The sequence below is a fragment of the Vicia villosa genome, linkage group LG5 (assembly GCF_029867415.1).
Source record: "Vicia villosa cultivar HV-30 ecotype Madison, WI linkage group LG5, Vvil1.0, whole genome shotgun sequence".
NCBI lineage: Eukaryota > Viridiplantae > Streptophyta > Magnoliopsida > Fabales > Fabaceae > Vicia > Vicia villosa.
Genome location: NC_081184.1, coordinates 42387576 through 42459664, shown reverse-complemented (window position 1 = coordinate 42459664; position 72089 = coordinate 42387576). Strand labels below are relative to the sequence as shown.

The 72089-nt window shown below is 37.1% G+C and overlaps 3 long non-coding RNA genes across 3 annotated transcripts; all 3 read left to right on the top strand.

Moving 5' to 3' along the window:
* Nucleotides 1–19316: 19316 nt before the first annotated feature.
* LOC131606564 (uncharacterized) lies at nt 19317–21810 on the top strand. The gene is made up of 3 exons (XR_009284879.1): nt 19317–19594; nt 20237–20475; nt 21649–21810. It is a non-coding gene; the product is annotated as an uncharacterized LOC131606564 (long non-coding RNA).
* A 10129-nt stretch (nt 21811–31939) lies between these two features.
* LOC131601614 (uncharacterized) lies at nt 31940–33740 on the top strand. Its single transcript, XR_009283745.1, has 3 exons — nt 31940–32478; nt 32559–33115; nt 33463–33740. It is a non-coding gene; the product is annotated as an uncharacterized LOC131601614 (long non-coding RNA).
* Nucleotides 33741–42818: 9078 nt separating this feature from the next.
* On the top strand, nt 42819–44619 carry LOC131601613 (uncharacterized). The gene is made up of 3 exons (XR_009283744.1): nt 42819–43357; nt 43438–43994; nt 44342–44619. It is a non-coding gene; the product is annotated as an uncharacterized LOC131601613 (long non-coding RNA).
* The last annotated feature ends 27470 nt before the right edge of the window (nt 44620–72089 follow it).

The window sequence follows — 72089 nt, the reverse complement described above, 5'->3', positions numbered from 1 at the left end:
TCTTGGAACAAGATCCCAAACATCATTCCTTGTAAACTGATTTAACTCTTCTTGCATGGCAATTATCCAGTCTGTATCTTCTAGAGCTTGATCAACAGAAGTTGGCTCGATCAGAGAAACCAGACCTAATTGACATTCAGCATTGTTCTTGAGGAATGCTCTTGTTCTGATAGGATCATCTTTCTTTCCAATAATGACATCTTCTGAGTGAGCAGATGTGAGTCTAGATGATCTTCTGATAGTTGGCTCTTCAGAAATCCTGAGATTCTCTAAAGATGCAGCAACTTGATCTTCTGATCCATTGCTTCTTTGGTTTTCAGCTTCTAAAACTTTTCTTCTTGGTTCTTCAACTTCTGAGATATCAATATCAATATCTGCAAAATTCTCAAACTGCTTTGGCTTTTCAAGACCAAGCTTATCATCAAACCTGATATTGATTGATTCTTCTACAATCAATGTTTCAGTATTGTATACTCTGTAGCCTTTAGAGCGTTCAGAATATCCAAGAAGGAAACACTTTTGTGCCTTAGAATCAAACTTACCAAGATGATCTTTAGTGTTCAGAATAAAACAAACACATCCAAAAGGATGAAAATATGAAATGTTGGGCTTTCTGTTCTTCCACAATTCATAAGGAGTCTTATTTAGAATAGGTCTGATAGAGATTCTATTCTGAATATAACACGCAGTGTTTATTGCTTCTGCCCAGAAATGCTTAGCCATATTGGTTTCATTGATCATGGTTCTGGCCATTTCTTGTAGAGTCCTATTCTTTCGCTCTACAACTCCATTTTGCTGTGGAGTTCTAGGACAAGAGAAATCATGGGCAATACCATTTTCTTTGAAGAACTCCTCAAAGAATTTGTTCTCAAATTCACCACCATGATCACTTCTGACCTTTATGATTTTGCACTCCTTCTCAGATTGGATCTGAGTGCAGAATTCAAAGAACACTGAATGAGACTCATCCTTGTGTTTCAAGAACTTTACCCATGTCCAGCGGCTATAATCATCTACGATGACTAATCCATATTTCTTCCCTCTGACAGATGCTGTTTTGACTGGGCCAAACAGATCAATGTGCAAGAGTTCTAACGGCCTTGAGGAAGAAACAACATTATTAGACTTGAATGCAGGTCTGGAGAACTTGCCCTTCTGACATGCTTCACAAAGAGCATCTGATTTGTATTTCAGATTAGGGAGTCCTCTGACCAGATTTAGTTTGTTAATCTGAGAAATCTTTCTCAAACTAGCATGACCTAATCTTCTGTGCCAGACCCATTGCTCTTCAGAAACAGACATAAGACAAGTCACCTTAAGCTTCTCAAGATCAGAAAGATCAATCTTATAAATGTTGTTCTTCCTCTTGCCTGTAAATAGGATTGAGCCATCCTTCTGACTTACAGCCTTGCAAGACTTTTGATTGAAGATTATATCATAACCATTGTCACTTAATTGACTTATGGACAATAAGTTATGCGTTAATCCTTCTACAAGAAGTACATTAGTTATGGAAGGAGAGTTACCAAGACTTATGGTTCCAGAGCCAATGATTTTGCCCTTCTGATCTCCTCCAAACTTGACTTCTCCACCTGGTTTAAGCACCAGGTCTTGGAATGTAGACCTTCTTCCCGTCATGTGTCGCGAGCACCCAGAGTCCAGGTACCATGACATTTTGCTTTTTGTCCTCTTTGCCGCCAAGGATATCTGCAACAGAAATTATCTTCTCTTTAGGTACCCACAATTTCTTGGGTCCTTTCTTGTTAGTTCTCTTCAAGTTCTGATTGAACTTGGGTTTAGCAAAATATTTAACAGGAGGAACAACATGATATTCTTTAGGTTTGTCAGCATGATATTTCTTAGGATGTGTCACATGCTTCTTGGTGTGAACAGTGTTAAACTTCTGTGCATGTGAAGTGAGCCTAATATCATGAGCATGGCCATATTTGAACTGATCATACAATGGCTTGTATGTGATCTTCAAATTATCAATAGGTTCAAATTTATGTGAGGTATCATCCTCATAGCCAAAACCAAACCTTCTGTTTCCAGAAACACCATATATCATAGAAGCAAGATGACTTCTGCCAATACTTCTAGATAAGAACTTTTTGAAGCTCGAGTCATATTCTTTCAGAATATGATTCATGCTAGGAATGGATTTTTCTGTTTCAGAAGGAGATCCACTATCTTTGGATAGATTTAAAACTTTTTCCTTCAGTTCAGAATTTTCCAATTCCAGCTTCTTAGTTTCAAATTCAAACTGCTTTTTCAGCTTTTTGTATTTGATACTAAGATGAGCCTTGAGTTCCAGAAGTTCTGTTAAACTGGAAACTAACTCTTCTCTAGATAGTTCAGAAAATACCTCTTCAGAATCTGATTCTGATGTAGATTCTGATCCATCATTTTCTGTAGCCATCAGCGCAAAGTTGGCTTGCTCTCCTTCAGAGTCTGATTCTGATTCTGATTCAGAATCATCCCATGTTGCCATAAGACCTTTCTTCTTATGAAACTTCTTCTTGGGATTCTCCTTCTGAAGTTTTGGACACTCGTTCTTGTAATGTCCAGGCTCATTGCACTCATAGCAGACAGCCTTCTTCTTGTCAGATCTTCTGTCACCAGAAGATTCTCCACGTTCAAATTTCTTTGAACTTCTGAAGCTTCTGAACTTCCTTTGCTTGCTCTTCCAGAGTTGGTTTACCCTTCTGGAGATCATGGACAGTTCATCTTCTTCTTCAGATTCTGATTCTTCAGGATCTTCTTCTCTAGCCTGAAAAGCGTTAGTGCATTTTTTAACATTAGATTTTAATGCAATAGACTTACCTTTCTTCTGAGGCTCGTTTGCATCCAGCTCTATTTCATGGCTTCTCAAGGCACTGATAAGCTCTTCCAACGAAACTTCATTCAGATTCTTGGCAATCTTGAATGCAGTCACCATTGGACCCCACCTTCTGGGTAAGCTTCTGATGATCTTCTTTACATGATCAGCTTTGGTGTAGCCTTTGTCCAAAACTCTTAATCCAGCAGTCAGAGTTTGAAATCTTGAAAACATCTTCTCAATGTCTTCATCATCCTCCATTTTGAAGGCTTCGTACTTCTGGATTAGTGCAAGAGCTTTGGTCTCCTTGACTTGAGCATTTCCTTCATGAGTCATTTTCAAGGACTCATATATGTCATGAGCCGTTTCCCTGTTAGATATCTTCTCATACTCAGCATGAGAGATAGCATTCAGCAAAACAGTCATACATTTATGATGATTCTTGAAAAGCTTCTTCTGATCATCATCCATTTCTTGCCTTGTTAGCCTTACGCCACTAGCTTTCACTGGATGTTTGTAACCATCCATCAGAAGATCCCATAGTTCACCATCTAGACCAAGAAAGTAACTTTCCAGTTTATCTTTCCAGTATTCAAAATTTTCACCATCAAATACTGGTGGTCTAGTATAACCATTGTTACCATTGTATTGCTCAGCAGAGCCAGATGTAGATGCAGTTGGATTTGTTTGAACTTCACCAGCCATCTTTTACTGAAGCGTTTTTCTCTTCCTGAATCTTTTCTAAACACGGTTAAGTGCTTGCACCTTAGAACCGGCGCTCTGATGCCAATTGAAGGATAGAAAAACACTTAGAAAGGGGGGGTTTGAATAAGTGTAGTTTCAAAAACTTGTAAGATAAAAATAATTTGCACAAGTATTTTTATCCTAGTTCGTTGTTAACTAAACTACTCCAGTCCACCCTATACAAGGTGATTTACCTCAACTGAGGATTTAATCCACTAATCACACGAGATTACAATGGTTTTCCACTTAGACAACTTCTAAGTCTTCTAGAGTCTTCTGATCACAACCTGATCACTCTAGGAACAAATGCTTAGGCACAAGCTAAGACTTTCTTAGAGTATCCTGACCACCACGTGATCACTCTAATTACAACTGCTTAGACACAAGCTAAGACTTCCTAGAGTATCCTGATCAACACTTGATCACTCTAGTTACTTACAAATTAATGTAATCAATTCTAAGAGTATTACAATTGCTTCTTAAAAGCGATAATCACAAACTGTGATATTTCTCTTACAGATTTAAGCTTAGACTCACTAAAGTATTACAACAGTAATGTAGTGAGGTTGAAGATGAAGTTTATGAGCTTTGAGTTGAACAGCGTTTCAGCAAGTTTTTCAGAATAAGTTCGTTCAGGATTCGTAACCTTGCTTCTCATCAGAACTTCATATTTATAGGCACTTGAGAAGATGACCGTTGGGAGCATTTAATGCTTTGCGTATTCCGTACAGCATTGCATTTAATGTTTCACGCTTTTGTCAACTACCTCGAGCCTTGTTCACGCAGTGTCCACTGACGTTGCCTTTAATAGCTTCCAACGTTCCTTTTGTCAGTCAGCGTAGCCTGCCACCTGTACTTTCTTCTGATCTGATGTTTGTGTATACAGCGTTTGAAAATCATCAGAGTACAAACAGCTTGGTGCAGAGCATCTTCTGATCTTCTGATCTTGATATGCTTCTGAGCATGATTCCATGACTTCAGTGCTTCTGCTTCTGAACTCAAGTTCTTCTGATGCTTCTAATAGACCATGTTCTGATTCTGCTTGACCATCTTCTGATGTCTTGCCAGACCATGGGCTGAAGTTGCATACTGAACCTTCTGAGTCAAAGCTTCTTAGCGCTGATTTGTGCATACTCTTTATATATTTCCTGAAAGGGAAATTGCAATGTATTAGAGTACCACATTATCTCACACAAAACTCATATCCTTGTTACCATCAAAACTAAGAATATTGATCAGAACAAATCTTGTTCTAACAGTTTTCATTGAATTGGATGTAATTTTGTTGTTGTTGTTTATTAGTTAGTATATATATTCTTAGCATCTTAGCATATAAAAAATACAAAGTTTATTAGTATATATATATTCTTAGCATCTTAGCTCTGAAAATAGAGTTTTTTGTGGTTGTTTATATGGTGTTGGGTTTGATGTTTATATGTGAAATTTGTAATGGTATATACAGGTGCAAAATGTGGTGAAAACCTGGGGCAAGCCTTTTTTAAATAGATGCATTTAAAAATTACGTGGACATTAGACATCGCTTTAAAAGAGAAGCGCTGCCTAAAAGCTCTTTAAAAATTTTGTTCAGAAAAGCGCTGCCTAAAGAGGGCCTTTAACAGCGCTTTTAAGAAAAAAGCGCTGGATAAAGTGGGCCTTTAGTAGCGCTTGTGGGAACAGTGCTGCCTAAAGGTGGCCTTTAGCAGCGCTTTTAAGAGGCTTTTTCTTAAAAATTGTTTCAGAAAAGCGGTGTATAAAGGGGGCCGTTAGAAGCGCTTTTAATAAAAAAGCGTTGTCTAAAGGAGGTCTTTTGTAGCGCTTTATAGGTAAAAGTGCTGGCTAAAGGGTGCCTTTAGCAGCGCTTTCAAGGTGAGAAAAAGTGTTGCCTTTACCTACGCCAGCGGGGGAATAGACAGCGCTTTAAAGCGCTGCCTAAAGCCAAAAAAAGCCTTGTCTTTTTCCTTGTTTGTCGTAGTGATATAATTTAGAATGGAATTCTGATAACCAAGCAATTGGTTCTAATGCTACAAAGTTGACAAGCTACATTGGTACACTTGTTCATTTGCATATTCCAATCTCCGTATCTAAATGGAATCTGAAAAGCAAACCGTTGGACGAGAAAAAAGATATGATTTGGGATGAGCTTAAGGTATAGTATATGGTTGTTGTTATTATCTTGACGATAATTTGTTTAAATTACTTATACTAACACACTCTATGCATATGTTTTTTCGCAGAGGTCTTTTAACATATCAGATGAGCGTAAACGCTACATACTTGGTTTGGCCGGAAAAAGATCTAGACGGTGGAAAGCTTTTTTAACAAACACCTATCTTAATGATAAAGAAGGAAACTTTCTTGAAGAGGCGCCGGGACGTCCACAAAAATATGCGATCTTTATTAAAGAAGAAGATTGGGTTGACTTTGTAAATCAAAGAGACGAAGCTTTCCGGAAAAGGAGTGTCGCAAATAGGGCAAGAGCATTAAAACCCGCGTATCGATACAAAAAAGGGCGTTTGGGATATGCACGCTTAGAGGAAAAAATTGTAAGTAAATAGAAATGCTATGTTCTTATTAATTGTCTAAATGTGTTGTAATTGACGATTTTATCATTTGTGTAATGCATAGTTAGAGGAGACGAATGTGAGGAAACCTCACTTCCAATACATGTGATTTGGAAGCAAGCTCGTGTGGGCAAGAATCGAGCTGTTGATCCCGATGTTCAAAAAGTTTATGATGAATGTGTAAGTATAACACTGTGTCTTTAATTAAATCAAATGTTTATTAATATATAATTGATTTTTTATCTCCACTAATAATTTTTTAAATGTAAATGAATTACAGGAGACTATGTCGCAATCGGTATCCACCAGTGAGGACCAGGATAATAGGAGCGTACTTAGTAGAGCACTAGATGTTCCTGAGTATCCCGGTCGGATGAGGGGTAAAGGTCATGGTGTGACTCCAACCTCTTTCTATAAGAATTCTAGGAGAAGAAATCCTACCAATGAAGAAGTGTTGCAAAAATTGCAGGAATTACAAGCACAAGTCTCTGAATTGCAAAGAGATAAATAGATGCATATGAGAGAAAAATGCAATACTTCATCGGTGAAAGAAACTAGTGATAAAGCTAGTATCAACTGTCAAAGAAAATTTCCCGAGGTAATTATAAATTCATTTTTCTTACAATTGTTCTATTTTATTAATGATAATGACTATATATTTATTATTGGTTTAGGGCATTTCATCTTGCCAATTATACTTATCGTCACCGAATTATCGCCTAGTTGGCAAGGGAAAAGTGCACAACACTTTGGGAGATTTACTTCACCATAGACTGCTCCCGGATAGACACCTGAAAGTATCAGTTGATGTTGTATTAGATCATGATGCGGTGCTACCGGTACCCGACATGGTCTCAGAGACAACATTGCTGCGAGATGTGTAACGCCCGTATGATTTTAATATTAATTTAATCGGAATATTGAATTAATAATTAGAATTATTAAGGATTTTGTGAAGATAATGAATAAATAATGGTTTTGGCATTTGGGCCATATGAGGAAATAGTAAAAGAAGGGGGGTGATTTAATAATCCTTTTTACTAATTTTATTATTGTTTTCATAAAACATTTGGTTTGGGGAAAACAAAGAAAGAACGTGAAAGAACAGAAGTCTGAAGAACGAGGAACGTGAAGGAGAACGGTAGAGGGAGAGACCAAGAATCAAGAAATTTGTCTAAGGTAAGGGGGGACTTGTCTGATTATCATCTATTATCGGGTTAGGGGTTGATAATTCTGAATAGATGTAGCATTCGGGTCAATTGAGTCATATGATAGATTTAGGGATTGAGTCGGATTGTATGATGTTTGATCCCTATGTTTGAATCTATGATATCTATGTTGTTATGATCTCAATTGATGTGTAATTGATGTATTATGAGGTGTTTTTTGTGTTGTTTGTGCATTCTATTTCCCTAGGTTCGTATTGGTATGAATTGGGTGAGTTTGGAATGTGTAGAATGCTGTTTTTCTGCAGGTTGGGGTTTCTGAAATCGCCGGTTCGCGCCGCGTGCACAGGGTTGGCGCCACGAACAGGTGGGCAGAATGCCAGGATGCTGTGGTACGCACAGGTCGCGCTGCGTACCTGTGTTGGCGCCGCGAATAGCTTGGCAGAGAGCCAAGGATTTTTGGGACGCTCAGTTCGCGCCGCGAACTGAGATGGCACCGCGTGCTGTTGATTGTTTTGAGATATTTGAAAAGTTCAAAGATGCATAACTTTTTAACCGTTGGTCCGTTTAATGTGCCGTTTTGAGTTAAACGAACCTTATAGAATAATATATATGATGATGATTGATTGGTTTTAGAATGATGAGAATACATGTATGCTATCTCTTATTGATGATGATGATTGGTGCAAATACGTGTATGTTTTCTATATGATGATGATAGAATTGTGATTGAATGATGTTAATATATATGAACATACTTGATGATGATGAATATATTGATGATGATGATGATAATGATGGTATACGTATGTTATATATGTTGCATTCATTCATATTCATTGATGATACTGTATCCATAAGGGTGTGTTGGATCAGTAAAGGGCATGATTCCCATTGTGTGGAATCTGTGCTGGCAGGGCCGTATCTGGATGATGTTGGATTGGTCATGGGTTATTCCCATTGGATGATGTTGGTACCACATGCATAGTGTCAGTTCATTCATATGCATAATTTATAACATGATTGGATGTATTCCAGTGTTGTAAATGTTGATGATGCGTTGATTGTTGTTTGACTTGTTTTGAATGTCTGTTTATGAAACAATTGGGTGAATGATGCAACTGTGACGTGTTATTGCTTTATAACCTTATAACATTTGTTAATTATGACGAGACTCACCCTTACATGTTGTCATTTTCAGATTGAGGATAGCGGCTGTTCGACTCGGTGAGGATTAGCTCATGAGTCAGTGTTTTAGTTAGCGTCAGGTGTCATGCTCTGATAGTTGTAACACTAGGGACGCGATGTTTAGAGTTTATGTTTTATAACTCTATTTATGCTTTGATGTTTGAAGGATTAGTTTGAAAGATGTTAAACTTAATCTGTTTGATTTAAATCCGCTGTGTTTACATGAATCATTTTAATTAACGAGAGTTGCCTCAGTGAATGCATGACATGACTGAATGAATATTTATTTATTTTTCTATGAATTGTGACACCCTTATTTCATGTACTCTAAATATTTATTTAAAATGCCGCGGGGTTAGTAAGGGGTGTTACAATAGTGGTATCAGAGCATAGTCGGTCGTTGTGACCAGAGTCTTAGTGTCAGTGTCAGTCTTTCTGTGTATGCGACTAATACGAGTTATTTGTCGATACTTTTGTTCTGACTGGGTTGTTGTGATTAAGCAGAACAAATGGCTGGAAGAGGAGGAAGAAACGATGATGCTCTCGCGGAGGCTCTGGGCATGATTGCTGGTGTACTTGGAGGAGGGACTGTAGGAGCAGGGATTGGTGCTGATAGGCAACTGGGGAATTTTCAGAGGAACAATCCTCCATTGTTCAAAGGCACGCATGATCCTGAGGGTGCTCAGAAATGGCTCAAGGAGATCGAGAGGATTTTCCGAGTCATTGACTGTGCTGAAAATCTCAAGGTGAGGTTTAGCACTCACATGTTATCTGAGGAGGCTGATGACTGGTGGTTAGCAACCAGAGCTGAACTGGACGCTGGTGGTATAGCAATTACTTGGGCTATATTTAAAAGGGAATTTCTGAGGAGGTATTTTTTTGAAGATGTCAGGGGCAGAAAGGAAGTTGAGTTTCTAGAGCTGGTGCAAGGTAACATGACAGTACCAGAGTATGCTGCCAAGTTTGTGGAACTGGCAAAGTACTATGTGCACTACAACAACGACGAAGCCAGTGAGTTCTCGAAATGTGTCAAATTTGAGAATGGTCTTCGTGATGAGATCAAACAGGGTATCAGGTACCAGAGAATCCGGAGATTTGTTGACCTGGTAGATTGTAGTAGAATTTTTGAGGAAGATAGCATCAAGCTGAAGTCATCTCACTCTCGCGAGTTGGTTGACAGAAAGGGTAAGAAGCCTATGGATAAAGGTAAACCATATGGTAGAGGTAAATCTGTTGATTGGAAGAAACCCAGTGGGGGAGATTCCAGTGCTCGTATCAGATGCTATAATTATGGAGAGATTGGACATCGTAGGAACGAGTGTAAGCTTGATCAGAAGAAGTGTTACAAGTGTGACCAAGTGGGCCATATTGCTGCTGACTGCAAGAAGAGGGTTGTGACTTGTTACAACTGTGGTGAAGAGGGTCACATCAGTCCTAATTGTCCCAAGCCAAAGAAGAACCAATCGGGAGGAAAGGTTTTTGCTTTGACCGGGTCAGAGACTACTCCAGAGGACAGGTTGATTAAAGGTACGTGTTTCATTCATGGCACACCTTTAGTTGCGATTATTGATACTGGAGCAACTCACTCTTTTATTTCTTTGGATTGTGCTATGAGGTTGAATATAAAGATATCTGATATAAGTGGAAGTATGGTTATTGACACTCCTGCGTCGGGTTCGGTAACTACTTCATCTGCATGCTTAAATTGTCCGGTTAACATTTTTGGTAGAGAATTCGGGATGGACTTAGTGTGCCTTCCGTTGAAACAACTCAATGTAATCCTGGGAATGAACTGGTTAGAATTCAACCATGTTCATATCAACTGTTTTGCGAAGACGGTAATTTTTCCTGAAGAGGTTAGTACGGGTGATCTGGAAATGACAGCTAGACAGGTGGATGAAGCTATCAGGGATGGTGCAACAGTGTTTATGTTGTTTGCATTGATGAATGTGAAGGAGAAGGTGGCGAGTGGCGAATTACCTGTGGTGTGTGAATTTCCAGAAGTTTTTCCAGAAGATGTGAATGAATTACCACCGGAAAGAGAAGTAGAGTTTTCTATTGATTTGGTTCCGGGAACTAGTCCAGTGTCGATGGCACCGTATCGCATGTCGCCGTCTGAATTGGCTGAACTGAAGAAGCAGTTAGAAGAATTGCTTGAGAAGAAATTCATTCGTCCTAGTGTTTCTCCGTGGGGTGCGCCTGTGTTACTAGTAAAGAAGAAAGAGGGTTCGATGAGGCTGTGTGTAGATTACAGACAATTGAACAAGGTTACTATCAAGAATCAGTATCCTTTGCCGAGGATTGATGATTTGATGGATCAGTTGGTTGGAGCGAATGTGTTTAGCAAAATTGACTGAGGTCTGGGTACCATCAGATACGTGTGAAAGATGACGATATTCAAAAGACTGCTTTTAGAACAAGGTATGGACATTATGAGTATTCTGTAATGCCGTTTGGAGTTACTAATGCACCTGGTGTTTTTATGGAGTATATGAACAGGATCTTTCATCCTTACCTCGATAAGTTCGTGGTAGTGTTTATAGATGACATCCTAATATACTCTAAGAATGAGGAAGAACATGCTGAACATCTCAGAACGATATTGGAACTGTTAAAAGAGAAGCAACTTTTTGCCAAACTGTCGAAGTGTGAATTCTGGTTAAAGGAAGTCAGTTTTCTTGGGCATGTGATTTCTAAGAATGGTATTACTGTTGATCCTACAAAGATAGAAGCTGTGTCACAGTGGGAAGCTCCGAAGTCAGTGTCAGAGATTCGTAGTTTTCTCGGTCTTGCAGGTTACTACAGAAAGTTTATTGAAGGATTTTCAAAGTTAGCATTACCGTTAACTAAACAAACCAGGAAGGGACAAGCTTTTATTTGGGATGCAAGGTTTGAAGAAGGATTCCAAGAGCTGAAGAGGAGGTTGACTAGTGCTCCTATCTTGATTTTGCCGAATCCGACAGAATCATTTGTGGTTTATTGTGATGCATCACTGATGGGTTTAGGTGGCGTATTGATGCAAAATCAGCAAGTAGTCGCTTATGCGTCGAGACAACTCAAAGTACATGAAAAGAATTATCCGACTCATGATTTGGAGTTGGCAGCTGTAGTTTTTGTTTTGAAGTTGTGGCGGCACTATTTGTATGGCTCGAGATTTGAGGTATTCAGTGATCATAAGAGCCTGAAGTATCTCTTTGATCAGAAAGAGTTGAATATGAGGCAGAGAAGGTGGTTAGAATTTTTGAAAGATTATGATTTTGGTTTGAATTACCATCCGGGTAAAGCAAACGTAGTTGCTGATGCATTGAGTAGGAAGACTTTACATATGTCTATGCTGATGGTGAAGGAATTGGATTTGATTGAACAATTCAGAGACTTGAGTTTAGTGTGTGAAGGTACTCCTACTAGTGTTAAGTTGGGTATGCTGAAGCTGACTAGTGGTATTCTTGAAGAAATCAGAGAAGGTCAGAAAGCCGATGTTAGATTGATTGATAAGTTGACTTTGATTAATCAAGGCAAGAATGGTGAATTCAGAATTGACGAGAATGGTATACTGAGGTTTGGTGACCGAGTTTGTGTCCCTGATATTGCTGAACTCCGAAAACGTATTTTAGAGGAAGGACACCGTAGTGGATTGAGTATTCATCCTGGTGCTACCAAGATGTATCATGACTTGAAAAGGTTGTTTTGGTGGCCGGGAATGAAGAAGGAAATTGCCGAGTTTGTGTACTCTTGTTTGATTTGCCAGAAGTCGAAGATTGAGCATCAGAAACCGTCTGGGTTAATGCAACCGATGTTTATTCCTGAGTGGAAGTGGGATAGCATATCAATGGATTTTGTGTCGGGTTTACCGAGAACTGTCAGAAATTGTGAAGCTATCTGGGTCGTGGTAGATAGGTTGACGAAGTCTGCACATTTTATACCGGTAAGAATGGACTACCCAATGGAAAAGTTGGCTCAATTATATATTGAGAAGATAGTGAGTCTGCATGGTATTCCTTCGAGTATCGTGTCAGATAGAGATCCGAGGTTTACGTCTAAGTTCTGGGAAGGTTTGCAGAAGGCTTTGGGTACTAAGCTAAGACTAAGTTCTGCTTATCATCCGCAGACTGATGGACAGACTGAGAGGACGATTCAGTCGTTAGAGGATTTGTTGAGAGCTTGTGTGCTAGAAAAAGGAGGTACTTGGGATAGTTATATGCCTTTGATTGAATTTACCTACAACAACAGTTTTCATTCGAGTATAGGTATGGCTCCGTTTGAGGCATTGTATGGTAGGAGATGTAGAACTCCATTGTGTTGGTACGAAGCTGGTGAGAGTGCTGTAATTGGACCAGAAATTGTACAACAGACTACAGAGAAGATTAAGATGATCCAAGAGAAGATGAAAGCTTCTCAGAGTCGTCAGAAGAGTTATTATGATAAAAGAAGGAAGACACTTGAGTTCCAAGAGGGAGATCATGTCTTTATGAAGGTTACTCCTATGACGGGTATTGGTCGGGCATTGAAGTCAAAGAAGTTGACTCCACGTTTTATTGGACCATTCCAAATTTCTGAAAAAGTGGGAGAAGTGGCATATCGTGTCGCTTTATCGCCGATGCTTGCAAACTTGCACGATGTGTTTCATGTGTCTCAGTTGAGGAAATACATTTCAGATCCGTCCCATGTGATCCAAGTGGATGATGTACAGGTTAAAGACAACTTAACAGTTGAAACGTTGCCTGTAAGGATTGAAGATAGAAGACTGAAGCAACTACGGGGTAAAGAAATAGCTTTAGTCTAAGTAGCTTGGGGAGGACCAGCTGATGGAAACGTCACTTGGGAGTTAGAAAGTCAGATGAAAGATTCCTATCCGGAACTCTTTGCTTGAGGTATATTTTCGAGGACGAAAACTCTTTTAGTGGGGGAGAGTTGTAACGCCCGTATGATTTTAATATTAATTTAATCGGAATATTGAATTAATAATTAGAATTATTAAGAATTTTGTGAAGATAACGAATAAATAATGGTTTTGGCATTTGGGCCATATGAGGAAATAGTAAAAGAAGGGGGGTGATTTAATAATCCTTTTTACTAATTTTATTATTGTTTTCATAAAACATTTGGTTTGGGGAAAACAAAGAAAGAACGTGAAAGAACAGAAGTCTGAAGAACAAGGAACGTGAAGGAGAACGGTAGAGGGAGAGACCAAGAATCAAGAAATTTGTCTAAGGTAAGGGGGACTTGTCCGATTATCATCTATTATCGGGTTAGGGGTTGATAATTCTGAATAGATGTAGCATTCGGGTCAATTGAGTCATATGATAGATTTAGGGATTGAGTCGGATTGTATGATGTTTGATCCCTATGTTTGAATCAATGATATCTATGTTGTTATGATCTCAATTGATGTGTAATTGATGTATTATGAGGTGTTTTTCGTGTTGTTTGTGCATTCTATTTCCCTAGGTTCGTACTGGTATGAATTGGGTGAGTTTGGAATGTGTAGAATGTTGTTTTTCTGCAGGTTGGGGTTTCTGAAATCGCCGGTTGGCGCCGCGTGCACAGAGTTGGCGCCGCGAACAGGTGGGCAGAATGCCAGGATGCTGTGGTACGCACAGGTCGCGCCGCGTACCTGTGTTGGCGCCGCGAAGGCGTAACTTTTTCTCGTTTCGCGTCGCGTTCAGATGTTTGCGCCGCGAATAGCTTGGCAGAGATCCAAGGATTTTTGGGACGCTCAGTTCGCGCCGCGAACTGAGATGGCGCCGTGTGCTGTTGATTGTGTTTGAGATATTTGAAAAGTTCAAAGATGCATAACTTTTTAACCGTTGGTCCGTTTAATGTGCCGTTTTGAGTTAAACGAACCTTATAGAATAATCTATATGATGATGATTGATTGGTTTTAGAATGATGAGAATACATGTATGCTATCTCTTATTGATGATGATGATTGGTGCAAATACGTGTATGTTTTCTATATGATGATGATAGAATTGTGATTGAATGATGTTAATCTATATGAACATACTTGATGATGATGATGATATTGATGATGATGATGATGATGATGATGATAATGATGGTATAAGTATGTTATATATGTTGCATTCATTCATATTCATTGATGATATTGTATCCATAAGGGTGTGTTGGATCAGTAAAGGGCATGATTCCCATTGTGTGGAATCTGTGCTGGCAGGGCCGTATCTGGATGATGTTGGATCGGTCATGGGTTATTCCCATTGGATGATGTTGGTACCACATGCATAGTGTCAGTTCATTCATATGCATAATTTATAACGTGATTGGATGTATTCTAGTGTTGTAAATGTTGATGATGCGTTGATTGTTGTTTGACTTGTTTTGAATGTCTGTTTATAAAATAATTGGGTGAATGATGCAACTGTGACGTGTTATTGCTTTATAACCTTATAACATTTGTTAATTATGACGAGACTCACCCTTACATGTTGTCATTTTCAGATTGAGGATAGCGGCTGTTCGACTCGGTGAGGATTAGCTCATGAGTCAGTGTTTTAGTTAGCGTCAGGTGTCATGCTCTGATAGTTGTAACACTGGGGACGCGATGTTTAGAGTTTATGTTTTTTAACTCTATTTATGCTTTGATGTTTGAAGGATTAGTTTGAAAGATGTTAAACTTAATCTGTTTGATTTAAATCCGCTGTGTTTACATGAATCGTTTTAATTAACGAGAGTTGCCTCAGTGAATGCATGACATGACTGAATGAATATTTATTTATTTTTCTATGAATTGTGACACCCTTATTTCATGTACTCTGAATATTTATTTAAAATTCCGCGGGGTTAGTAAGGGGTGTTACAAGATGCAATAGGGTCATTTGTTGCATGACCCTTGGAGCTAATTTTCATTGGTGATGAGGTATGTTGAAAATCATTATGAATCATTTAGTGTTTGAATGTCAATTCTGAACCGTTACGTTAACTATTTTTTACATGATAATTTTAGACTACTCCTACAAAACCCGCAATTAAGGGTAAAGGGATTTTGCAGGAGGACAAGTCTGTTGCATCACTAAAAGAGGTACATTTAAAGTGTTAATATATGATCTGAATATAAAACTGCATGATTTTATAATTTACCTAAGTTATATGATTTTTAGGTATCTGCTCGAGGGTCACAACAAGTGACGCAAGTTCGTAGCGTACCGCCCAAGGAAAAGGGTCATCCGAAGGCCGTGGCAAAAAGAGGTGCTTTTGTGCCTCGATACCGACAGACGCTCGGAACACTTGTTGATATGTCAGATTTAACGACAGGTTGTATCCGTGAAATTGCTATAGATGAAGCTGTCTTTGGTATTGAATTCGTCGTGCATGTTGCACTAGAAGACATGAAAGAGATTTTTACGCAAGACCAATTAGGCGTCAGTAATGTTCACTCATTCATCCGGTAATCCGATTTATTATTTAATTAGTTGTGAGATTGATCTAAATATATTATTTAATTAGTTGAACAATTTATTTACACATTTCAATGAAAATAGTCTAATGTTTATTATGTTTTTATTTAAGGTTGTTGTATGACAAATGGTTGCGCGGGACTGAATTGTCAAACAGATTCCATTTCGTATCTTCCTCCCATTGGAGAGGACAGACAATTGCTACAGAACCGGATTCAGTTAGACATCACTTAGTCGATAGATTCATGAGGTCCGACAGTACAGAAAGCCTGTATCTCTGGGCGTATAATACCTGACCAGTGGGGTTAGTTTTTCATTCTTGGTTCATCTAATCTTTGTTTCTTTTGCGTAGCAAAACTTTCATATAAACTTTTGTTTTAATTTATAGATCACACTGGTTGTTACTTGCTATCAACCCTATAAAAGAAGTGGTATATTTTCTGAATTCGGTAGATGGTGATTGGACAAATTATCTGGCTATGAAGTCAACGATTGATAGGTAAGTGAGATCGTTCTAAATATTCGTGTATATTATATATTTAATTATTTGTGAGATTGATCTAAATATATGCTATTATATTTTTTAGACCAATACAAGTGTTCCGAAGTCAAAGACACGCACAGGTATCCCAGACTAAATCAAACAACATTACTTGGATCAAAGTGCATGTACATTAATTTTCACAATTTTTCTATTAATAGTTATGCTACTTGATAAAACAAGACAACTAAATAATCTTATTTTTTTTTTCTATGTAGTGTCCGCAACAGCGAAACATTACAAATTGCGGATACTTTGTTTTGAGGTTTTTGAAAGAAATCCTTCAAACGAATCAATTAGAGATTCCAATCACGGTATGGATTTATAACTTAGGATAATTTATTATAATTTATTACATTTAACTAAATCATGCATATTATGTTTTTGTTATGTAGTACTTTGATGACTTTTATGTTGCTTATTACACGAAACTTAAGTTGGGAGAAATCAAAGAGGAATTTTGTCAATTTTATATTCAGCGACTATTCATATAGGTATGAATACAATATTGTGTGAAAAGTTTTATGACTTTGATAATGACTTTGTGTTGGAGCCTTTAATTGTGTTTGAGCAAAGTTAGTTTAACTGTCCGTGTTGTTCTGTTCATACTTTGCAGGACCAGGACCGTGCGCTCGTCGGATTTTGACAATTTCAGGCTTATATTCTGTTGATGATTTAGTTATATGTATCTGTTGTAAACATGTGAATTGAACTATATTAATGGTGTATATATTTTATTTTGGTATATAATGGTATTATATTGGTATATAATGTCCTACCTATGGTTGAAAATATATTACAGGTCAAAAATAAATATAGGTTGAAAATATTACAGGTTGAAAATATATTACTGGTCGAAAATATTACAAGTTGAAAATAAATATAAATTACAGGTCGAACTGGGAGGCTTAAATTACAGGTTGCACTTTAAAATACTGCATTTAGGAACGACAGCGCTTGTAAAAAATGCTCTTAAAGGCCTACCTACCAAAGCGTTTTTAATTAAAAGTACTGCCTAAGATATATAAAAAAGCATAAAAAATAAAAAAAAGCGCAACCTACGAAAGCGCTTTCTGGAAAAAGCGCTGCTATAGGGGATACTACTAGAGCGCTTTTCAGGAAAAAGCGTTGCTAAAAGGGGGCTACGAGAGCGCTTTTATGGAAAAAGCGCTGCTATAGGGGAGGCTACGAGAGCGCTTTTGGCGTACCAAAAAGCGTTGTCGTTACCTACAGCAGCGTTGGCTTTGTCAGCGCTTTTAAACGCTCTAAAAGACCAAAATAAGCGCTGTAGTAGCCCTTTTACGGCGTAGTGAGATTTTATATATAATTATTTAAGCTATCTAAAATCCTATAAAATTTTATGGTTTAATTTAAGTGAATAGAAAATGATTTGTTGAAATTAAATACAGTCAAAAATTGTAAAATGTATTCTGATTTGAGAGGAAAAATTTTTTCATAAAAAAAAAAAACTATTATAAGATAACTTACAGGAGTTATTTGCAAAAATTAAAGAGAAATATTTTTATTTAATAAAAATATCTTTCACTTTTAATAATTAATAAATTTTGTTCAATTAAATTGAAATAAATTATTTAGTAATAAAAGGGAAAAGGATTTTTATTAAATCAAAATACCTTTTTTTAATATCCGTTAACAACTTGTGTAACGAATGTGATTCTTATTAATATTTATTCTACAAAATAGTAATTTTAATATTTATTTTTAAAAACATTTATAAAAATTTGTTTCCTCTGTATTTTTAATATATTTTACTATTTTTAATATGTTTTACCATTTTCATATTTGACAATAAAAAGATATTAAAAATTAAGTTAGTTGTTAAAATTGGTGAGAGAAAATTATTTTATTTTATAAGAATAAAATATTATGATTTGATAAAATAAAATTTTTTTATTACCAAGATATGATGGAACTATTTTAATAAATATGATATTTTTATAAAGATAAAGATTTGATTGAAAGAATCTCATACTCAATATTCTCATTTTTTAGAAAGTTTTTTTTTTAGCAACCTTTTTTGGAAAGTTAAAACAAGAAATTCACAGCAAATATATTCATGTTCTACAAATGTATAGGTTACGAGGTGTGTTCATAAAAATGATATTTTATAACCTAATGTTATCATATATAAATGCAATGATTCCTTCTTTTTTGAACACCAAAAAAAAAAAGTAGAGTTTGATATTTTTACAATTAGGATGAGAAGTTCTACAATGTTAATGAACAAAACCCAGTTTTATTCTGTTACATTTTTCTTGCTGTCAGTAATCTTCAGTTTTACTATTGCCTCATCCATTACATCTAAAGGTATCATTTTCTTCATATTACTTCTTCAATTCTTCTTAACTAATAATACATTTTGAATTAAACATTATTTTTATGTAAATTAAATTCATATGCATTGAGAATATAAATATATTTTATATTGTTATTTAATCACAATCAGTTATTTAATTATAATCAGTAGTTTTTTTAAAAAATATTTTTAATTATTTTTGAAATAACATTTATGATTGATACTGTACAACTCATAAAAATTAAACTATTTTCATATTAAATTCATATTTATGAACCAATAATAATTTTCAATCATACAATATAATAAAGCAAGATGAGTATTATGGCAACTTTGCCACATGTCATCTTATTAGAAGGCTTCCTATTTTTAAATTTTCTATTAATAGTAAACTTTCTATAATTAATAATATTTTTATTTTTAACATTTAATATATTATTATATTAAAAAATTGAGACATTGATTGCTATTTGTATTGTTTAAGTTAATTGTATTTTCATTTAATTTAATTTTGTTTACTATTTGGTTTATTATACAATTGGGCCATGTGAAATCATTAAAGGTTGAGTCGGTTCAGATTTTTTTGGGCCTTTGAAACATTTACTTCATGCGTTGGTTCAAATTCTTTGGTACAAGCGATAATTTCTGTTGAATACAGATGAAACGCGAAGAATAATCGATTGGTTTCACTACCAATATTGGTTTCTCAATAAAATATGTTAAATTCCATCTATGAACAATACAACTTATCAGCCAAATCCATTTCCAATGTCATCAATGCTTTCTCTTTATCTCAGTCCCGATTCATCTCATCATCAATGTCATCTATTCGATTTTCCAGGTAAATTAATTGAATTTTCTGTTGATTTATATTGATTCGTGATGAATTCAATAATATAAATAGGACCAATTTGAACCTAAACTTCACACAACTTTGGATTTGTTACTCAGTGGTGTATTTACAGATTCTCCTCAAAATTTCTGAATAAGGTTTTTTGATTGGCTTCCGGAGGAATATTGTTCTTCGAGTTATTCACTTATGGGTGTTACTTTCTTAAAGGATCAATTTCCAATTTCTAATTCCTATTTTCTATTTTCTAGGTTAAATTCGAATTTCAGCCCCTTTTTTTCTTAATCTCTGGCTATTTTGTTTGGACTATGAAGTTTTCATTTTTTTTTCTTCTTAAGATTGTTATTTGTGTATGAATTTTGTGATTTATATTTAAAAGTTTGAAAATTCAGTTGGGTTTCTGCTTTTCTAATATTTTTTTACATTTGGACAATATGACCTGTTTTAGATGGACAAGATATGGTAGACATGAATCCCATAACTTTTTGACTCATTGTTATTTAGAGTTGTTATACGTATCCTTTGAATAAAATTATTGTATCTTTTAATAATAACCATGTCTATCCAAGAAAGCAAATAGATATTTATTTTACATAAGCACCTTTTTTAATTTTTGTCATTTGATCAATGCAGCTGAATCAGGAAGGTCACACGATTAGAAGCAAAGTTTGTCAATGCAATCAAGTGGAAATGGAAAATTCACATAGTTTCTTCCAAACTCATCTTTGAAATTATCATTGTCAAAATGCTTTTAAGGAACTAAAAAATTCACCACTCCATATCGTTAACAAGCTTGGAGAAGAGCCAAAGAAGGAAGACATTAGACAGATCAACTCAAGTTTAGAAACCTTTAAAGTTCTGGAACAACATAGGTAAAGCTTCTTGATTTTTTTCTTCCTTTTTTCGTATTTGTTGTATCATACATCATGTTTTTGTAATATAGTTTTAATTATTTGTCACTCATGTTGAGAGAGAAAGCTTGAACAATTAAGACTTTGAACACTATAATCTAAGTTAATATGTTTATGCCTTCTTCTCCAATAATATCATATTGCCTCCCAAGTGTTTGATAAAATTATGCACTAGGTTCTCAAATTTGGAGGAAGAATATTGTTGAGAACTTTTGGTGTTGCATTACATCTTTGACAAGTATAACTTATTTTTTCTATAACAAGTATAGCTTATTAAAGTCGGAGAAAAATATGTCAAACAACCAACAATCAAGTTTTTAATCATGCTAAAGACTAAGATGTTAGGATCTTCTTGCTAAAGTTGCATATCATTGATCCTTTTTTGTGAGCTGAGCCTCCAAGCATTTTGGCGACATTCAGCACTGATGCCAATTGCCAAAAATCATTTTACTAACTACTATGCGTCTATCTGAGTTAAATACTTAAAATATAAGTTTCCCTACTTATTTGTTTGGTTTTTGACATTTTCTTATGCCTGGGAGTTTAACACACTTCAATGTCCTTTTAAAATTTTATTTTTCTATCATTTTATGGCACTGTTTTATGGCACATGAAGGATCATGAAATGGTTAGTTTTGAAATGGTTCCAGTTGGTTACCTTTAACCTTATTCTAACGTGCTTGCATTGTTCAAATTGTTTATATTTCATCATGGAATTGTTCAACTTGCATTGATTTTATATAATTCATGCATTTCTATGAGTTGGCTATCTCATTAGTTAGATTAAGAAATTACTTAGATGACTACTCAATGGAAATGGTTAGTTGATCTAAAGTATTCATTTAGAATATTTAATATAATGGTCTAATTTAATTTCAACATTCTATTTGATGTTTCAATGCTCTATGGTTGTGATATGTAAAATTAAACTGTTTAAATTGCAACTGTTGAAATGGAATTGTAGAAATTCATGTTCGAAATGGTGCTGAGAGGCAATCTTAGATTTCAAATGTGAACTGTCTTTAAAATTTATTACTTTTAAATGTATTAGACTTAGTGTATCTTTGGCTTCTTGCTTAGTGTTTCTAACATTTTTTGAAATGTTTCACATTTTCTGCTTTCTATTTTATACAGATGGTGTTAATCCTCTTTGGTCCTCCATCAAGATATAAAGTTATAGCCACAAGATAAATGTTTAGAAAGTTATTATGTATTTAATTGTATAGGTTTGATTGAATTTTTAACAATTGAAAGAAATGTGTTAGATATTTATTTAATATTATTATAGGTTTATTTAATATTTTTTATTATAAATTTATTTGCTCATGTAATGCAGCAATATTAATTAAATTTCCTTATTTTTTTGTTATCAATTTTTCATATCAAAGTTTCGGCATTAATGGAAGGAGAAGGAAATCTGTCGATCAAGTATTAATCCAATGAATCAATTGTGGACCCTTAAATCATTAAGGGAAGACATTGATATAAATGACGATTTTATTTGAAGTTTGGAATACTTCATATATTCAATAATTTGTAAATATAAAATAACATTTACAATATCATTAATTCTTTAATTTATAATATTTAAATTCGTTAATTTAATTTATAATATTTAAATATTTTTTATTCTACTACTAATTACATATTCCCTAATTTTTCATTTGAAACCCGTAAATACGTATAAATTTATTTTTATTTCAATTTCAACTTTTTGAATAAAATTATCTTTAATTGAAGAAAAAAATTATGATAACTTAAAGTAAATAAAAAATATAAGGTTTTGAATAAGATATATATTTTTTCAACCACTTATTCACTTTTATATATAAAACGTATTTGTTTTTGAAAAAACATTAATTTTGGGATATAAGTCACTATCATTGTTAATCAGAGTTCTATTTTTTTTTCAAGGCTCAAAGATGAATTTACTATATATTTTATATTTATTTATTGGTAGGGAAAGTCTAAGAAGAGCAATTTATCTTTCATATTTAATTCACAGTTTGAGATTTTTTTATATTATTATTGTAGTAGTGGAATGTAATTTTTTATTTGATAATATTAAGGATACAGTTTTTTTTATAAGTTCATATATTTTTTATTAAAAATATGATGTATATCCATAATTTGTCCCGTGCATCGCACGGGTAAAAGTACTAGTTATTTTTTAAATAACATTTATATTGCATGTTAATTATAATCATTAGATTTTTACAACAATCTGATTTTTATTTTATTCAAATATAAAATACTAATGTTTAAGATGCTGCGAATGAATCTAGCTTTATATATAATATATTGCATCTTAATTTTATTAATCCCTTCTAATTTTTTTTTTTATTGTAGAAGTTAGGCGTCCTTTGATTACCAAATATGAGACAGATATTCAGGTATGGCCGATTATCCTCCTTGCTGCTATTTCACAATGTATTTAGTTTTTTTTTTTTAATAGTTATGATTTATATTATTATAATATTATTTGATATTGTTTCAAGTTAAAAAAATTGTTAACATAGTAAATTCTTAAGATTCACGAAAAAAAACTTCAGTGTTATTATTAAATGAAATTACATTTAATAAAAAATGATTTTATGTAGTTATATTGACTTATAAATAATTGTCATATTTTTTTTCAGCATATTGAAAAATCAGAGAAGAAGTTTATGTCTAATACAAAATCAGATGAATATAAGAGTTTGTTGCCAAGAAAGATTTTCATTGAAATTGGGTCGCAACCTCCAAACTGCGAAGGCGGTTGTGACAATTGTACTCCTTGCGAACCTACCCTTGTGGCAGTGCCACCACAACAGATACCAGAATCTAAACCGGAAATATGGAAATGTCAATGCGGTGATACGATATATGATCCACCCAAAAAATAATAATAATAATAATTATTATTATTATTAGTTATTATTTTTTATTATTATTATTATTATTATTATTATTATTATTATTATTATTATTATTATTATTATTATTATCTTTCATTACAATAAATAATAAAGACTCCTCCTAATAAGTTAAGCATCCTTTTTTATAATATATATACCATTGGAATTTGTATGTTATGGAATGTTTGATTACTACATTCTTAGGGTGTGTTTGTTTCAAGGATTAAGATTATAATCTTGGGAAAATTATTTCCGAGAACATTATTATCGGGAATTTTATTCCCGTCTATGTGTTTGGGTGAGTAATCTAATTTCCTAGGAATATTTATAAAATACATGTAATTTATATTTTAAAATAAAAAATAAATGAATTAAAATAGTTGAAAATGAGAAGTTATAGGTGGTTATTTATTATTCCCATGGGAATATAAGATTCTCACCCTATAACATGGAAATAGAAAGATGTGTAAAATAAGTTCCTAGGAATAAAAAATTTCTAGATATAATTTTTTAAAACTTGAAACAAACATTGGAATCATAAATATTCCAATCTATATTCCTGAGAATAAATTTGCTATCCCGGAAACAAACACCCCCAGTTGTTTTTTCCTTGGACTAGTTTTATCCTTTTTTATACTAATAACTAACTAATTAATGAGAAAAAAATACTGATGTTCGATTCACTACAAGAAAATACCATATTAACTACAAATTATTTGCTACACTTATGTATTGTGGTTAATTTGCAGTTGATTAGATGTGCTTCTTCTAGAAATGAAAATTCTATAGCTAATGTTTATTTTTTTTTCTTTCATAATTAAATAATTTACAGTTGATTCGCATTCTTCATTTTGGATTAAAAATATATAATTATGTTCAAATAAAAATAAATTTATTATTAGTACGTTGATTTTTACTTGCAGTTTTTTATTTATTTATTTATTATTAGTACGTACAAACTTAAATATAAATTTATTTATTCAATAACTCGCTCTCACTCTGTAGAAATCCTATTCTACCAGCTCTCTAACTCAAATCACTCAAAACTGGCAACAAATATTGATCGCTTAATACCGCGAATCATAAAAATCACTTCAAGATCAACAAACATTGAATCGCTTGATCCATCGTTCAACTCCTGGTTCAATCGATTTGCTAACAATCACTCACTATTCGCTCACTTTGAAGCTTAATCGTTTTTTTTTGTAAGCAAGAAATTCATTGATGAAAGAGAACCCAAGTTCTCGCCTGAACTTACAAAAAAAGAGCAACAAAACACCCCGAGAAAAAATTATCCACCAATTACAACTTACGACAAGAAAAGCAAAAGGATCTTTGCAAAAGCTATAAAAGTTACAATTGGTAAAGCTAATTTTTCCTATGACTAACCACTTCCATGCCAATATCTTTGCATTCCACACGATACGTTGATATTCCACGTTTCGTTTGAAATGATAATTCAACTGCTTGAGCTTAAGATTCAAACGGCTTGCATCGAAGCACAATTTTGACGATTTGATTCGCATGCAATGAAGCTTTCTTGGTTAAATATGATTTTCGATAATCCTTAGATTTCTAGTTTGAATAGTAATTTTTTCTCTCTGTAGATTGACTCATTTTTTGCGTAGATTTGAATTCATTTTTGCATTGTATTCAGTCATACAATTATAGGTTCAAGGGATGATTTCTATATTGCTTTGATTCTGATTGAAATTTTCTTATTATTTTTCAGATTCAATTTGAATTGGTTTTCCAAATATGAAGTGGTTTTTCTTTCTTTTTGGTTTTAGTATTTTTAAGATGTTGCTCCCACTCAACACATTCATGGTTCAAGATGAAGCATTAAGAATTCTAATTCTCGTATTGATCTCAATGGTGGATTGACAGAAATTTATTTGCTCAAAAACCCAGTGCTTTATAGAATTAGGCAAGATGGTTCTAGTGCAGCTAGGAGGGAGCATTTCTCGTGCTCTCCAGCAGATGAGCAATGCAACGGTGATCGATGAGAAAGTCTTCAATGAATGTCTCAACAAAATCACTCGAGATATGCAAGCCAACATCAAGAAGATCGTCAATCCCGAAGATCTCGCCACCAGTCTATTTACGGTGATTTCCGGTAAATAACCGCTAGTCTTCCAAACTATAATAAATATGATTTGGTTACTCGCAGGATCGACTAGATTGATCCTAGGACATAGTCAAATAGGTTGTTATTCATGATGATTCGAATTATGTCTATGATTGGTGTGTCTCGAAATAAAAAATACTTAATCAAACAAATAAAGATTAGTAATCACCTTGTTATACACGTAAATATAACATCAGCGAAAGGTAAGTTGAAGATAAAGCATAAGACATAACTGTAAAAGTGCAAGAATCTTAAAGTGCAAAAAAGTAAAATGCTTCGAAGATAAATGACATGAAAATAAAGAGTGCAGGAATATAAATGACTGAAAGTAAATGAAACGCAATAATATCGAAAGATACTTGAATAAAGGAAAATACACATGTATTTAAATTGGTGTTGGTGTCATACGTACATTTCTCAACGAACTCTTTCTCTTAACACTTGATACTTGAGCAATATGTGAGTGATTTGTACAAAATGAACACACGGAATCCTAACATTAAGACCCTTATTTATACTAGTTTCGACCCTAACGGTCCTACACTAAGCTAATGCCACGTTGCCCACAGAAAATCCAGGGATGCCATCTGTCTTCGTGCGGCTACATAAACTGTTTCGAAATTCAAATCATCTCGCCTGAATCCTCCTTCGACGCGTGGCAACATAATTATAATCGAGAATGCCACGAAAACACGCTAAGCTTCAGTACTTCGCATATTTTGCAAAAACGTCTAAGTCCCAAAGACCATTCTTCTCGAATTTAGCTTCGGTGCTCACTATCTTTGTTTCAACTTAAACATCATTCTCGAAGCATGGCCATCAGTAGCCATTCTCTACCTTCAAAGATGGTCATCAGTAACCATCTCCTTCGAATTTCAGACCTTCGAAGGACATTTCTTCCCAAACGAAATCTTCAGCTAACAAATTGCCCCCAATAAATGCCTGTTTCGAAAAACAAGAGAAATAGGCGTTTCTTGCTGTAACAAGATTTCGTTTTAGAGTTCCAAGATCATTGACTGACGTCATAATCATTTATGACTCTGTTTCCAAAACGTCTTGTCATTTTCAAAGATGTCTACTCATAACTTACATTCCCACGTTCTGGTCTTACTTCCTGATCATTACTCATATATACTAGGAGTAAAGCTAATAACTATTCGACCGCCGTTGGATGAAATCAACGCCTGCCGCGTGTCTCTTGGCTTTTACCCAAAACATTTGAAAGGGTTTCCGTTAAACCTTTAAATACCGGAACTCTCATCTTCATATAACTTTCACCTCTATTTCCTTATTTCTCCACAGAAAAGAGCATTCCTGGTTATATTCAAACCCATTCCCAAAAATCAAACTTACTCATGGCGTCTTCCTCAAACGTTCTTCAACCAGCTTTGAAACTTCAACAATCTACACAGATGGGGGATCAAGAGTACATACCAAACCCAAATTCTACGGAAGTGCGCGCCATTTACGCTTCTCAGGTAATCATTCCTTTTGAACTTTCTGGGAAAACTCATGCCTTCATGGGTCCTTTACCAGGAGAAACTAACTCCTCTCTGAATAAATTCTTTCCTACTTATTATAAAACTAGGCCTTTAGTTAGTAAGAACAAAATAGATGAAGATGGCCATCCTATTTTAGCAAATCCTGATGGTGCAGAAAACACTTCGACCGTCACCCCTTCAGCCCAAGAGAAAATTAGGTTAAACTATGTAACCAATTTTGTGAAAGTTTTTAGGTCAATTCCCTTAGCAAAAGATCCTGAACTGTACTATGCCTGGCTAGCAAGAGTAGAGAAACACAAGGCTTCTTTCTGGAAACAACTGGGCATTTATGATTTAATCCAACTGTCCAAGACTGGTTTAGAATACAATCAAACCATGTTAGTTGCGTCAGTTTATTTCTGGGATGCTTCCCATAACACTTTCCATCTTCCATGTGGAATGATCACCCCCACACTTTCCATCTTACGGGGCTTCGACCAACCGGAGAAACCTTCGACCCCAACGTCATGGATACTGATACTATTAATTTCAACGAAGCAACTGTTACTTACACTGCGTTCATTCAAAAGTATCATGACGAAAACAATGAGGTAGTTTCAGACGAAGAGCATATTGCTTTCTTAGCCTTATGGCTCTCGAGATGCGTCTTCTGTTCTAGGTTCATACAAGTAGCAAAAAGGTATCTTTGTATGACCAATCAACTTCATGCTGGAACAAAACTAAACCTGAGCCAGTTAATTCTAGGGTTTCTCTACGAGAACTTAGGTGAAGCAACAGACCTTGTAAAGAATTATAAAGTAGGTTCCTTGCTTTTCGCTGGTCCCTTCTGGCTGCTACAACTGTGGCTCAATGCTACTTTCGAGGCTCAACTCCCATTTCGAGGCGTTGTGAACGAAGAAGATCCGAATATTAAAAATCGAACTGTAGAAGGAACCAGGTTGGCTTTGCTAACCCCAAAAGAAGAGACTGGGAAACTTCGCGAGCATTTTCTAACGTATGTCATGATGTTTTCTCAGTGTCATCAATTCAGCCCTTCGATGGCTCCGTTCGTAAACAGGACAGTGGGTCTTGAATGGTTCACTCGAAAGTTTCCAACAACATCTCAAGATCAAGAGACTGAATCCATGATCATTTGGGAAGCTTTCCTTACCCCAAGGTTATTCTATCACCGTCTTCGCCCCTCCAAAAGCCAATATGTTCTCCTCTGCTACCAACCAAATCTGGTATCAAGGCAATTTGGATTGGTTCAAGTAAAACCCAAATGTCTGTATGAGAAAAGGAACCATATGTGTTTACACACTTTACATCTGACTGAAGAAGAATGTGAGTCAAAAATTGCCAGATATGCTGGTGTGGCCAATCTTTCACCTATTCATTTTGAACCCGCCTTTTACTCTACTCCGGATTTCCAACAATGGTGGACGGACTATTACACCATGCAAATCTTCGACGCTGAGAGTCTTACTCGCGAACTAACTGAAGCTTTTGCTGATGTGCAGGAAAAATTTCAAAAAGGTACTTCGACTCATATTAAAGAAATACAAGCCTTTCAAAAATTCTTTGAAACCATTTACAGGCCTGATGATCTTAGTCGGACCATTCGTGAAGCTGCAGTTATTTTGCGCGAAAAGTTTTCTGCTAAACTGGATAAGTTGAAACTGCCTTCGTCTGTTCGACCAGAACTGCGTTATGAAGTGGCTTTCAAACTTAATCCTCCAAAATTCCCTCCACTGCCAAGCGCTGATTTTGGTGTGGCTTTAAGCCCTCCTTTCCCAGACTGGTTCGTGTGTGGGAATGCTTTTAAAATTCTTCAGGAAAGCACTAAAAAACGCGCTGAACGAGTGGTCCCGACTAAGCATACCCTGGATACTTTCAAAGTACATCTCCATATAGATCTTGAACATGTTCGTGTCTTGACTCCAATACCTGAAGGTTTGGGTTTAGAAAAATTTTTGACTAACGTTTCTTTTTCGCTGAAATACTAATTCCTATTTCAACTACAGCTGTTGCTCGAAAGAAAAAGATCAAACAAATCCCTGCGCATAAAGCTTCTGAAGTTTCGCAGAGCAACAAGCCCAGTGGAAGTGACTCTATCACTACTGACAAGAAACCCACGGTATACACATACTTTGTATTTTATTTGTATGTCCCATGAATCGTACTTACTTCACCCGATTTACATTTTCAGAGCTCGAAGCATCCTCCGCATTCGAAACGAAAAGCTTCTCAAGTAGTCGTTTCAGATGATGATGACAAATCTCCACCTCGAAACAGACAAGCCCAAAAGAAAAGGAAGAAGGCTGTCACTCCTTCAGGAAAAGAAAAGGGATCTGGGTCTTCGAAACTTACTTCACCGGGTGAAATGGTATCTTCTGAAGAATCACCTTTAAAAGGTGGTAGTAACGTTTTCGTTGTTGAGAGCCATAACTCGAGCCCAGATAATATCCTAACCAAGGTATTTGGATTTCCCAACCTAATCATCTCTATAAATTTTAACTTGAAATCATTAAGTTAACGTTTTACCTTATGATTGTAGGATGATGTTGGCACAGCCACTTCTGACCTCAAAGCCTTCACTCTTAGTATTGATCTTGATAACCTCCAAGGTAAATGTATATTCTTTTTACGGCAAAGAGATTTCTTGCAACTTTCCCACCATAATATGTTCTAATTACTTCGTGCAGGTAAATCTCATGTGCTTTCACCAGTGGTCGAAGACGCTCAGCCTCTTGCGACTATCATCCCTAGTACAACAGTCGAAGAAAGCCATTCAACTGATGATTCTCCACCTACCCATAAGAGTGAAAAAGCAGATTAACAATGTTCAGGTAGCAACAATGCAGCTGGTCATCCAACTGGTAGCGAGGATACTTTATCTAAACAAGATGCTATGGAAGAAACCTCCAAGCTAGCCACAGTAGTTCCCCATGAAACTACACCCTTTGGGACTATAGTTTCTCCTGAAACTACTTCGACGCCTGTCCCAGCAAAGCCCACTCCTTCAGAATTGGAGCAGCTTAAACAAACTGATCCTCTCAGCTTCCTCAAGGCTATGATGGATACTGATAACATTTCACCTTCTGAGCTCGAAACTTCTCCAGCTCGAAACTGATCCACTCCTTCGAAATTCTTAGCAAGGATCCTACCAAAAGTCATAGCTTGAATCAACTTCTGAAAAAGGTGGTGTCGCTACCGCGAAAAATTGGAATCAGAGTCGCCACTAATATATTTATCCCATCAAGGGAAAGGAATATCAGAAACCTAACTCGAAACAAGAACAAGGTCTTTCGACCAGAGAACAGGGCACGGGAGTCGGTTACGCAAGGGGAAGGTGTTAGCACCCCTCACGCCCATCGTACTCGATGGTATCCACCTATGTTTGTTTCTATCTAAAGGGTGTCTAATGTCTAAAACCTAAATGCAAATGAATGAAAAAGAAACACGGGGAAAAGAAGGAATTATTTACAAGTGTGTTCGCTTAGGCCCCGCGACCCAATGCCTACGTATCCTTTTCAGGAATCAGAACGACCGTAGTTCGGCTCCATAGTTTCCATTTGTTTTGTGTTTTTTAGTTGAACAGAGGTTAAAGTCACAATCCACGATGCTCGACCTTTGGAGACTTATACGCCTAATTCTGGAATGGACTCAACATGTTCTTAAGCGCCTAACAAGGCAAAAGAAAAACAATGATTTGGTTTGTGTCTTTTATTGTAATTCCACAATGACAAAACCCACTACAAGGCTTCGCATTGCTTCTTTACTTTGTTTTAAGTCTGAGCCTTTTATTAAGCATTTTGAGTATTTTTGGTTGGTGTTTTTTAAGGGAAATTATTTGTGACTTAGATCATACCAAGAAAAAGTCTTTTGAATATTTAGAGAATGCACATCGAAGTCTACACCACAATCGTTTCTCTAAATATTGGTTAAGAAATACAGTATTTTTTTGAATATTTAGAGAATGCACATCGAGGCCTACGCCACAATCGTTTCTCTAAATAGCGGTTAAGAAATACACCGAGGCCTACGCCTCAATCATTTCTCTTCCGCTAAGTAGGAAAGAACATACATCGAGGCCTACACCCCAATCATTTCTTTCCTACTATGAAAATAGTAGCGGTATGATCCTCATCGGTATTTATTAAGTTTTTTTAAGATTGAAAAGAAAAAGAAATGAGAAAGGGAACTAACCTATTTTCTAATCTAATTGTCAATTTTATGTACAAAGGGAGATCTACCTAAACCTTAGCATGTTAATGGAATTGATTCTAAAAGAAGCATACAAATTATATCAACGAAATAGGCCTAAAATTATGGCAAAAAAACAAGTAACAAAATTACACAACAATTATACTAAATAACATGGAAAAGTGCGAAAGAAATAAAAGAAGTGATCTAAAAATTAGTACTAAAACTAGTCTAAAAAATACTACTATTTTTATGAATTTCTAATGAAGGAGAATTGAAGGATTAATGTCGAAATTAACCTAAAATCTACTAAGTAAAATTAGTATTTTTCTTGTTTTTAATCACCTAAAAAATCTAATGAGAAAATTATGATTTTACATGTTTTTTATCATCTAAAAAGTATAGTAAAAAGAGCTAAGTGAAAATCTAAAAAAACTATCAACTATATGTGAAACAGGGGGTGTTAAACTGAAATCTGGTGGTGCAAATAGCGACTGGGTGCAGGCCCACGAAAAATGGCCCATTGCAGTTTTTGTATAATTTCTCTTATGCCAAAAATGTGGTGTGACGGGCCAAATGGGGGTGCAGATTGCAATTCTGGCCCAGCATTTATTGTTTGATCCAGTTACTTCTCTTTTCAGAATCTTGTTAATCAAACTCTATTAAGCTTCAACTAATCCGAATTAAACCAAATTTTAACACACTAAGTATCTGTTACGTTAATTAAGACATGTTAATTGAAACAAAAATTTATTAAAATTAAAAGAGGGGCTAGGGTTAAGAAATAGTGACCCTTGAAGTTTTCTGAACGAGTCTTCCTCCTTCTCGTGAACAGCGGCGCGGTGGAAAGCTCCACCTTCTCCGATGAAGATCGAATATCCGGCCACCGTCGCCCTAAACCAAACCTCTCACTCTCTCCGCCTCGATTCTGAACCTACCTCTCTCGATCAAGCTCCCTCCGATTTCCAATTTTTCGTCTCCGTTCTCTCGCACTTGCTTCTCTCCGGTCTTCGCAATACCTCTCTCATCTTCTCCGATTCATCTCTGCTTTTATTTCCGAATTCAAGACGATGCTGAGATTGATGATGAGTGAAGATTATGCGATGGTAATTGTTGTTGTTCTGCGATGTGATGATGAAGCTCTGAAGATTCAATGAAGATGAACATGGAGCAATCTCTCAGAATCTCGATTCTTATCCCTTTCTTCTGTAACGTGAAGACTTCATGAAGATGCACTGAAGGTTACGATATGGTGAGTTTCTTCTGCTATATGATTTTTTGTGAATTCAAGAATTGTCACGGATTGGTGATGATTCCAGGATTGTTTTGCAGATTGAAACCTTTTCTTCTTCAAGTTCTTGTTGATGGAGTTGATGATTGTTGATGTTGCGATGGATTGAATCAGTGTTGAACCTGATTCAAATGGAGAGACTCGGAAGGAGAGCACGGGGAGATGATGGTGACCTGAGATTGAAGATGGAGAAATGAATGGAGGTTCACAGGGTGACGAAGAAAAACTGGCGGTTGGTTGAAGATGGAGAGAAGAATGTGAAGATGAAGATGAAGATTGTGATGTGGTGGAAATGATCGTGTGAAGAATGAGAGAATGGAGGAAGGTGATTGAAGCTGAGTGAAGGTTATGAAAAATGATGAAGAATGGCTGAGATTGAAGGTGGAAGAGAATGAAGATTATGGAAGATTGAGAGAAGAATGAAGAGTGGAAGGTGGATGAATGGTGAGGAATGGGCGTGAACCCCCATTGATCAATGGTGATGATTCTGTTATATAGTTGAAGATAGAGAGCTCAGTTACAACTTGAAGCCTTCTCAACCGTGGGATCGAAAGTCGGTTATGTTCAATGGATGGAGGAGATTGAGTCTTCTTGAAAGGTTAGTTACAATCTGTTGTGGTTTAGTTAGTTAGAAAATTGGTTAGAAGCTGTTAGTTTGTAACTGATTTTGGTAGTTAGAAAAAGTGGTTATGCTGGTTGTTAGTTTGTTATTTTGTTTGGTAACTGTTTGTATTGGTTAGAGATGAGTTAGTTTCTCTTCTGTTTGAACTCAGTGGAAATCTTTACAAAGATTAGCTGCAAGTTAATTAACAGTTGGGAAGGTTGGTTTAGATAGGAAAAGGTTTAGGAATTATTTGTGGTTAGGATGATCAGTAGAGTGAGGTTTTGGTTTGAACGTACAGGTTATATGTTGAACTGTTTTGATGGTTATTTTCTGATGTGCAGAGTTGTTGAATTGGCAAGGCGGGATATGTGGAGACTTGATGATCATGAAGGTAGGACGACGGAGTTATGATGACGGCAGCTTGAAAACCATGACAGTGGACTTTAGGACATTCTAATTTATACATTTTTGTGTGACTTTTCTCATGTAATGATCTCTAGGCTTGAATTTGGAAATTATGTAGACTTTTGTAATGGATAGCTTGGATTTTTTAGGGAAAGAACATGATTTGATTTTTGTAATGAAATTGGGAATTTATGAGGAATGGATGTTTGAAATATTTGAATGGTGGAACTTGAATGGGTAATTGTAATGAGCTTTTGTGATCCTTTGACTTTTGTGTATTTGAATTTGGATTTTGAAATGAATGGATATTTTGAATCGGAATGTATGGACATGGCTTGGTGCAATCTTGAAATTTTGAATGATAAACGAAAGGTCATATTCGATTATGAGAAAGAAGGAGGAAGCTTTAGATATAAGATGAATAATGGTGAATTGTTTCAAATCTTGTAACCCGAATACCAAGGCATCTCATACAAATGCTCGAGAATTTTATTTCACCTTGATTACTCTTGGAATTAAATCCGCCTCAAGTATAATGAACAAATTCCCATAAACTCACATCTTCAACGAAACTCTTTTAATTCAATTCGATTCATCAATTCAAACCAAACTCGCATATTATTAGCACAAATAATGCCCCAAGTACCATGCGATTTTCAGGTCCCTCATCTTGCACCATGGTTCAACAGTGGTCCTGGAATCAAACCACAATTCCTTTGGTCAACCATAGGGAAATAAACCCTTAACCCTGATTTCATACTTTGCTATTGGAAACATCAGAAGAATTAGACTGTAATTTCAATACACGCCTCATGCTTTCGAAATCCCTAATCCCAATGCCAGGTTATTTGATTAATGAATGCATGAATGTTAGATGCCCTAATGGAAATGTGCATATGGATGCAAAAGCCTAAGCCAGTTAGAGATGGGCAAATTTTGGGGTGCAACAGCTGCCCCTATTTAATCGTCTTAAACCTGAAGGTGAGATTGGCGTTAGCCTTTCGAACATGCGAGGTAGAAGAAGATTAAATACCAAAGTACCAGAAAATTTGCGCTCCAGGTGGCAGATGGTTGTATTACTTCTTTTTTCTTTTTGGATGCCTTCGCTTAACAAGCTTTAGCAAGTAACTGTAATATTCCGTAGGATTTCCTCGAAGGAAAGAAAAAGCCTTGTAATGCCTATAATAGGCAGGTGCAAAAGATTGGTTTGCCAGGACACTTTTTGAGGAGTATACGACAAACATCCACAACTCGAAGGTTAGGACAACCACGACTCGAAGTCGGAAACTTAGAACTCACAACTCAAAGATTGAAAGACTCACGACTCGAGGTCGGAAACCCAAAACTCACAACTCAACGGTTGGAATCTCAGAACTCTCAAATCGACGGTTGGACAACAAAGGACTCACAACTCGACGGTTGGAATCTTCACGACAAAAGGTCGGAAACTCACGACTCGAGGTCGGAAAACAAAGGACTCACAACTCAATGGTTGGAATCTTCACGACAAAAGGTCGGAAACTCACGACTCGAGGTCGGAAAACAAAGGACTCACAACTCGATGGTTGGAATCTTCACGACAAAAGGTCGGAAACTCACGACTCGAGGTCGGAAAACAAAGGACTCACAACTCGATGGTTGGAATCTTCACGACAAAAAGTCGGAAACTCACGACTCTAGGTCGGAAAACAAGGGACTCACAACTCGATGGTTGGAATCTCATTAGATCTGAAGGGGTATGCCGATAACCACCGGACTTGAACGGGGAGAACTAAACAATATTAGACCTGACCGAAGGATGCCCATAACCACGGGACTTGAAAGGGATGCCCATAACCACGGGACTTGAAAGGGATGCCAATAATCATTGGACTTGACTGCAAGAAGACTAGTAATGACCAGACTCTTATTGGAGATGTTATCAAACACTGTATTTGCAAGGAAACGTTGACGCTTGCGAAGCCTAAGAATTACATGGATCCCTCAGGCCAAAGGCGAGTGTAATTCTACAAAAGTGACAATCACTTGAATTGCCACACACCAAGTATGGTTTATCCAAATGATTGATCTCTGCAAATGGGAAATAACCAATGAAACAATGATCTTGATGAAGAAAGACTTTGTATTCAATCCACACTGGAGAGAGAAAATGAGACTTCTTCTGGGGATATATTATATTGTGCCCTTGGAGCGTACACAAACTGGCTTATGCATTGATGCATGTTTGAATTTTTCTTTAGCGTAATGCTCCATTTTCATGGAAATGCTACGCATTTTTGTAGATGCAATGTGAATGCAATGATTACTATATGCAAGGCGCCAAATAAAGGCAATAGTGTGATAGAGAAGCAAAATCATTGGGGTCCCTTCGGGGAGTATTCCATTGAATTTCATCTTTAACCTCGGGAGAGGTAAACACCAGGGAGAATCCCCTTAGTGTTAAGAATTCTGTGGGGGTGCCAATAAACATTGGACTTTGACTTGCGGGATACACTTCTGATTGTTGACTTGAAGAATACTTTTTGACTTCTCACCATGTGCCATAGCTCGGAGAATTTTCATCTTGACGAGAACTCTTGATGAGGAACTCTTGGTTGGGAGAAGGAAAACAACTCCTAGGAGAAATAAACTCCTACGCTTGAAGAATGGATCAAAATCTCAGGAGAAATAAACTCCTATGCCTGGGGAGGAATAAAGTCTCAGGAGAAATAAACTCCTATGCTTGGGGGAGAGTAACTTGCTGGGGGAAATCATTATGATGCTTCTCCATTATGTGATGATCACATTACAAGTGAATGATGATTCCCAAAAGATTGTGCCCCAGGCTGACTGGATTTGAGAGAGATTCCTCGATTGGATTGCCCCAGATTAAGTGGATTGGCGAGATCACACTTCGACTTGATTGCCCCTGATTGGTTGAATTTGAGAGGTTAAACCTCAAATTAATTGCCCCAGATAGGCTGAACTCACGAGAGAGATTCCTCGTCGTGATTGCCCCTGATTATATTCATCTTATCAGACTCCTTTAGTTTACTTCCCTTAAGATCCCACAAATCATGGAAGTAACTTTACCATACTCAGAAGAGTATTCAAAACTTTTAGGGTAATCAAACAAATAGAGTATCCACTGCTCCTGCTCAACGGAGTATTCAAACAACCTGCTTTGATCTCTGAAGTGATAGCTTTTTACTTTACGGAATTCTCAAGTCTCTCTTACTTTGACATGATCAAACTCTTTATGGATTCTCATCATGGAAACTTCCTTGATGTTTAAGCAAATGTTTTGTATGCAAAAGAATATTAATTCTAGACAATTCTAATACAAAGCCTATGCTAGTCTTGAAGTTTAAAACTTTTTATGCAATGAGGTTACAACCTCTTGTGAATGGAATGCAAAGCGGGCATACAATACCAACATACAGGTGTTACGCTTCATTGAGAGTCAGTAAACACTATCTCATTGGAGTGCGTTTTTGAAATAAACCCTACTTCAATTAGGACTTTTAAGGGTTGTAACTTGGCCGGGTTCATGTTTTTTTGAAACAAAGGATTTTTAGGCTCAAAATTATTTAGTGCCCACCCCCTTCATGATGTTCTCCACTCCTAAGTTCAGTTAACTCAACATGAGTGCTCGTCCCTCACCAGGAATTTTGAAATGGTCGAGGAATCAATGAGGTATTTCGGACATGGCAGTCGCTCACCTTTTATTCTTTAGATTTATCGTCACACGATTTTGTTCTTGCTTTATTTTCACCATTATTTTTCTTTTTATGGCTATATCTTTCTTTCATCATTTTTCTTTTCATTCATTTTTTTTGCTTGCCTTTTTTTTTTGAACAAGTCGTGTGACCTCACATTGTCTTTGATTCATTGGAAGTGATTTCGACTGCCTCATTCCATGATTGATGAAGGATTACCATTGTGGTATCATCATATTTTTTCTCTTGGTAGGTGAAGGATAACCATCACGGTTTTTGATTTTCCTCAACCTTTGGAAGGATAGCCATTGTTGTATCCTTAAATGCATATCATTTGGTGAGTTTTGAACACTCGGTCAAGTTAAATGAACACTACCCTGCCCCAAGGTTAAAAATAAGGGTTTTTTTCTGATTAGAAAAGAAACTCCTACTTCAAGGCTCAAAGGGGTTGACGAGGGTCTATCTCCCTTATATCTCCGGTGTTTGGGGATTTGAAACAATGCCTGTACATCATCAGTAGGGTCTTATTCAAAAACACACAATAAGGGATTTTGCATTTTTTTCTTTCATCCTTCTCCCTCCGCTCGTTGCCTAAGCAAGATATAAGTAAAGTTGGTATCGTAATGCCAAAAACTTTTTTTTTTTGAGTGAAAACGAATGGATTACTTCAAGACAAACATAAACAATGTATTATGATTTTTATTCAGAAATTAACAAATTTTTACATGCTAGCAATGCTTAAACAAACAAAGAAAGATTACAAATGAAAATGCAGTAGAGAACCAAATGAATGACCATTATTGAGGAGACTTGACTCCGTATGGACTTATTGATCTTGAATACTTTCTGCAGTTCCTTCCAAAAACTTCAGATTACTTCAAAAAGGAAACTTCAACGAAGTCACCCAAGAGTTGTAATTATTATTTTCTTTTTACTCTTTTTTTACTTTAGGGATTTGAGCAATGCGAGTGAGGCAATGCTCAAGATAAGAGTACGTCTTGCTTATCCCTCGTGCGGGAGCCCCAAGCATATTCGTTGAAGAAATATTTGCCATCAAACATGGAGGAACCTTGCGTGGTTACCAAATTTAGAGAGACTACTCGTTGCAAAGAGAGCTCAAACACCAACTAAAACACCAATCTCCACGGATACCACTGAGCATAAGAACCTTGAGAATGAGAGATGCTTCTACAAAACATTCTTGATTTCCCCTTTTTTTTGAAAAGATTCTGACAAAGTTGCTCGGGAATTTGTGGGGCTTTTATTATTATCATACCAACCAGTTCAAACAAGGAAATAGCCTTTCACAAAATAGGAAGTACTGAAATGAGAATACGGAAATGAAATGATGATTTCCATAGTTGAGGAGACTTGACTCCGTATGGCCTTATTGCTTTAGAAGATCCACTGAGTCAACGGAGAACTTCAATCTTGGCCCTCGGGTATGAAAGTGATAGCCTTGGAATCAATCAGGTCTTGAACCTTATCTTTGAATGGTTGACAATCTTCAATCGAATGGCCAGGTGCCCCAGCATGGTAGCCACAACTAACATCAGGGTCAAATCCCTCATGATACGGGAAACGAACAGGCTTCGGTTGCTTTGGTTGCTTTGGTTCTACCAAGGAAAGATTGATCAAGTGAGAAAGCAGCTTATCATTTGTCATAGGAATGGGATCATACACTCTTTTTGGCCTTCTATGCCTCTGTCTACCTTGTGGGTGACGATTGTGTTGATAATTCCGCCTTTGTGGCACATACTGACCTGATTGATCTTTCGGGATAAGTTTTGGTTGAACAAACCGAGCGGGAGGTTGACTGAAAGTTGCAGCACAAACTTGTGGGTCATCCTGAACAGGAGTAACTTCTAACATTTCGGGAGAATAATCAGGAGATTCCTCTTCATAATCAGAAACTTCATTGGTCTCTTCATTCACTTGCTTATGGAATTCAGAAGGAGTACCAAAAATTTGGACATTACCGTTCTTAATACCATGCTCCATTCGTTCTCCAACGAGAACCAATTCTGCAAAATCAGAGGCTTTACATGCAGCCAAACATTGATAGTATGGACTTTCCATCACATCTTTGAACATATCCATGAGCTCTTTCTCTAAGAGTGGAGGTTGAACTCTAGCAGCTAATTCTCTCCATCCTCGGGCATATTCTCTGAACGACTCGTCAGTTTTCTGAGTTAAAGCTTGGAGTTGCCTTCTGGTCGGAGCCATGTTACTATTGTGCTTGTAACGCTTGACAAAGGCTTCTGCTAGTTCTTTCCAAGTTCGGACATTGGTTCTTTCGAGTTGATTATACCACTCAAGAGATGTGCCACTGAGGCTATCTTGAAAGAAATGCATTAACAGCTTGTCATTCTCAGCATAAGGAGCCATTTTGTTGCAAAATGCCTTGACATGAGCTATCGGACACGTGGTACCCTTGTACTTCTCGAAGTTGGGGACTTTGAACTTAGCAGGGATCTTGATACCAGGCACTAGGCACAAACCAACAGCGTCTAAATCAATGGAGTCACGACCTTCGATGGCTTTCAACCTTTCATCCAGGAGATGGAACCTTTTGTCAAACTCGTCAATCGGGAACCTGAAGGCTTCAAGTTCTGAATTATTCTCATGATGCGAAGTCTCCTTAACGGGAATTGGAATCTCAACAGTATTTCGGACGTTCTGATTCACAAGACCTTCTCCTGTGTTGAGATTAGCACTTGCATTTGGCCTTTGAAGAACCTGTCTCAACTCTTCGTGTCTAAAAGCAAGGGCTTGAATAGCCTCCATACAATGATTCAGGTTAATCCCCATTTCTGTCCTCATCTGAGTTAAGTCCTCACGAAGTTGTTCCATGGTTACCTTTCAAGCACGTAGCGGTGAGAAGTCAATTCGTTGTTGAAGTCAAAATCTGAGTAGAAAGGGCCCCCATAAGCTTCTGAGAGAAATATGAAATGCATGATAGTATGAATGCATGTTTCATTTCCAAGGGATCCTAAAGTCTTTTCATCAACTTTTGTTTCTCTTTTATAGTATCTTTTTTTTTTTTTTTTTTTGCATATAGTATCTTTTCTTTTCTTTTTCTTTTCCATCTTTTTTGTTTTTCTACTTTTTTCCGTTTCCTTTTTTTTTTGGAAACAGACTTTAGAATCCCCCACAAATGAAGTGGATAAAGTAGTGATGTTATGCAATGCAAAAGCATGGGATCAAGGTCCATATAATCTTAGTAACCACTGTACAATCCTCTGAATAACTGATGTAAAGCCTCGGTAGGTCAAATGTCATGAGATCTAAGGTCCGACACCTTTTTGAATACGAGGAGAACCAATAGTCACCAACAGAACTGAATAGTCACCAACGGTACCTGTCATGTATATCCCTCCCCACTCACGGGTGAATCTAGGCCAGGGTAGGTCAAAATGGCAACCAGCGTTATCAGTCCTCCTGAGGTACCACCATTGTTGCATCTACATGCCAACAATGATACCCCATTTGGACCTCGACTGGGCGTGGGTCTCATGATCGCACTAGACAAGACCTGACATCTCATCGGCGTCATGACTATCCACTCTATCCTAGGTATCCTATGTGTCAACTCTGGCCTGGGTATTGGGCCTTTTACCTCATAGAACATCCCACCCAACCTGCAAACAGAGAAAATATGTGGCCCCCACGGGGACCCATAATATAGTCCAGATGCATGCGAAAAGTAAACATGATATGCAAGCAGGAAAATAGACATGATATGCAAGCACATATATACAATATGTAAATAAATAAACAAACAAAATAACACCCAATAAAAGAAACAAACAAAGGCTAGGATCGACTCGCTAAGAATGGACCAGCACAGGTCTATAACATCCCCAGCAGAGTCGCCAGCTGTCGCTACCGCGAAAAATTGGAATCAGAGTCGCCACTAATATATTTATCCCATCAAGGGAAAGGAATATCAGAAACCTAACTCGAAACAAGAACAAGGTCTTTCGACCAGAGAACAGGGCACGGGAGTCGGTTACGCAAGGGGAAGGTGTTAGCACCCCTCACGCCCATCGTACTCGATGGTATCCACCTATGTTTGTTTCTATCTAAAGGGTGTCTAATGTCTAAAACCTAAATGCAAATGAATGAAAAAGAAACACGGGGAAAAGAAGGAATTATTTACAAGTGTGTTCGCTTAGGCCCCGCGACCCAATGCCTACGTATCCTTTTCAGGAATCAGAACGACCGTAGTTCGGCTCCATAGTTTCCATTTGTTTTGTGTTTTTTAGTTGAACAGAGGTTAAAGTCACAATCCACGATGCTCGACCTTTGGAGACTTATACGCCTAATTCTGGAATGGACTCAACATGTTCTTAAGCGCCTAACAAGGCAAAAGAAAAACAATGATTTGGTTTGTGTCTTTTATTGTAATTCCACAATGACAAAACCCACTACAAGGCTTCGCATTGCTTCTTTACTTTGTTTTAAGTCTGAGCCTTTTATTAAGCATTTTGAGTATTTTTGGTTGGTGTTTTTTAAGGGAAATTATTTGTGACTTAGATCATACCAAGAAAAAGTCTTTTGAATATTTAGAGAATGCACATCGAAGTCTACACCACAATCGTTTCTCTAAATATTGGTTAAGAAATACAGTATTTTTTTGAATATTTAGAGAATGCACATCGAGGCCTACGCCACAATCGTTTCTCTAAATAGCGGTTAAGAAATACACCGAGGCCTACGCCTCAATCATTTCTCTTCCGCTAAGTAGGAAAGAACATACATCGAGGCCTACACCCCAATCATTTCTTTCCTACTATGAAAATAGTAGCGGTATGATCCTCATCGGTATTTATTAAGTTTTTTTAAGATTGAAAAGAAAAAGAAATGAGAAAGGGAACTAACCTATTTTCTAATCTAATTGTCAATTTTATGTACAAAGGGAGATCTACCTAAACCTTAGCATGTTAATGGAATTGATTCTAAAAGAAGCATACAAATTATATCAACGAAATAGGCCTAAAATTATGGCAAAAAAACAAGTAACAAAATTACACAACAATTATACTAAATAACATGGAAAAGTGCGAAAGAAATAAAAGAAGTGATCTAAAAATTAGTACTAAAACTAGTCTAAAAAATACTACTATTTTTATGAATTTCTAATGAAGGAGAATTGAAGGATTAATGTCGAAATTAACCTAAAATCTACTAAGTAAAATTAGTATTTTTCTTGTTTTTAATCACCTAAAAAATCTAATGAGAAAATTATGATTTTACATGTTTTTTATCATCTAAAAAGTATAGTAAAAAGAGCTAAGTGAAAATCTAAAAAAACTATCAACTATATGTGAAACAGGGGGTGTTAAACTGAAATCTGGTGGTGCAAATAGCGACTGGGTGCAGGCCCACGAAAAATGGCCCATTGCAGTTTTTGTATAATTTCTCTTATGCCAAAAATGTGGTGTGACGGGCCAAATGGGGGTGCAGATTGCAATTCTGGCCCAGCATTTATTGTTTGATCCAGTTACTTCTCTTTTCAGAATCTTGTTAATCAAACTCTATTAAGCTTCAACTAATCCGAATTAAACCAAATTTTAACACACTAAGTATCTGTTACGTTAATTAAGACATGTTAATTGAAACAAAAATTTATTAAAATTAAAAGAGGGGCTAGGGTTAAGAAATAGTGACCCTTGAAGTTTTCTGAACGAGTCTTCCTCCTTCTCGTGAACAGCGGCGCGGTGGAAAGCTCCACCTTCTCCGATGAAGATCGAATATCCGGCCACCGTCGCCCTAAACCAAACCTCTCACTCTCTCCGCCTCGATTCTGAACCTACCTCTCTCGATCAAGCTCCCTCCGATTTCCAATTTTTCGTCTCCGTTCTCTCGCACTTGCTTCTCTCCGGTCTTCGCAATACCTCTCTCATCTTCTCCGATTCATCTCTGCTTTTATTTCCGAATTCAAGACGATGCTGAGATTGATGATGAGTGAAGATTATGCGATGGTAATTGTTGTTGTTCTGCGATGTGATGATGAAGCTCTGAAGATTCAATGAAGATGAACATGGAGCAATCTCTCAGAATCTCGATTCTTATCCCTTTCTTCTGTAACGTGAAGACTTCATGAAGATGCACTGAAGGTTACGATATGGTGAGTTTCTTCTGCTATATGATTTTTTGTGAATTCAAGAATTGTCACGGATTGGTGATGATTCCAGGATTGTTTTGCAGATTGAAACCTTTTCTTCTTCAAGTTCTTGTTGATGGAGTTGATGATTGTTGATGTTGCGATGGATTGAATCAGTGTTGAACCTGATTCAAATGGAGAGACTCGGAAGGAGAGCACGGGGAGATGATGGTGACCTGAGATTGAAGATGGAGAAATGAATGGAGGTTCACAGGGTGACGAAGAAAAACTGGCGGTTGGTTGAAGATGGAGAGAAGAATGTGAAGATGAAGATGAAGATTGTGATGTGGTGGAAATGATCGTGTGAAGAATGAGAGAATGGAGGAAGGTGATTGAAGCTGAGTGAAGGTTATGAAAAATGATGAAGAATGGCTGAGATTGAAGGTGGAAGAGAATGAAGATTATGGAAGATTGAGAGAAGAATGAAGAGTGGAAGGTGGATGAATGGTGAGGAATGGGCGTGAACCCCCATTGATCAATGGTGATGATTCTGTTATATAGTTGAAGATAGAGAGCTCAGTTACAACTTGAAGCCTTCTCAACCGTGGGATCGAAAGTCGGTTATGTTCAATGGATGGAGGAGATTGAGTCTTCTTGAAAGGTTAGTTACAATCTGTTGTGGTTTAGTTAGTTAGAAAATTGGTTAGAAGCTGTTAGTTTGTAACTGATTTTGGTAGTTAGAAAAAGTGGTTATGCTGGTTGTTAGTTTGTTATTTTGTTTGGTAACTGTTTGTATTGGTTAGAGATGAGTTAGTTTCTCTTCTGTTTGAACTCAGTGGAAATCTTTACAAAGATTAGCTGCAAGTTAATTAACAGTTGGGAAGGTTGGTTTAGATAGGAAAAGGTTTAGGAATTATTTGTGGTTAGGATGATCAGTAGAGTGAGGTTTTGGTTTGAACGTACAGGTTATATGTTGAACTGTTTTGATGGTTATTTTCTGATGTGCAGAGTTGTTGAATTGGCAAGGCGGGATATGTGGAGACTTGATGATCATGAAGGTAGGACGACGGAGTTATGATGACGGCAGCTTGAAAACCATGACAGTGGACTTTAGGACATTCTAATTTATACATTTTTGTGTGACTTTTCTCATGTAATGATCTCTAGGCTTGAATTTGGAAATTATGTAGACTTTTGTAATGGATAGCTTGGATTTTTTAGGGAAAGAACATGATTTGATTTTTGTAATGAAATTGGGAATTTATGAGGAATGGATGTTTGAAATATTTGAATGGTGGAACTTGAATGGGTAATTGTAATGAGCTTTTGTGATCCTTTGACTTTTGTGTATTTGAATTTGGATTTTGAAATGAATGGATATTTTGAATCGGAATGTATGGACATGGCTTGGTGCAATCTTGAAATTTTGAATGATAAACGAAAGGTCATATTCGATTATGAGAAAGAAGGAGGAAGCTTTAGATATAAGATGAATAATGGTGAATTGTTTCAAATCTTGTAACCCGAATACCAAGGCATCTCATACAAATGCTCGAGAATTTTATTTCACCTTGATTACTCTTGGAATTAAATCCGCCTCAAGTATAATGAACAAATTCCCATAAACTCACATCTTCAACGAAACTCTTTTAATTCAATTCGATTCATCAATTCAAACCAAACTCGCATATTATTAGCACAAATAATGCCCCAAGTACCATGCGATTTTCAGGTCCCTCATCTTGCACCATGGTTCAACAGTGGTCCTGGAATCAAACCACAATTCCTTTGGTCAACCATAGGGAAATAAACCCTTAACCCTGATTTCATACTTTGCTATTGGAAACATCAGAAGAATTAGACTGTAATTTCAATACACGCCTCATGCTTTCGAAATCCCTAATCCCAATGCCAGGTTATTTGATTAATGAATGCATGAATGTTAGATGCCCTAATGGAAATGTGCATATGGATGCAAAAGCCTAAGCCAGTTAGAGATGGGCAAATTTTGGGGTGCAACAGGTGGATCTACTTCTGGTTTCGAAAGAAGTCTCAGAGGTGATTGTTTTGCTGGGTTCTCTGATCGAACAACTTCAATCAAACATTCTTCGACGTCGCAATGTTGAAGAACAACTTACTACGAAGGTGGCTTCTCATAGTTCATCTTGGAAAGCCGCTACTGATGCGTCGAAGAAAGGTGATGCTCTCAAGCTTAAACGCTCAGAGAAACAGAAAGAGTGTGATGAATTTAAGCGGAATATCTAATCTTGGAAGCAAGAAATTGTTAAGCTTGAAGAAAAGATAAAAGAGGCTGAATCTCGTAAGGCAACAATTCAACAGTCCAATGAGCAGGAATTGACTGAAGTCGCGCGTTTAGGAATCCAGCATTTCGAAGCTGCACAAAAACTAGTACCCGAAATTGAAGAACTGAAGAAACAACGGGCCTTGATTGAACTTCGCATGTCTTCTTGGGAGGTTCAGTATTCGAAGATAAAAGATACTCTTCCTAGAGACTTTAATTAGTCATTTCGAACCTTATAATCCCTTTTTGTAATGCGCACTGATTTGTCTTGTAATCGAATTCCACCAGGAACATACATCATGAGTAATATTATAGCAATTCTTCAAATCTTGCCAAAATATATTTAATTGTCACAGTAATCTTCATAAATGTAAGCACGTGACCTGACTATCCTTCGCACTCCTTTCTGTCTAGACTTGACGTTTCCACTCCCTTAGCCGTAACCATCATTAAGTGATGACGTCACTTTCTTCAAAACGTCTCTTTAAAGACGTGCGTGCACCAGTTTCTCATGATTACATCTCAACTTCCCAGGGCGGGAAACGGCGGAAGCCATAACTCCTCTTTGAAATACCAAATGCAGTCTAATCAATCATTAAAAATTAAACCGTTCCTCTATTGTCCCAGGTCTATACAAAGGATTAACATCACACTTGCTTCAAACCTTTTGCTCAAAACTTTGTTTCTCTTCCTCCGTTTTTTTTTTAAAAACACAGAGTCTAAAAGAAAAAAAAAACCTTTTCAACCTTTTCTTCTTCACATGGCGCAACCTCTTACCTACAATAACATCAGAGCTTGCATAAAAAAGGAGTTCAAACTCTCTGAAGAAGAGTTTGATGAAAACTTCATAAGCATCAGTGCTCTCTTTGCCAATCAAGAACTCGATTTCTATTATGAAATCCTGGAGGGACCTATTTATCCCAACATGCTAGCAGATTTCTGGATGTTTGCGTCTCTACGCATAGATCCAGAGGGTAGAACTACTATAGTCTCTGGTTCGACGTGCCCAAATCAGAATTACTCCTTCCACCATCTCTAACTTGATGAGATGTAACAACTCCGGTGAAACCTTTGATGACAACAGCTTCAACATGACGACTCATCTTCTGCTGAGGACTCTCATGGACAACGATCCTTACAGCGCCAAAGTCATTAGGGTTTGGCATCAACTGCTCGTGGGTAACTTTCAACCACGAAACCATGACCAAAACAGCATCATGGTGGAGGACTTGGAATTTATCCTTTGTGCCCTTCGTGGGAAGAAAATCAACTTCCCCTTAATGATTTTCAAAGGGCTTGTCGAAGCCGTTTCAATGGATGCTGCCCGTCAAGGGGTTGTAACATGTCTTCCCTATGGAAGGCTCTTGTCTTACATATTCCTTAAAAAGGGAATAGTGAGAAGGATGCGCAACTCCGGATCCATGAACATGTTCGAGGTAGAGAGCTTGCCCCTGTTGCCCCTGGAAGGCTTAGACCAAAGGATCAACTAGGAGGTGGTTTAGTTTAGGTTTTTATTTGCTTTAGTTTTTTTTTTGTAACCTTCCATGTTTTGGAAACCAAACCTCTTGTAATGAATATATTCTCTTAATATTAATGGAAGATGTTTTGAAGTTTCTTCGTCTTCTTCTTTTTATTTTGCCATATGTCGCTACCGCAAAAATTAACAGAGTCGCCACTAACATATTTATCCTGAAAAGGAAGGGAATGCCAGCAAACCACAAAACAAAACAACGGTCTCACGACCAGAGAAAAAGGGTAAGGGAGTCGGTTACGCGAGGGGAAGGTGCTAGCACCCCTCGCGCCCATCGTACTCGATGGTATCCACGCCTGTGTCTAAATCTATGGGTGTGTAACAAATCTATGCTAATCTGGACTAAAATGAATGCAGAATGTAGGGAAAATAAAGAGTTATGCTCGCACGGGCCCTACCCCGCTGCCTACGTATCTGTTTTGCAGAATCAGAGCTACCGTAGCTCGGCTAACTAACTTCTATTTGTTTTGTGTTTTTTAGGTGAACGAGTTACATTCACACTCCGCTGCTCGACCTTTGGAGACTTGTGTTTGGGAATGGAGCGGAAATAACAAGTTCTTAAGAAAAGAAAATCAAAGAGTGTGGTTTGTGTTTTAAAAGATGCATGAGGAAAACCTAGGCTAAGGGGGAAAGCTTGCTACCTAATGTTATCATACAAAGGGTACAAATCTAAACTAAACTAACAACCTACGAGAAAAGGGGAGGCACACAAGAATATCACACAAACGAGCATCCGCTCGTAAAGCAAACAAAACCAAAGGTACTGACCGAATGGTAGAAAAGCGGTCCCGCCATAGCCAAGGGGAGTAACTCAACCCAAGTCAACCAAGCATTAGACCTCGCGAAAATGATCGGGCCATAGACAAGAGGGCGGACCCCTCTCAGCAACCAAGCCGTCACGGATCGTAAAGGAAAACGGTGCGTGCGTACACCGAGCATCAACGTCGAGCAACACGAGCTATAGGAAAGGCGGGGGTCCGGCTGCATGAACCCTTTTCCTGACATACTCAATAACAAGATCTTGTGTTGGTTCAGAAGCAAGCGACACAAAGCGTGCGCATAATGAACAGACTCGATGAGACTAGGCGGGGGTTGATTGCTAACCCTTTCCGCGTGCCTTCCATGAGGACTTAACGGAGTGCCATATAGGACTTATTACACCGTGACTCCCTGCCGCAAAGCACAAATATAAACACACCAACAAAAACAGAGCCTCTTTCGAGGGCTTGGCCAGATGCATGTCTAAGTCCTACTTCTCATGTTAAGGGATGATGCGAGAAAGCGATAAAGTACAGAAAGAAGTAAAAGGGAATAGGGAACGATACCAAACGGATAGCAAATCCGCAATGAGCTAGTAAGCGTAAGCAAAGAAGTCCTGAATACTTCACGTAAGCCAGCATCAAGCAAAACAAGTCAGAAAGCGTCGTCGTGAAAATAAATCACGAGCGACATGTGGCACGCGTCGAGCATAACCACACAAACCTGCAAGATAACACAAGCCAGACAATACAAGAGTATACATCTCAATGAATGAGATATCAGGTGACTGGCATCGGAAATAGGTTCATGTCCCACAAATAAAGTGGAACACGACGCAAATCAATCGCACCGGAAGCGAATTCGTGTCTCACAAATAAAGTGGAACACGAAGCAATCAAATCACAATCGAACCCTCTCAAAGTACCTCGCACATCTCAGCAAACAAATCAGTAATAACAAGGAGACATGCACACCGCCATTAAAAATAATAGAAATTAAATTCTAATTAAATTCTAAAACAAAATCAAATTGTTTTTCATGACATTTTATTAAAGAATTAGAACTAAACTATGTAAGAAAACATTTAAATTCTAATAAGCAAAATATACATGTTTTTATGTCATTTTTTATCATGCAAAAAGTCTAACAAAGTGTATTGTTTTTATATCATTTTTATCAAAGAATTAAAAACTAAACAATATCGCAAAACATTTAAATTCTAATAAGGAAAAGAATACATGTTTTTATTTCTTTTTTATCAACCAAAAATTAACAAAACTCAATGATTCTATATTCTAATGTAATGTCAAAATCTAACAAAAATATCATTGTTCATACATTTTTATTATCTAAAAGCAATAGGAAACAAACTAGTTAAAACAACTAAATCTAATATGTAAAACTATGCGCACGGGAGGGTTTAATGTTGAAATCATGGTGTAGTCAGCAATGAGGCGCAAGGCCCAGACAAATTGGTCCATCAGCATTTTTGTACAACTTTCTTATGTCAAAAAAATGTAGTACATGGGCTCTTAGGGGGTGAAAGTCTGAAAACCTATGGTGCAGACAACAAGGGCGTGTGGCCCAGCCAGAGGTGGCCCGAAGAATGTTTTTTGTTCAGATCAGCACCAAAAATGGAGGCGCTATGGGCTTAAGGGGGGTGTATGGCAGTGATTTCGTGAGGGAGGCCCAAGGAGTGTCCAGTTCATGTTTATCCAGATTTTTATGTCAACAACAAGGGAAAATGGGCCATGGTTGAGGTGGTGATGTTGAAATTCGGTCAAAGGCCCAAGGAGATTGTTTCAAACACTTATCATTTTCAGATTTTATGTCAACTAAACTCAATTAACCAGACTTCCTCTAATCAAATTTCAAATTAAAAGTAATTAATCAAACATGTAAAAAGGATTAGGGTTGAAAATTACATGATGTTCAAGTTCTCTCTCGTGAACACGCAAACGGCGGCAGAGTTTCTCCGATCCGATAAAATCACCGCCGCAAGCCAAAACGGGATACCGATCCCTCTCTCATCTCACGCCTCGCTTCGATTCTCCCATTTTCCTCACAGCGATGCAAACGACACTCTCTCTCGGCTCGTTTCACTCGCAACTCCCTCTAGATTCACCTCCGTCTCCTTCGCGACAAAGCGGCGTGCGGCGGAGGAACCTTCAAATCTCCGACGAAAGAAAAGCTTCGTCCGCCTTTCTTTCTTGTCTCATCTCCGCATCGTTTCCGACTTTGTCTTCTGTTATTGAGGATGTCGATGTTACGATTACATGAAGATGGAGTGCGATGATGATTGAAGAAATGATGCTCCGTTGAAGATTGATGGCGTTCTTGCTATGTATGAACGAAGCAAGAGAGGGATTGAAGATTGATAGGTGAAGGTGATGATTCGTGAAGAGTGGAGATTGAAGATATTGAAGGTTATTGACGACAAATGCGATGCGGTTCTTGCGATGATTCGTAGATGAAGGTTGAAGGTTCTGGATCCAAAAAGAGGTTGAAGCTTGATGATGAAGATGATGAAGAACGGTTCAGAGAGCGTTTCTTCGATACGTTCCGGTATTCTCCTCTTTCAATTTCTGTTACGTTTGTTGTTAAGCTTTTTGAGTTTTTCTTCTTTAGAATTCTGTTACCAAAATTCTGCTATTGATTTTGTTTCTCTTAGCTTTAATGGAGGGGAAAAAGGAGACTGAAGGTTGGGGGTTTTCTGGGAATGTTCAAGGTGAATTTTGGAAGATGGAGATTATCTCTGAATTGAAGAATCTCAAGAATGTTGAAGATTTCTGTTGAAGTCTCGGTGAAGATGTTGATTCGAGAGGTGAGTTTCCGTCTCTTTTTTCTGTTGCTATTTTCTGCCGAATCCCCTTTTGTTGTGAAGCTTCTTTTTTCTTTCTGCCAATTTCTTATGCAGGCTTGTAGTTTTGGTCCGAGCCGGTATTGATTCGGTTTTCATGAAGTTCAAGGTTGCAAGTTAACGAGAACCGATTTTCTTTTGTGCTAATGGTTACCCTTTTGTTGGAACCGGTTTTCGGTTCGGTTTTTATTGTAACACTGCAGAATTTTGGTTCGGTTTATATGCAGGGACCTTGGCTTGTTGTGCAGACTTGTTGCCTTTCTATGTTTTACGCGTGGAACCGTTGTCTTGCAGATTGGTTGGACAAATTGGATGCAGCGGTTTATGTTGGCTGAAATTTGAAGATGGCTGTCATACCCCAAAATTTGCCCACACTTTTTCAAAAATTCAAGACTATTTTTAAAATTGGATTTTTATAAAATCTCGGGTTCATTTACATTGACATTCTGAATTTTATAAATATTCGATTTAAAGTCTATTTTAAAAATATAATAGTTTACTCTTAAATTGTTATATTTTAATGAATAGCAAAATGCTGGCTGACACTTCATACAATTTCATCTGGTTTTTTAATTCAAATGAATAACATAGCATAATTGGTAAGGAGGTGAGGTTTGCAAGTACAGGGTCATGGGTTCGAATCCTGCGCCTAACTTTTTTTTATTCATTTGTTTTTTAACCTTAGTTCCCTTTTTGCGCCCATTTTGTTCTAGAAGCCAAATCTAATTCATTCATTGCCTTAAACACTCATCAAATACATGGTTTCATAATTTTGGAAACTTTTCAAAATTGTAAGGAAAGAATCTTCAAATTTCATGGCCATTGAAGACTTGTTTCTTGCCATGAATTGCGATTTCCTTATTTTATAAAAGAATCACACTTCTTCAACAAGAGGAGGAGAATTCTCACGTACATATCTTGCCAACCAACAAAACCCTTATTCTCTACCACCCAAATTTCCGATCTCCCCCTCTCACGTTTTTATCTTCACCGTAAAACTTCAAACCTTTCAAACTAACCAATTCCATTCATATACCATTTTCTTTGTGTATAAAAATCTAACAACATTAACCTGTAAATTTAAAAAACCAATACGACAAAACCATACCATAATTTTCAAACATTAACCATAAATCTTTCATCCATATCTCTACACCAGAAAAAAAAACTTCATGAAACTTTCACACAAATCAAGTCTTAACCGTGCTCTCATGTTGCAGCCCAAGAATAACAACTAACAGTTCAAACAATAAAACAATAAATCAGTTTTTTTTAATCTACATGATATCACTTATGCCATTGTTGTATTTGCTTGTTTCAGGAAAGAAAGGTGATTAAAAGAAACTGACGAGAGACCACTACAGTTCGCGCTCGAAGCCGTTGCCGACGTCGCTACTTCTTCAAAGCACTCCGACCACACTCCTACATGAAGTCGAACTATACCCGTAATAGATCTGACACCACGAGAAAAAAAGGAAAGGAGCCGGAGACGAGATCAAACCGCACGCGACATCTCGTCACGCCGACAAGCTCCGACCGGAGCCGATCTCAGCCGCCCCTCACGCCGTTGCACCACAACTACCGGATCTAACACCGACATATCTCCTCCACCACTGCCGTCAGTACCAATCCCTTCAGCCACTAACTGATTTCGGTAGATCTCTTACCCTTTGATTCTTACTGTATATATGTGAACATAATTTATTTGATTTTTTTTATAAAAAAAAAGGTAGAGTTTTCAAAGGAGAATAGGAAATGAGTGGAGAAGAGGAAGAAACACACAATGCATCGTGATGGAAGAGAGTCTTCTGACTCCTATTTGCTTTCTCTCATCTATTTCATTTTCTTTTTATTTTGATTTAATATTTTCGCCACATGTCATGAAGCGATTGGATGGATGAGGAGGCTATGAAAAGTCAACAAATTATTATTTATTCACATGCATGTAGCAACAATAATTTATGTTCATATGTCATTTATTTATCAATATTATCATAGTCTTTAGTTTTTTTTTTTTTTTAATAAAAAAATAGAAAAGTAATTGGTTTCCTTTTTCCTATGTGTTTTGGTTGATCTTGCCATCACTTTTCCGATTCATATTCACGTGAGACAATAGAAAGAGTGATGAGAAACCTTTTGTTTCTATGCTTCTTTTTTATTCTAATTTTTTTTAATTAATTAATACATTTAGAATTAGTTTTTTTAGGAATATCATTTGAGTTTTGATTTGTGTCTATATTTTACTTATTTGCATCCATCTTTAATTAATACACTCTAGCTCATGTATTTTATTTTAGTTGTTTAAGTTGATCGTTGCCTCGTTATTGTATTTAGTTATTCTAGTTTAATTCCTAAATATACATCATTGATTCTCTTATCAAAAATACAAAAACAACTACTACAAAATAATTTTATTTAGAATTAGATTTTATATTCTATTTTAATATTTAAAATACTAAAAAATATAGTTTGTTTTAATTTCTTTTTCTTTTTAGAATTTAATATACTTAGTTATTGACATTTTCTTTTGTTAATTATAATTAACATTTGTTGGTATTTATTTAAGTATTATTTTATATATCCGTACTAACACTTTCTTATTTTTGTGAGGAACTACCATCTGGAGCATCCGACTATTTGGTGGAGACTAATAATTTTATTTTGTATATATCATTTTTCATTTGGGTTTGTAATAATTTTTATTCCCATTTGGCAATTTGTAACCCCCCTCCCCGAAGCCATGTAATAGCTTAGGTTTACGTTTCCGCACTTTATTTTTCCGCAAAATTATACTGCTTAGATGTATGCTAATAGGATTGCATGGAGAGATTAAAATCGAACCGTTAGTTAACCTAATACAAGATAAATAACTGAATCTAACACACTCTTGCACTCACTCACCTCTAGGGTACGCCCCTCTTGGTTGCCTTATGAATAAATAATGGTCGTGTCCCTCGAATATAGAGGTGCCAATAGCAAATGTCCCTCGATTCAAAAATCATCAAAGATCATGGTCCCTCGATGACCCTCGAACTACTGCCTACAAAAACATGATCTTGTCCCTCGAATGGTTGCCTAACGAAAGATGATTGTCCCTCTGATATTGCTAAAGGTACCTCTACCTGTTGCCTTCAAAACGACCTCGATGACCCTTCGATGACCCGCACGTCCAATATAACAAGGACTACCTACTCCTATATAGTATGGATAGTCCCGGGAACTTTAAAAATTACAGAAAAAAGACCAGTTAATTAGGGTAGTTCTCTTAATTTGCTTAGCTCAACAAAAAATATCTTTTCCACACTATTTCGAAAAACTAAGGCTACGCATTTACGCTAAAGTGCTTATGCCCCTTTTCAATTCAAAACAAACAAACAAACATGAGCTAAGCAAATTAAGAGCCCGTAGAAAACTACGGATTAAAAGGGTGCTTACACCTTCCCTTTTCATAACTTACCCCCCGAGCCCGTTTTCTTCCAAAAGGTCTTTTTCTGTACTTTTTACCTTTCCTAACATTGGACAAAATAAAAGTCGGTGGCGACTCATGCTTACCGCAACATTGTTGCATATTAAAAATAAAGTCAGTTCACCGAGTTACAGTTATCATAGACTGCCCCAAATCTGGGACACATAACGATCTCTGTCTTTTCCTTGTGACACCTAACCAAGAAACTCACCAAGCTTTCTTCTGGCCTTGGATAAACCTTCAACAATTGGTTTCCTTCCCTCCAGGGCTGCTGCATCCTATTTCATTGGGCCTTTTCATACTTAGCTTGGACCCTTCGATTCCGCATAATCGAGCACCTAGGATAAATTATCATCCGTCCAGCATATTTCTCATGACACCTCCAAAGGTAATCTTTCAAACTTCCACCTGTCTGTGGACTTCCATAGTTTCCCTTTTCCCTCGGCAGACACTTCTCTAGTTCCGCTATTTCAGATAAAGGTTGCCTATCATTCACCATGTTGACGCCTGCTGAGGGAGCTTCAGAGATCTGTATCTGTTGAAGCTTCACCCTGAGGTCTTCAGTGGCCTCGCTAGTTTTCTCCTTCAGATCTTCAGTGATTTTTGCCTCAAAGGACTCTTCAACATCAGTATTGAAGATTACGTTGTCATTTAGGCTATTAGTAGCCTGTTTTCTAGTTGAAACCATCTCCCATTCAGCAATGTCACCTTCAGACACATCCACCATATTGATGTCAACTGGTTCAGCGTAGTTTGTGTCAGCGACGCTCAAAGGATCAGCATCGACTTTCATGTGATTCTTTGTCTTATCTATGAACTTCAAACATCCATCCTTGATAGCATTCTTAATTAGATCCCTGAAAAGAAAGCACTGTGAGGTTTTATGGCCTAAAAAACCATGATATTTACTAGTAAATCAAATATTTCATCACATTTAGTGACGTCAAAAGTATAAGTTTTCTTTGGGAATTTATCACTTTTGTCAAAAGTACAAGAGTAGGGTGGTGCTTCTTTTAATTCGGATAAGTCTATTTCGACTTCTTCGAAACTGTATGAATCTTCGAAGGCTTCGCCTTCAGCGTCTTTAGCCTCGATATAAGCTACTCTCTCCTTCTTATAATTTTTGTTCGCTCTGGCCTTTTCCGCTTTCAATCGTTCAACTTGTCGAACTCTATCTGCTAGTTAGGCCATATCTCTCAAATATTGAGTATCCAATTTCTTTCTAATTGAATAGTCTAAACCGCCTGCAGCCATTTCGACCAATTCATGTTCTGGAACGACTGTGAAGCATCTTAACTTCAGCAAACGGAACCTGTTCAAATAATCATCTATGGGTTCCGTGAATTTCCTCTTAATGCTAGCCAACTCTTTCAAAATTATCTTGGTTTGGCCCATATAGAATTGTTCATGGAACAATCTCTCCAAGTGTGCCCACGCATCTATGGAGTTTAGGGGTAAGGTAGTGAACCATGTGAAAGCATTTTTTGTTAATAAACTAGGGAAATATTTAATTCTCAAGTCTTCGTTGCCTGCTAAATCACCAGCTTCCGTTAAATATCGGGCTATGTGTTTCACAGTTGATTCGCTAGTATCCCTGAAAATTTTGTAAATTTGGGTACTTTGGTACCTCTTGGTAACTCCGTTTGCATAATATATTCCGCTATAGGGGAAGTGTAATTTGGACGTCGAAGTCCGATATTAAGGCCATTACTGGCCATAATTCTCTCTATCATGGCAGTTAGGTTATTTTCTGTTGTTATATTGTCTCTCCTAACCCTATGTAATACTTCATCTGGATGTTCGTTCCTGCCCACTACAACTAGCCTAGGCTGTTCCAGGGGAACTTCTTGTTGGCCAGTATTGGTCCCTCGATTCTGATTTTCTAAATCTATTACTTAATTTCTTTCGAAGGGTACCTGCCTGGGTGGCTGAACTATATCTTGAACCTGTTCTAAGACTGGGCCACCTTCTCGATAGGTAGACTGGTTATTTCTTCGCCTAGTTTGAGGGACTCCTAAGAAATCTGCCATTCGACCTATTTGTGAAGATATTTTTTTGTATGTTTCTTCATTATCCTGGTTAGTCCTGGTAATGTTTGCTACCAAGGGAGTAAAAATCGATCCCATTTCTCTAGCGAGAATACCCACCATATCATGGTTACTTGCATCCATCTCATGCATAAATACTGCTTGACTGCTGGTCGTTAATGGAGGCATTTGGCCCGATGGGCCTATATTTTGTGCGCTTCGACCTATCAAACCTGCGTTAGGCGAAAATGTTGTTGCACCAGGTTGAGTATATGTTGGTCCTGCACCATGTAATCCTGTCATATATGAGAACGACATTCCATATGGGTTTCCAGATCTCCAACCCTCGAATGATGATGACGAAGGTCTTAGGGTTTGTTGTTGATTTGCGAAATTTGTCGCAAAATGTGGTATTTCTGCTGTGCCTGCGAAGTGAGGCATGGAGGTCGAACTGGAAACTAGAACTATTCTTGTTGTCCCTGATGTATTTTCGGGCATGGCTTGAGAACTAACTACAGCCGCAGACCCTGTCGAAGCGGGTATTTCCTGCGCTTGTGACATAGAAGTCGAAACATTTGTAGTACTTGCTGCTACTGTTCCGGACCCTTGTGGGGGATCTTGATCTCCCCTTCCACTGGTCGAATTGACCATTTTCTTGTTGTACCTTCGTTTAGGAATCGGTGGTGCACTATTGGTTAATTTACCGTTCCTAAGGTTCATACAAGGTCTTGATATATTCTAGACTAAAACAAAACAACAAATTAATGACAATCTGTTTGACACTGTCCCACTGGGCGTGCCTATTTGTTTATGGTGATTTCCGGTAAACAACCGCTAGTCATCCAAACTATAAATATATACTTTGGTTACTCGCAGGATCGACTAGATTGATCCTAGGACATAGTCAAATAGTTGTCTCTTGAGATAATTTGATTCATGTTTTAGGTCTTTTGCGTCGAAACTCGGTTATAGTACGAATATACAAGGTACTTGCGAAATAAACTAATATAGAATGTGCACAACTGAAACATAAACTGGTTATAAATGTAAGAAAAAGACTTTAACGAAATGATAAAGTAATGTAACTGTCAGAAACGTAAAATACATGAACGTAAAGTGCAATAATTGTAAAGTGCAGAAATGTAAAGATTAATCGAAGAACAATAAAGAGACTTAAACTACAAGAAAGACTAAGCGAAAAAGTAAAGGAAATTTAAAGATGCTTTGATTCTGTAAATATAAATACAAACATATTCAATGTGTGGTGTCATACGTACATTTCTCAGCGAACTCTTTCTCTTAACACTTGATACTTGAGTGATTTGTGAGTGATTTGTACAAAATGAACACCCTGGATCCTGATACTAAGACCCTTATTTATATTAATTCGACCCTAACGGTCCTACACTAACGAAGCGCCATATTGCTCACATGCATATGCTTCGAATCCCTGGGGCGCCATCTGTCCTTGTTCGGTTATACAGAACGTTTCGAAATTCAAATTCTCCCGCCTGATTTCTCTTTCGATACGTGGCAACGTGATCTTTAACGAGAATGCCACGAAATACGCCAAGCTTTAGTACTCTTTGTATTTCGAGAAAACGCTTAAGTCTCAAAGACAATTTATTTCGATTCAGCTTCGATTTCAATCATCTTCATCTTAAATAACATCCTCGGACATGGCCATCAGAAGCCATTTTTTCTTCGAACTCTAACTCTTCAAGAAACATTTTCTTTAATCGAAATCTCTAGCTAACAACAGGTCAATTGGCTAGTAATCAAGAAAACTCACAAGAAAACTCACAAGATAGAGATGCTCCAGATACAAATCCTCCATCTGATACATCATCAACTGAAGTTGCACGAGGCATCACCATTATGAAGGGAATCATTCAAGATAGAGACAAAGGATTAATATACACTACGCAAAATTGGTTTTAGGAAGCACACCATAGACAACACTTTTTTCCCAAAGCGCTGCTATAAGTCCTAAAAAGAGGCGCTGGTTTAAGGCAGTACAACAAAGACAGCGCTTTTACCCTAAACCGCTGCTATAAGTTAAAAAAAATTAAAACTATATATTAAATTAAGAAAAAGTGCTGCTAAATGTTACACGTACAAGAGCGCTTTATAAAAGCGATGATAGAGGCCACACATTTGAAAGCGCTGCTAAAGATGTTCTTTAAAAGCGCTACAATTGACCTAGAATGATGAAATTTTCTTTTATTTAAAATTAAAAGGTTCACCACGGGGATCAAACCCCTGGCCATGATAGACAATTTAATTTAGTTTTTGTTCATTTGTGAGTTAAAAGAAATGGATAAATTAATTACACGAAAAACTATTATCAGGGATTCAAACCAGGGTTATTAATCATCCAAGGTAAAGTTTGCTACCACTAGAGCAAGTGTAATGTTTTAATAAATTTATACCATTAAATATTCTTATATAATTCATATTTGTATTTTTCTAAAACACAAATTAAAGATAGTTTTGCTCATTCCACGTCTAGCGTTTAGGGTTACTCATTTCATCTCAATGTTTCTTTCTCTCGTGTCTACAGATATTCCTTCAAGCTTGGCACAATATTCTCCAGCCAACACTTCCTCCTTTGTAACACTTCCTTCTCTCGTGTCTACAATCAAGCGGTTCGAAGAGTAAATCGGTTGGCCCTCTTTCAAGATTATCATCCTCAATAATATTGCAGAACAAAGAATAAGAAGATCCATAACTCATAAACAAGAAGGAACAGAAGTGAAAGGAAAGAGGGACCAAAGCAAACGTTACCGGAAAGATCATCTTCGCCGAAATTTCTCCCCGGAAATCGCCTTCTCCGACGTAGGTACTCCACCATTTTCCTTCGTGTTTTCTGGTTCGATTTTCCCTGGTTTGTGCTAAAAGCTATTATGATTGAAAAGAGCGTATTGCAATTGTTCGTACTTATTTCTTTGTGGATTTTAAAAAAAAATCTCCCCCTTTTGTGTTTAATGTTTGTGCTTGTGTTTTTTTAAATCATTGTGGTTGTTGTTGTGTTTCTAACTATTGATAGATATCGTAAGCAACCGAATTTTCCACTACGCAATTTAAGGTAATAGACAGTGGTGTAGTTAGTATGATGACAACAATGGCATAAATGGCTAACTACAAGTTAAAATTAAATGCCTTTTGTGAGACTCTGGTTTTGCTTTGGTTGTACTGAGTTATAATTCTTTTTGTTCAATTTGCTAATTAGGGCAATAGTTTCCGCTAGACGTGGTATTGGTTATTTGAAGCTGGTAGAAATAAATTGTTATTTATTTCTTGTTGTCACTTTGCTATGGTTCACTAATCATAATTTTGATTTTGTTCTATATGCTGTGACATTAAATTCTGTCTTGATAGTTTTCTGGCTTATATTTGATTGTCAAATAATTGTTTGGTGGCTGGCTTATAATGATTTGATACTAATGTCAAATAAGAAAATGATTCAGAATACCAATGCTTATGAAGAGGAGATTGGGAGAATAAATATACTTTTTCTCCCATTGTTTTTGCCTTCCTAAAGGCAGAGTTTAAAACTTATAGATGATTTATTTACCAGTACTGATTTTTCTGGATTTATTTGATACTCACTTACATGTGGACATATTTTTTAGATCTTTGTGAAAGTTGTTTCTAGTGAATAGATTTTGAGTTTTTAAGTACTCATATGTCTCACTATGGATACTATTATTACTATTGTCTAGTGTCTTTGCAACTTGCTTTTACATTACATATTTATTCCTGGTTCTGTTGTTTGGTGTTTTATTCTTAGGGTTCATCTTAGATTCTATTTTTAAACTAGGAATTGTTATATCAGTTTCTTCAACATCTCTCCTATATTCTTTATCACTTTCAATGTTTTTCTTCATTTTTTTCATAGCACCCGGCCTCATAACTTTAGGGGCCACTTATTAAAAGTATAACGTTAAATTACACTATATGCTGATATTATTTGGTAAATGTTTAACTGTATCTAATTCTAATGTGTCTATTGCCATAACCGAACAGTTAGATATTTTGCTTATTAAAGTATTGTCAGTTGAACGTACCACTGCTACATTTTTTAAGTTATTTTTTAGTTTTTTTAGAAGGTGCTAAAATAGATCATAGTCTATTATAAGAAAAATAATTAAATTATTTGTGAGTTAAATGTATCATTGAGAAATAAAGTTGTTAATATATTATTATGATTAAATTATTAATATATTTATTACCAGTCGGTAAAAAAAAACTATTACCAGTTTTTTTTAATCTAGTTAATATATTATAATTTTTTTTACTAAGTCAATTTTCTTCACGCCTACCTCTTAGTAAAATATTTATGTATTTTTTAAATAGTATATATATATATATATATATATATATATATATATATATATATATATATATATATATATATATATATATATATATATATATATATATATATATATATATATATATATATCATGGCCACTTGCTATTTTGGATTAGAATAGATATCATAGTTTTTACAGTGTGTTGCTTAATTTGGAAGGACCTTAGTTTGAAGAAATTGAGAGGAACACTAGCATTGCATTTCAAGTTCCTGCTAATGAGACTATAGCTTGACATCATTATCATTATTATGTTATTTTAATAATTGTGAGTGGCATAGAGTTAGTTTTGTAAATACACTTTTATTTTTATTTTTTAACTTTTTAATGATATTTAGTTTATATTTCTTTAATCTCATTTGAATCTAATAGACAATCATATTATTCTCCATTCTTTTTCTCTTCAAATAACTTTTTTATTTTATATTTTCAGAAATATCTTTGCTAGCTAGGGGTTATTTGTGAAGAGTGAAATCTTGACCGGTTCCAAGAATCTTACAATGTGTGGTTCCAAAAGTTGTTGACTTTCTCTACAGGTAATTAGTTGTTCTTTTTCTATAGTTGTGTGACTAACTAGCGTTTATTTATGTTCTTTTGAAATAGTTGCGTGAATAATTATAGTGTTTTTGTTTATTTTAATTAGTAGTAATTCCATGGATAAAAAGTGGATGACTGCCGATTGATTGTCAAAAGAGTACGAGAATGGGGTATTGGAATTCGTTAAGTTTGCTGTTGAACATGTCGAAGACTCCAATCGAATGAAATGTCCTTGTTTGGGTTGTTATGCGGGTCGGGTTGACGCAGATGGATTGAAATCGCATTTACTGACGCATGGGATTGATCGAAGTTATAAGTGTTGGATATATCATGGTGAGAAAATTAACGAGAATGTTGAACCGGGGGAGAAAAGTAATACGACGACCTATGCTCCAGACGACAATGACACGGATACATACAATTGTGATCGAGTCGAAGAGATTGCAGAAGCACTTGAAGAAGATCTTAAGGACTGTCCCAAAATGTTTGAGAGGTTGGTAAGCGATGTAGAGAAACCGCTGTATAAATGTTGCAGTAAATTCACAAGACTGTCTGTGGTATTAAAGTTGTACAACTTAAAGGCGGACAATGGATGGTCGGATAAAAGTTTCACAGAGTTATTAGCCCTTATGAGAGATATGCTTCCGGAGGATAATGTTCTTCCTAATCGAACCTATGAGGCCAAAAAAATGTTGTGCTCTATTGGCATGAGCTATGATAAGATACATGTTTGTCCAAACGATTGCGTTTTGTTTCGAAACGAATATGCATCGTTAAATGAGTTCCCTAAATGCGATTTACCTTGATATAAGAAAAAATTGTCACCAGCAAAAGTCTTATGGTATTTTCCTATAATTCCGAGATTTAGGCGCATGTTTCGTAGTGAAACCGATGCAAGACATTTGACATGGCATGCAGATGAAAGAATTATTGATGGAAAGTATCGACATCCGGCAGATTCACCACAGTGGTCGAAAATTGATGATGATTATCCTTATTTTGGAGAAGAAGCAAGAAACCTTCGATTGGCATTATCTACTCATGGAATGAATCCACATGGTTTTCAAAGTATCTCACATACCACATGGCCTGTGATTCTTATGATTTATAACCTACCCCCATGGATATGTATGAAGCGTAAGTACATGATGATATCTATGTTAATTTCTGGGCCTAAACAAACAAGGAATGACATAGACGTATACTTGACACCTTTGATCAAAGATTTAAAGATTTTGTGGGAGAACAGTGTGGAGGTTTATGATGGATATAGGAAAGAAAGTTTCAATTTGAGGGCGATGTTATTTGGCACAATTAATGATTTTCCAGCATACGGAAATCTATCAGGGTACAGCATTAAAGGTCAAAAAACGTGTCCTGTTTGTGAAGATGGAACAGATACGACGCGATTGGACCTTTGTCAGAAGAATGTGTTTCTCGGTCATCGTAGATTCTTACATTCGTGTGTATATTTATTTATTTATTTATTTATTTATGTGAATTGTTCTAAAGTATGCGTTTATGTTTTATTAGCGTTATACAAGTTTTTCGAGCATAAAGAGGAAGTCAAGTACCAAAGAGTAAAGCCAACAACATCACATGGATTCGAGTGGAGGTATATTAATTAATTATCACAATTTTGATAAAATAAATAGTGATGATACTGTTTACGGTGATTTCCGGTAAACAACCGCTAGTCTTCCAAACTATAATAAATATGATTTGGTTACTTGCAGGATCGACTAGATTGATCCTAGGACACATAGTCAAGAAGATTGTTATCAATGTTTGTTCGAACCGTATTCATTATTTGTCTTCTTCAATAAGCGTTGTTCGATTAACAGGACAAATAGTCTTGACAATTACTTTGTTACATATAAATGTGACTTCAACGAAGTGACATGACATAAAAAAGTAAAAGGACAATTGAAACGTAAAGAATCTTAAACTGTAGAAATATAAAAGACTTTGAAAGTAAATAGCATGAAAGTAATTCGAAAGTAAATGACGTTAAAGTAAAGATGCAGAAATGTAAATGGCAAGAAGTAAACGAAATGCAGTAATTCTGGAAGATAAAAACAAAAAGATAATACACATGTATTAAAATGGTGGTGTCATACGTACATTTTCTCAGCGAACTCTTTCTCTTAACGCTTGATACTTGAGTAAATATGTGAGTGATTTGTACAAAATGAACACACAGAATCCTAACACTAAGACTCCTATTTATACTAGTTTCGACCTTAACGGTCCTATACTAATCTGCTGCCACGTTTCTCATCAGAACCTCCAGCGAAGCCATCTGTTGTTGAACGGTTACGAAACCGTCTTCGAATTTCAAATCTTCCCGCCTGAGTCCATCTTCGACGCGTGGCAGTGTATTAAACAAACACTACTAAAAAAACACGCTAAGTAGTAATACTTGAATACATATTCTATGAATTTTGTCTAAGTCCCGAAGACATATGCTTTCATTAATCTTTCATCGTTCACTTATCTTCATCGAACTTAGAAGTCTTTATTTTTCGAAGCATGACCATCAGTAGCCATTCTTTTACTTTTTAAGGGATGGCCATCAGTAACCATCTTTCCTTCGATTCTTAACTCCTTCGAAGGATAAACAACATAAAACGAAATCTTCAACTAACAAATTGCCCCCAATAAATGCCTGTTTCGAGAATCAACAGAAATAGGCGTTTCTTGTCATTATAAGATTTCGTTTTTATGATCCTTGAAAGTTCCAAGACTGCTGACTAGCGTCATAATCACTGATCACACTGTTTCCGAAACGTCTTGTCATTTTCAAAGATGTCTTCTCATAACTTACATTCCCACGTTTTAACCTTACTTCCTGATCATTACTCCTACATACTAGGAGTGAAGCTAACTCATTCGACCGCCGTTGGATTAAATCACCAGCCGCCACGTGTCTCTCGGGCTTTACCCAAAAGATTTAAAAAGGTTTCCGTTAAACCTTTAAATACTTGATCTTGTGTCTCTATACCGCCTTTCATTCATCTTCTTCACCAAAAAATTGAAACATCTTCACTCTTTTTAGAATCTTGTTCTTTTAATCAAACAATTTCTTCATGGCTTCATCTTCAAATGTTCTTCAACCCGCTTTGAAGCTCCAATCAACAACACGTTCTAGGGAACGAGAGTTCGTTCCAAACCCTAATACTGAAGAGATACACGCTATTTACGCTTCCCAGGTAATCATTCCCTTTGAACTCTCTGAAAAAACTCTAGCCTTCATGGGTCCGTTACCGAGTGAAAGTATCCAATCTATGAATAAGTTTTTTCCTGCTTACTACAAGACTAGACCGTTAGTTAGCAAAGTTAAGATAGATGAAGACGGTCGCTCTCCTTTAGGCAAATCTGCTAATGTTGAGGAAACTTCAACCGCAATCCCTTTAGCTTTAAACAAAATTAGGTTAAACTATATGACCAATTCTGTAAAAGTGTTTAGGTCAATCCCTTTAGCCAAAGATCCTGACTTGTACTATGCCTGGCTAGAAAAGGTAGAGAAACAAAAAGGATCTTTCTGGAAAACATTAGGAATATACGATTTGATTCAACTGTCAAGAACGGGTTTAGAATACAACCAACCCATGTTAGTAGCAGCGGTTCATTTTTGGGATGCTTCTCACAACACCTTCCATCTCCCATGTGGAATGGTTACCCCCACGCTTTTCGACGTGGCCGCTATTACAGGACTTCGACCAACTGGTGAAACTTTCGACCCCAATGAAATGGATAATGACACTATTGGTTTTAACGATTCGCAAGTCACTTATACGGCATTCATCCAGAAGCATCATATTACCACTGAAGCGACAGTATCTGATGAAGAGCATATTGCTTTTCTAGCATTATGGCTTTCACGATGTGCCTTCTGTTCAAGGTCTATTCAAGTTGCGAAAAGGTACCTTTGCATGGCTAATCAATTGCATGCTGGGAAAAAGCTCAACCTCAGCCAACTACTTCTAGGGTCTCTTTATGAAAACCTTAGTGAAGCTGCAAACCTTACCAAGAATTTCAAATCTGGTAGTTTACTTTACGCTGGTCCTTTCTGGCTATTGCAACTGTGGCTTAATGCTACATTCGAAACTCATCTTCCCTTTCGAGGAGATGTCAATGAGGAGGATAGCATAATCAAAAATCGAACTATAGAGGGGACCAGGTTAGCTTACCTAACTCCAAAAGAAGAAATGGGAAAGCTTCATGAACATTTCCTGGCGTATTCGATGATGTTTGCTCGGCGTGACCAGTTCGATCCTTCTATGGCCCCATTTGTACACAGAACAATAGGTCCTGAATGGTTTACTCGAAAATTTCCACCAACATCCCAGGATCAACAAACTGAATCTATGGAAATTTGGGAAGCCTTTCTGACTCCAAGATTGTTTTCCCACCGTCTTCGACCATCAAAGGGTCAATGTATCCTCATGTGCTATCAACCCATTTTGTGAAATAGTCTATTCCTACCAAGATTTACCTTTGCCCTTTAGATGACTTGGGGTGAATCTCTCCAATCAAATCTAGTGCCCATCCTCTGAAAGGCCATGGTTTTACTATTGTACTTAGTTCGTTTGCTGGAGCGTGTTGGATACCTGCATGTTCTTGGCACTCTTGGCACCCTTTCGCGAACTCTATGCAATCCTTTAGCATCGAAGGCCAATACATCCCATAACGAAACAAGAGCCATTTCATTTTGTGCCCTGCTTGATGTGCACCACATGCCCCACTATGTACGTTCGACAGAGCCAAGTATGCTTCTGCTTCTCCCAAGCATTTCAACAATACCCCTTCAGGAGTTTTCTTGAACAATTCATTTCCCATCAGAAAATATGACAGGGCTCTATACTTGATTTTTCTGTCTGTATCCGTCGAAGGATTTTTCAGATAGTTAATAATTGGATTCCTCCAGTCTGTGTCAGCCAATGAATCTATATTTAGTACCTCGAATTGTTCTTTATTGGCATAACCCAATTGTGAATCTTCCAGATCACTTGGCGAAAGTTTAGTAAACATTGCTCTTCCTCTTACTTCAATCAACTCTTCCAACTTTTCTTTTGATACTTTATATCCCGAAGCTAATTGAGCCAAGTCGTTTGCTTCCTGGTTATTCACCCTTGGTACATGTTTTAATTCCACGTATTCGAATTTCTTGAGCAACCTATTTGCGATGATAAAATACATGATCAAATTCTCTTTGATGCACTTGTACTCCTTTGTCAATTGTTTGATGACCAATTCGGAGTCTCCTTTAATTTCGACTCTGGTTGCCCCCAATTCTAACAAAGCCTCAAGTCCAGCAATTAAAGCCTCGTATTCAGCTTCATTATTGGAGCATGATGGACCTTCGATTTTATACTTGAGCTTTATTGGAATTCCATCAGGAGAAATTATCAACATTCCAATACCAGTTCCCTCTCTATGTGTTGAACCATCGAAATATAACTTCCAAGGTTTCAAATCTACACAATGCTGATGATTCTCAACCACCGCATGGTCGACAATGAAGTCTGACACAATCTGACCTTTCATTGCCTTGAGAGGCTGAAATATTAATGAATATTCAGTAAGGGCTAAAGCCCATTTGCCAATTCGACTATGTAGTATTGGCTTAGATAACATATGTTTAATAACATCATAATGAGATGAAACGTAAACATCAACTGGCTTTATATAATACTTGAGTTTGATACAGGAGAAATACAAACAAAGGCAGAGTTTTTCTATATCAGTATATCTAGTCTCTGCATCATTGAGTACTCTACTTAAATAATAAATGGCTCTTTCGATGCCATTCTCATCCTCCTGGGCAAGCATGCTGCCTATTGTTTTATCTGATGCTGAAATATATAGGCGCATGTGCTTCTTCCCATTTGGGGGAGATAGAATTGGTGGACAAGTCAAGTATTGCTTTATCTGTTCGAAAGCTTCTTGATGTTCAGCACGCCATTCGAATTTTCCTTGCTTAAGCCGAAGTAGAGGTGAGAAGGCTTGCGTGCGTCCACTTAAGTTAGAGATAAATCTTCTTAAGAAATTTATCTTACCCAACAATGATTGTAATTATTTCTTCGTGGAGGGAGACTTGGTCTCCATAATGGCTTTTGTCTTGTTCTGGTTGATTTCTATCCCTTTTTTGTGGACTACGAAACCCAAGAAATCGCCTGCCTGCACAAAGAAAGCACATTTAAGGGGGTTCATCTTCAGGCCATATTTCCTCATTCTTTCGAATGATTGGCTCAGATGATCGAGATGACTCATACCCGAGGTAGATTTTACCACAATGTCATCTATATACACTTGCATGAATGTTTCTATGAAGTCGTGAAATATAGAATTCATTGCTCTTTGATAAGTTGCCCCTGCGTTTTTTAAACCAAAAGGCATCACAACCCATTCGTAAGTGCCTATTGCTCCTGGGCAACGAAATGCTGTCTTGGATACATCATCTTCTGCTATAAAAATTTGATTGTATCCCGAATATCCATCCAACATGCTCAAATACTCAAAACCTGCGGCCGAGTCTACTAGCATTTCTGCTATAGGCATGGGATACTCGTCTTTCGGAGTAGCTGCATTAAGGTCGCGAAAGTCTATGCATACTCTTAATGAGCCATTCTTTTTAATTACAGGTACTATATTAGCAATCCACTCAACATACCTTGTAGTTCGGATAAATTTGCACCGTAAGAGTCTTTCGACCTCTGCTTTAATCTTCGAGTGAATCTCTGGCGCGAATCTTCTGGGAGTTTGTTTTATTGGCTTCTTCCCTTCTTTTATTGGTAATTTCAATTCGACTAAGTCTCTTTCGAGACCAGGCATCTCATCATAATCCCAAGCAAAACAATCTCTATTGTCTTTCAACATTTTGATGACCGTTGCTTTCAATTCTGGTTCTAGTTTCGCGCTGATATATGTTATTCTCTTTTGATCATTGTCTCCAAGATTGACTTCTTCAAGTGGATCTTGGGCCAACATCTTTATGTTCGACGCCATCGGGTCTTTTTCAAATCCCAACGGTTCTTCGTCGTATATTGCATCTAACCTTCGACTTGGTTCTTCTCCTAGGATCTCTTCAACTGGACCCGTATCTTCAGGGAGTTCGAAACTCGTACGTATTTCCAATTCTGATATTCCTTCTTTGGTTAGGACTGTATCTATCTTTGTATTTGATAGTTCGGCTTCGAGAGCCGTTTTTCTTTTGTTCTCGGCCACATAGGCCGAAATCTTTTCGAAGAACGCAGACTCAGACATGATTAATGTCACCGTCCCAGCCCGTTGGCCGTACTGCTGGATAATTCTCCGATGGTGCTGGATCTGGTGGACCATCCATGATCTCCCTATCCCATTGGAATCCATTTGGGTGTAAAGTCAAATAGTACATTGCATTTTTGTTTGGGGTATACATCTCTTCAGCAGCATGACAAGGGCCTATGTTTGCCAAGTTCCTGTCGAAGTTGTTTTTGTTCACCTGGTTGACCTCAGCCATGTAATAACTCTGATCACCTTCGATATTCTCCACTATACCATCTTCTCTCCAAATTGTCACCCTCTGATGCATGGTTGAGGGTACAGCCGCTACTCCATGAATCCATTCCCTACCAAGCAAAAGGTTGTAGTTTGCTTTTGCTGGTATAACCATGAACATGGTTGGCCTGGTAACTGAGCCTACTGTCAAATTGACTTGAACAACTCCCAGAGTTTGTCCTATTTTGCCTTCGTAGTTGGATAAAACCATGTTATGTGGCCTTATATCCGTATCGAACATACCAATTCTTTTTAGCATGTATTGAGGCATTAGGTTCACTGCTGCTCCCCCATCAACTAGGACTTTATTTATGCCCACGTTCTCAATCTTAGCCCTGATATAGAGTGGCTTCAAATGATTTCGCATACCCTCATCAGGCCTTTCGAAGAAAGCATTCTGTTCTTCTACTGCACCGTCATTCAGCACATAGTAACACACGGGTCTGTGTTTTGCCATTTCTTCGATATCAGCCTCTTCACAGTCTTCTACTTCAGTTTCCTGATTAAACTCGTGGGGGAGTACCGAGACAACATTGCAATTCAAGTTTATAGATGACACTCCATCAGAGTCAAAATCATTTGTCATTCTATCCTCTTCTTTCCAAGAATTTGAACGCATCTTGTCTTCTTCATCCAAGAGTTTTTCAGCTTCGAATAGTCTGCGTTCCACCGGAGGTTTGTTCGACTTTGCCCCTTGGTATGGGACTTGGTTGCTACTAGAGTCTCCAGCTTCTCTTGGCCTGTATTCCTTCTGAGCCTTTTTTATTCTCTGATGTCTTCTCCACTGGGACCGAGACATAGGATTTTTTCCTTTATAATTCTCCAACCGATACGCCTCTCGATTTGATCTTTGGAATTGTTTCCTATATGCCATTGCAGTTCTACCACCTTGGTCCCAACTTCGCCATTTGTTGGTTCTTGCATCAGCTTGTACCCACCTATCCCTGGGTGCATTTGCAGGGACTTTGAACGTCACCCTTCGAGTCCTAGGATGTGGGCTATCAGGCCTCTTTGTTGGAGTCCAAATGTCGAAACCGTACAGGTTGGGACGCAACCCCTGAGTTTCTTGACTCATGTAACAATACACACGTTCGAATGATCGTGCTAGCATTTCGTCATAGACTGCCCCACATCTTGGGCAGAGAGCAACTTCAGTGTTTTCTTTGTGGCATCTGACCAAAAATCCTACCAAGCTTTCCTCCATCTTTGGGTACAGTTGTAGTAGGGGATTTGGCTCTCTTCCTGGGTGTTCCCACCTTTCGCGTCGAACCCTTTCGAAGTTGGCTTCGACCCTTCGATTCAGCATGATCGAACACCTTTGACACATCCATTGCTTACCACCATTTCTCTCGTGGCAATTCCAGAGATATTCTTTGAGGCTTTCAGTTCTTGGAGGAACTTCGATGCCCCCATTTTTCCTCGTCAGCCATGTCTCTAGTTCGCCAAATTCAGACGCTGGTCGTCTGGCGCTAACCATGTTAACCGCTGCTGGAGGAACTTCAGAAATCTGGATTTTCTGGAGTTTCATCCTGAGGTCTTCAGTGGCCTCGCTGTTTTCTTCCTTCGAGGCTTCAGTTATTTCTGCCTTGGAAGATTCTTCAACATCAGTGTTGAAGATTATGTCACTATTTAGGCTTTCAGTAGCCTGCTTTCCATTGAACATTGCTTTAGTCTCCACAACCTCGACTTCAGAAAACTCCACCATGTTGATATCTTCTACCTCGCAGAGGCTAGCGTCAGCAATGTTTAGGGGATTGGTATCGACCCTCATATGACTCTTGGTCTTGTCAGCAAACTTCAACCTTCCATCATTGAGAGCATTTTGAATTAGATCCCTGAAAAGAAAACATTGAGAAGTTTTATGGCCTAAAAACCCATGATATTTACAAAAACCTCCTTTCTTCCGTTGTTCCAACGGAGGAATTTTTGAATTTGGAGGTAGTATCATTTGGCCATCTTTTATCAATAAATCAAATATTTCATCACACTTGGTAATGTCGAATGTATAAGTTTTCTTAGGGAACCTATCATTCTTATCGTTTTCTACTGGATTTTTTCCATTGGCAGGATTTAGCAGTTTGCAAGCATAAGGTGGCGCTGCTTTCAATTCAGCCAAGTCTATTTCGACTTCTTCAAGGCTATATGAGTCATCGAAAGACTCATTCTCAGCATCCTTGGCTTCGACGTATGCCACTCTTTCTTTCTTATAACTTTTATTTGCCCTAGCTTTTTCTGCCTTCAGGCGTTCGACTTGTCGCACCCTATCTGCTAATTGGGCCATGTCCCTAAGGTATTGGGTATCTAGTTTCTTTCTTATTGAATAATCTAGACCGCCTGCAGCCATTTCAACAAGTTCATGCTCTGGGACTGTTGTAAAACACCTTGATTTCAACAGACGGAACCTATTTAAATAATCATCAATTGTTTCTGTGAATTTTCTTTTAACACTGGCCAATTCTTTCAAACTTATCTTAGTTTGGCCCATGTAGAATTGCTCATGAAAAAGTCTTTCCAAGTATGCCCATGCATCTATCGAATTTGGTGGCAAAGTAGTAAACCAAATGAAGGCATTTTTTGTCAGTGAAACTAGGGAAATATTTGATCCTTAAATCTTCGTTTCCCGCTAAGTCTCCTGCTTCCGTCAAATATCTAGCAATATGTTCCACCGTTGACTCGTTCGTTTCGCCTGAAAATTTTGTAAATTTGGGTACCTTGGTGCCCCTAGGCAATTCTGTTTGCATAATATAATCTGATATAGGGGATGTATAGTTTGGACGTCTAAGCCCAGTACTAAGGCCATTGTTGGCCATAACCCTTTCTATCATGGCAGTTAAGTTATTTTCTGTAGCCAGATTTTCTCTTCTGACTCTTTGAACAATCTCATCTGGGTGTTCGTTCCTACCCACAATCCTTAATCTGGGTTGCTCCTCCTCCGTTTCTTGTCGGACGGGGACAGTTCTTTGATTTGACGCTTCTAAGTTAATTATTGGAGTCCCTTCGAACACCTCTGTTCTTCGTGAGGGGCCTACATCCCTAGTAGCCGTCCTAGATGGTGGAACTATGTCTTGTACACGTTCTAAAATGGGCCTCTCTTCTTGATTCGAAGGCTGTTTGTCTTTCCTTTTAGGTGGCGTTACTCCCATGAATTCTGCCATTCGATTCATCTGAGATGATATCTTTTGGAAAGTCTCCATGTTTTCTCTATTCGTAGTAGTAACATTTGCCATTAGTGGGCTTAAAAACTGAAGTCAATTCTCTGGCCAAAACCCCTACCATATCATGGTTGCTTGCATCCATTTCTTGTCGAAATGCTGCTTGGTTATTTGTGGTAAAGTGAGGCATCTGGGTAGAGAAAC